This window comes from Lolium perenne, chromosome 2 (assembly GCF_019359855.2).
Source record: "Lolium perenne isolate Kyuss_39 chromosome 2, Kyuss_2.0, whole genome shotgun sequence".
NCBI classification, from domain to species: Eukaryota; Viridiplantae; Streptophyta; class Magnoliopsida; order Poales; family Poaceae; genus Lolium; species Lolium perenne.
Window position 1 is genome coordinate 263,654,531 of NC_067245.2, and position 72,089 is coordinate 263,726,619.

Consider the following 72,089-nt stretch of genomic DNA (forward strand, 5'->3'; position numbering starts at 1 on the left):
AACGGTGCTAGGCGAGGTGGTGAAGGGTGGGGAGTGAGGTGGTGTGCTCAGTTGCTTCCAGGGAACCTCCTATTTATAGGATTGAGCAAGGGGTGCGGGGCAGTGGCAAGGTCGACCATGGCGCGGCTTCTCCGGTGGCTGGTCGAGCTAGGCGTGGTCATGGCGATGCTCTACGGGTCCAGGCGATGCGTTTGGCGGCGACAGCGCGGTCGGGGGAGGCTTGGTTGGGTCGCATTGCTTCCACGACGGCCGCGGCGCGTACGGGAACAAGTCGTCGTCTCCGGCGCCGGCGGTCACGGGTCTGGGCTGGGCGCGTGTCTGGGGGCGTCGCGGTGTCACTGCGGTGCTCAACGTGTCGAGGGAGGGACCAGGGCGTGCTCGAGGTGGTGGCGCGGCGCGTGTCTAGGGCGCGTCCGTGGCGCGCCACGCGCGACATGAGCGGCATGCGGGCCGCCATGGGCGCGAGCTGGTCTGGCCAGTGTCGAGCTCCTCCTCGACCGTGGCTTGTGCTAGGTGATCCAGTAGGGTGAGGTGGAGAGCAATGGCATGGTGGCCAGGGTTGGGGAGCAAGGGTGAGAGGGGGAGAAGAACATGGCCGGCATGGGCCGGCATGGCCATGTCTTGCTTGTTCTCTCTCTCTCCCTAGGGTTTCTATGCTGGTGCTAGTGAGAGAGGGAACCAGGGGACCATTTAGAATAGGTTGGGGTAGGTTAGTTAGAGTAGAATCACTATTTCAAATAGTGTGTAATAGTGTTCAAATTTGGAAGTTGCAAAATTGTCCAAATTTGAATTAATTCAAAAGGTCAAAGTTTTTGAAATGTGAGTGTTGGTATTAGTTGTAAAAGACCAGAGGTGGTTTGAGGTGGTGGTGGAAAAGTTTGAATTCAAGAATTGCAAAAATTGACAAGTGTGAGATTGTTCCACTTGTTAAAATGTTGCAACTTTGGATGAGCATAGCTATTGATCAAAGATGAATTTGGCAGGGTGATCTTCATCAAAGTTGTTCACCTTGATGTTGACTTTGAAATGGTGCAAAGAGTTAGCAAGAATTGGTTTGGGAAAATTGAATTGCAGGGGCTCAAAGTGGTGATCAGACTAAATTTGGCAGATTTGGCCATTATCATATGTGAGTGGGAAAAGTGTTTGAAAAACATTTGAATTGTGCAACCTTGATTCCAAAAGTTGTAGTAAGTGTTTAGTAACATTATCCAACTAATGGTGAAGACCAAATAGGTCTAGGGTCAAGATTTATAAAAATGCCATAGAGCATATGTGAGGGTTTTTAGGGTTTTGCAAATTATGGATTTTCTTCCTTTTTGATTTATTTGGTTGGTGATCTTCATATGATCACACTAGGGTTTTAGAGCATATCAAATACAAGTAAAAGCAATCATCATGGCATATCACTCAAATGCACAAGTCCTATGCATGGTACTATATGCAAAAGAAAAGTTTTTGTTGGTTTGAAATTTTGCTTTCTGGAATTCTCTAACTTTCTTTTTATTGAAAATTGGGGTGTTACACAAAGATCATATGCTTTGGTTGTCGCCAGGAGGGGCACATGCTGAAGGACTGCCCCAAGAGAAACACCGGAGGAGGTCAGTCTGGAGGAGGTGGAAGCCAAGGAGGAAAAACCGGAGGAAACTGGAAGAATAAGAAGCCCTTCGGCAAGCTGAATTGCACTAGTCTGGAGGAGGTGGTCAACTCCGATCAGGCGGTGATAGGTACGCTCCAGATACTCACTCATCCTGGCAAAGTACTTTTTGATACTGGTGCAACTACATCATTCATTTCTCAGCAATTCATCATCAAACATGGGATTAGCTGCACTAAGTTAGATACACCCATAACTATACTTTCCGCGGGGAGAACGATAGTAGTAACCCACACCAAACAAAAACAAGTCATCATGATCAATAAGTGCGTGTTTGACGCGGACCTGTTCATTTTACCAATGAAGGACATTGATGTCATTCTTGGTATGAACTGGTTAGAAGCTAATGGAGCATTGATCGACTGTGTGAATAAGACGGTATCTTTGAAAAGTCCCGATGGAAGTAGAATGAGCTACCAAGGCGACAAACATACACAGATTGAAGTGGAGCTACAGTTGAACAGCATGAAGGAGGTGAAGTTAGAGGATATACCTGTAGTGAATGAATTCCAGGATGTGTTTCCTGCGGAATTACCAGGTATGCCACCTGATAGGGAGATAGAATTCACTATCGACCTAATTCCAGGAACAGCTCCGATTGCTAAAGCACCATATAAGATGGGGCCTAAGGAATTGAAAGAACTTAAGGAGCAACTGGATGACTTGGAACAGAAAGGATTTATTCAAGAGAGTGTTTCACCATGGGGATCACCTGTGATCTTCGTGGATAAAAGAGATGGAGGAAGGAGGATGTGCGAAGACTACAGAAATCTGAACAACGTCACAATCAAGAACAAGTATCCACTTCCAAGAATTCAAGATCTATTCGATCAAGTTAGAGGCGCAGGAGTCTTTTCCAAAATTGATCTAAGATCCGGTTATCACCAGATAAAGATCAAGAAGGAAGACGTTCCGAAAACTGCCTTTGTTTCAAGGTATGGACATTATGAATACCTTGTAGTACCTTTTGGATTAACCAATGCCCCAGCAATTTTCATGAATCTCATGAATAATATTTTCATGCCATATCTAGACAAGTTTGTCATCGTATTCATTGATGATATCTTGATCTATTCCAAAGACAAAGCCGAACATGATGAACATCTGAGGTTAGTGTTGCAGACACTAAGGGAACATCAACTTTATGCCAAGTTTAGCAAGTGTGAATTTTGGCTAGATCAAGTAGAATTTCTTGGTCATGTCATCAGCAAAGATGGAATCGCTGTTAACTCGAGCAAGGTAGCAGCAGTTCTAGAATGGGAAGCACCCAAGACTGTCAAGGAAATCCGAGGATTCCTAGGAATGGCAGGATATTATCGGAGATTCATTGAAGGATTCTCCAAGATAGCAGGACCCATGACGAAGCTGTTAAGAAAGAACACACCTTTCGTGTGGTCAGAGGAGTGTGAGAAGAGTTTTCAAACTCTGAAAGAGAAACTCACCACAGCACCGGTGTTAGCGGTTCCGGAAGTTGGCAAGGATTACACCGTGTACTGTGACGCATCCAAGCATGGATTGGGTTGCGTACTTATGCAAGATCGGAAGGTAATATCTTATGGATCGAGACAACTCAGACCTCATGAAGTAAACTATCCAACACATGACTTGGAATTAGCAGCAGTTGTGTTTGCACTCAAAACTTGGAGACATTTTCTCTATGGAGCCAAGTGTGAGCTCTATACCGATCATAAGAGTCTCAAATACTTCTTCACTCAGAAGGAACTCAACATGAGGCAGAAAAGATGGCTTGAACTAATCAAGGATTATGATTTGACCATCAATTATACTCCAGGAAAGGCCAATGTTGTTGCAGATGCCTTGAGTAGGAAGAGCACCGGAGGAGTGGAACAAGAAATACCACCGGAGTTGAGGAAGGAAATAAGTCAAGCCCAAATACAACTTTGGGAGAAGGAAGCTCATGAAGGATTATCGGCTTTGCAAGTAGCCGATGAGCTAAATGTTAACCTGAAGAATGAGATAATGATGGGTCAGCTGGACGATCCATTCATCGTGGAGGAGATGAGAAGAATAGATGAGGGAAGACCATCAGAATTTCACCGCGGAGAATCGGGATCATTATGGTTCCAGAAGAGAATTTGTATTCCGGATATTGCTGAAATCAAGGAAGTAATACTCCGGGAAGCCCATCAGACACCATACTCCATACATCCAGGTAGTACAAAGATGTACATGGACTTAAAGGAGCTATTCTGGTGGAATAACATGAAGAGAGAAATAGCACAATATGTGGCGGAATGCCATACCTGCCAAAGAGTGAAGGCTGAACATCAGAGTCCGGCAGGGAAGTTACAACCATTAACCATTCCAGAATGGAGATGGGAGGAAATAGGAATGGATTTCATCACCGGACTACCCATGACCAATAAAAAGAAGGACATGATATGGGTAATCGTGGACCGGTTGACGAAGAGTGCACACTTCTTAGCGTTAAATCAGCAGGATAAAGGAGAGAAACTCATCGATCTTTACATCAAAGAGATCATGAGTAAACATGGAGTGCCCAAGAAGATCGTGTCGGATCGAGGATCCGTGTTCACGTCAGCATTTTGGAAGCAACTACACGAGGCTTTAGGATCCAAGTTGGACTATAGCACCGCCTATCATCCCCAGACAGGGGGACAAACCGAGAGAACCAACCAAATCTTAGAGGATATGCTTAGGGCTTGTGCCCTAGACTTCGGAGGATCATGGGAGGAGCACTTACCACTAGCAGAGTTTTCATACAATAATAGCTATCAAAGCAGCATCAAGATGGCACCGTTTGAAGCTCTATATGGAAGAAAGTGTAGATCACCGATATGTTGGTATGAAGCCGGAGCAAGCAAAGAGTTCAACCCTGATTATGTCAAAGAAAAGCAACAAATCATCGACATTATCAGGGATAGGCTCAAGATAGCCCAGAGCCGACAGAAGAGTTATGCCGATCAAAAGAGGAGAACATGGGAGCCACGAGTTGGAGACATGGTATACCTTAAGGTGAGCCCGATGAAAGGACTTCAGAGGTTTGGAGTAAAAGGAAAGCTAAGCCCTAGGTACATCGGACCTTTCAAGATTCTGAGTCAAAACCGAGGGTTAGCCTTTGAATTGGAACTACCGGGAAGGTTATCTCAGGTTCACAACGTATTCCATGTGTCGCAACTCAGAAAGTGTTTAAAGACCCCAGATGAGCCAGTATCACATGAAGACCTTGAGTTACAACCAGATTTGACATACATCGAGAAGCCAGCGAAGATTCTCGAGGAAAACTGGAAACAACTCAGGAATCGAGCTATAAAGTATTGCAAGATACAATGGAAGCATCATCCCGAGAGGGAAGCCACCTGGGAAAAGGAGGAAGACCTGAGGAAAACATACCCCGAACTCTTCAGGTATTACAACCACAACTTCGGGACGAAGTTTTATTTAAGGGGAAAAGGCTGTAATGTCCCAGGTTTAGAGACAATCGAGGGGTAGATTTTAGAAAGGGATGTGCATTGCATTGTAAATTACGGGGAAATTTCGCGCTTTTAAAACAAAACTGCATCGAAGGGGGACAAGTTTCTCTCTCGACATCCTACAGGGTTAGGGTTTCGAGAGTGCGATGAACTTGTTCCTACTTGTCTAAATTAGGGTTTTGAGAAGAGAGAAGTGGAATTGCAATGAAATCATAAGTTGCATGATTGAATTACAAGTTAAGTTGTTTGAATGAATTCAAACCAAATTTGAATTTGAATTTCAAATTCAAACATCGAATGATCATCACACAATTCAAATTTGAGATAATTTAACAAACAATTATCATTAAGCAAGAATATAAGAAATACAACAATTACATTAAGCTCATTAAGGAAAACTTGAGCTTTATTGATAATCACACACATATTACATTGTCATTACAATATCCTGAATAGATAAAGGAATTTACAACACATTACAAGAATTGATGAAATAGTAATTGAATTGTGATCTTCATGAATTCCTTGATCAAAGATGATCTTGAGTTCATCTTGAGCATCTTCTTGATCCCTGCACACACACACACAAAGCCAAACAAGGAATTAAGCCAAGTGGCAAAGCCACTTGGCAGGTTAGAGGAAAACTGGAATAGAGAGGATATGATCAAGCTGCCGAGCTGATCTCTCCACAGCACAAGTCCCAAGCTGGACTTGCACACACACACAACCAGGCAGCACACAAGGCAGTGTGCATGTGTAACAACACACACACCAGAGTGAGTCACCACAAGCTGCAGGTAGTGCTGTCGACCAACAGAGCAAAGCTTGGAGCATATAAAACTTGCCACAGTAAACCCTAGATCATTCCATCGACAGAACTGCACTGGTAAGCCACCAAGAACACCAAGAACAGCTTGAACAGGAAGAACAGCTTTACTGTTCAACCTGCTCCATCACACCACTGAATTAAATCAAGCTTCACAAGCTCACCAGGAGGAGCAGGGCAAGCAAATCAACCATAAGATCAACACAGAAGCAAACCCTCTACATCAACATCAAATTCTAGGAGCTGGAGTGAGGTATACCAAGCATCATGAACAAACCAGATGGTTTTGTTCATATATAAGCATATGCACCAATCACACACAAGCAAAAGGGTGTGATACCCAAGTTGTGTCATCATCTGGCTACTAAGCCATATGGTGCAAGCTAGAGCAGTAAGGCCACTGGTAAATCATCTAAAGGGAACAACAGCTATGACAATCAATGCATAACTGAAGAAATCCAGCAAGAGATGAGAGCACAAGCTAGCCTAGCTACACACTTAGCACCTACAGCTATTCAGGCCATCAGACATAGACAAATCCTTGTCTATTTGATTTCAACATCAAAGGCTACCGGCAATCCAATAAATGGATTACCCGAGAAAGCATTTGGTGAGCCACGACAAGCCAACAAGAGGAGCTACCCTAGGGCAGCATATGATTACTGCCAGGGTCACCTCAACCCCTAAAACAGCCAAACCACCAAGCCAAGCACAAATATCATCACCCAGATTGGGTTCAAAGTGGAGCTAGGGTTCCCAACCACTGTTGGCATCCCTCTAGCCCAAGCCAATCAATTGATATGATCATCACTGTATCACAGTTCACATCACTTATCCATCAAACAAAGCAAGGTAATACAGATAAATGAATTATACAAGTAACCAAGTCACCAGAACCATGCACATGATCCAGAGGATCACTGCAAGCATCAGCTGATGCTTGAGCAAGCACCAGCACTGATTTGTACCACACACATACACAGAGATAAGTAACAGCAAGGCACAGGCAACAGGTAAGCAATCCAATGACCAGCTGTTGATGATCACATGATCATCAAAGCTTGCTATAGCATGCCAGTGCATGCTAAAGCATCACTGAGCAGCAGAGCATGTACCAGATAATTAAATAGCCACACTTAATCAACCATTGCTTCCCAGATAAACAATTGGATGAACTGTAATTGTATCCGTAAAAAGATATACATGATGTACCACTGGATCAAGCTAGATATGGATAGCACACACATATAATTAAACCATCACCACAACCAGAGCCACTAAGCAATCAAATTGATTTAATTATAGCATGATAGTAGCCATTAAGCAGTCCCTGAGCATTACAAGATGCTCATGAGCAAGCCTATAGGAACACATATGAGCATCTGGCGAGCTTAGTAACAAGAACAGAGCCACAGAAGGGAAATTAAGCAAGAAATTGACAGCATAGCAGGACAGTACACAACAGGAACCCAAGCTCTGGCATGGCCATGGCGACCATGGTCAAGGCCAGTGGGGCAGAGCCGCATGAACAAAGACAAGAAAGCATAAGCATCGAGAGCAGCAGAGCAAAGATACGCACACACGGCGAGCTAGGCGCAGCGAGCAAGAAGAATAAAGACGCGGCAGGCCCTCCACGAGGAGGGAAGCCATGGCCAGAGCTCGTAGAAGAGGAGGAAGAACAAGCACAGGGGGTAAGAGAGAGGTGGCGCGTGTACCTGGAGCAAGCAGACGACTGGCGCAACCATGGCGGCCACGGCGGCGCGCGCCGAAAGCACGGCGGCACCTGGCCAGGCCAGGCCAGGCTCCGTCTAGCGCCACAGCACCCCGCACCACGGCGGCGAAGACCACGGCGGCGCCATCACACCAGAGGCGCCGATGAGCACCGCACCATCGAGCGGACGAAAACGATGGAGATCGGCGAAGGGGGCGGCAAGAACCAGATCGACGCCGATGATCTGGTGCGCCGTCACGAGGCGGTGCAGATGCGCCCCATCTCACCACCGGAGGTGGCCGAAGATGGCCGGAACAAAGCGGCGACGGCGCAGGCGACCACCGCGTCGCGGGAGAGGTTAGGGTTTCGCGAGAGAGGAGAGGAGGAGCACGTCTGAGTCCGACCGAGCTGGTTGGGGCGGCTCGGGTGTGACTCAACCCGTTGGGCCACCTGACAGGTGGGGCCCAAGGGTATTTTTGGCATTTCACAATTCATAAAAATGCAGAAACTTTGAAATTAAATAAGAAATGCTTAAAAGCTCTAAAAAAATAATTAAAAATATGAAAATGGATCAGCATAAAATTCTCTATTTAAATAAAATACCAAACAGAATTTTTGAAGACAATTAAGAGTAAGTCTTATTTTGATGATTTAAATAATAATTTAAATCACTCATATAATTTTCAATAATGAAAATAAGTCCATTAATGCAATTGGACTTTAAAAACACCTTGACAATATTTCAAGGTTGTATTTACCCTAAATCAAGTATCTCCAGGTTGTTCTTAGTATTAACCTCTTACATAAAATAACAACGACATCGGAAGGGGGGGAACAAACCCTAAAACTGGAATCATGCATAATTGCTTCTTTAACCATTGCCCTTATCGGACAATGATGCTATTTTTCAGAGGCAGAGGACAAGGGTCAGTCCACACCTTCCAACTGCAAAACTTTGCAGTGTTCAGGCAAGTTCATCACTTGCTCATGTCATTTGAGTATTTCTATCAAATTACTTGCAAAGTACTATGGTTATCACTATTGCATCAAAACCAAAACCACTACTTTCATAACTATGAATATGACTATGTGGTGGGCAATGGAAACATGGATTGTGTTGATATGGTGGAGGTTCCATTGCAAGGGTTTATATCCATCTAGGATTAAACAACAAATGTCGCCAGTGATTCTTGTGCCGTAATACCCGTGTTAACCATAAGACCTGGAATGGGACGGACTAGTCAATCGTATTTCCACCTCTTGTACATCAACGGATGCGCTTACCGTAGCAGTTGTATCTGGCGGAACAACCGGAGGGTGGGGATCCCACTCTAATTCCCCACGGTAAAGCATTGCTTGCCGTAGCAGTTGTGTCTTGCGGAACAACCGGAGGGTGGGGATCCCACTCTAATTCCCCACGGTAATGCGGTCTATGATGGGTTGTAGCTACCGGCGTAGGAGTGTATGGTAGAGCCCAGCACTGTCGTCGTGGTCGGGGTCCACCCTGAAATCTACGGGAATAATGGGACCGGCGTGGACCCAGGGTCGGGGCATGCAACAAACGGTGGGTGTGCGAGGTAGCGGAGGAATATGATTGACTATGACCTTATACCGGGCCTCACACCAAAGGAAGTGTGGACGGGAAAGCTGCCCGGTTGGCACCAAGGTTAAGATCTCTTATGGGTAAAGCAACACACCTCTGCAGAGTGTAAAGAACTGTGACCTGTCACTCCCTGTTCCGGGATAAGGAACTGCGAACGCGGCCGGAAAGGAGCTCCATGAAGTTTTAGTAAACCGGTGAAGGCTGACGGACATAGCTCTTTGGAATAAAAACAACCTCTTGAAGAAATGTTTATCAAAACTTGCATTGGTATTAGACTTTCTGGTCTAATATCGTAGCTAGTACATTAAACACCTCTTATCTATAATGAACTTGTTGAGTACGCTCGTACTCATCCCAATCTTAAATCCCTTGCTTAGATTGTCTGAATCGTCTGGAGGAGGACTACGACAACAATGAAGGAGCCGAGATCATCGGCTATGAAGAACCAGACCTCTCTGGAGGTATCGAAGGCGTAGACTACCTCATCGTCTACGGAACCGGGAGGCTTCCGGAGGAGATTAAGCCTAGAAACATCCAGTAGTAGTAGTAGCCGAGCAGCCCAAACTATTAGTATTTAGCTGCTCGAGAAGATAAATGTATAACTTAATGAGACATCTATATTGTAAGCTAAGTTGGGTTCGCCTCGAACCCAGGAGTATTCCTCTTAGGACCCAAGAGGAGCTCCAAGACGATATGTGTATGATATTTGTAATAATAAATGAATGAGTTATGGACCTGCTATGTTCTGTTGTACTACTCTGAGGGATGTAATATTTGCGGAATGGTACTTCGTGAATATTATATCAACGACTGGCATACTACAACATTCAGTGGTATGCAGGGTCACCACACCCGAGCTCCCTGTGAGCCATGGCGCCGCTGACGTCAGCATACGTCAGCGTGACGTCAATATTTGTTTTTCCTTTTTTTCAGTTTTATTTTCAGTAATTAATATATAATTCATATTAATTCTTTAAATACAAAAAATTATGACATGTGGGTCCAACATTTATTATTTTTGTATAATTTTCAGAAATTGATTTAAAATGAATTAAAATTCTGGAAATTCATATGTAATTCATTTTAAATCAGAAAAATACAAAATTATATACCAAAATGATCAGAAAAGAATTTCCTAGCTATTTATCCATGTTTCATACATGTTTGACCCAATTAAATATGAGCCCTAGTAGAAACCCTAAATCGACCCCTCTCATATGTCGGGATCGATGCCGAACCCCCTTTAAATTCCGTCGATGCACCTAGGGTTTAACCCAACCCCTTTAATATGACATGTCATCATATTGTATGTGCATTGCATTGTACCTTGTCTTGATCATGCTATTCCTTTCCGGTGTTTGGTTCTTCACGTTAGGGACCGAACGCGAGCCTGAGATCAACGCCACCGAAGAGCAGCACCAGAACAACGAGGGACAAGGCAAGCCCTAACCTGGTTCATATATGGTTTCGAAATGCTTTACTTCTGGTTCTTACATATTGCATCCGCTTCAAATATGTTTTATCGGCAGTTGTAGATATCCCATGTGTGCATAATTCCATCCTTGTAGCCCAGAGTTACTGATCCACCGCTCCCAGCAAAACTTGGTCTGAGCTTGTTCGCATCGCTAGAGCCGTATATATATTATGCTTAGCCATGCTTAGCTGTTGAAGTCTGGTCCATCCGGTTGATGAATCAGAGCTACGAATGAACCTAGTTTGATAGGGTGACGTGGTAAGATCAGTGATGATGTTAACAAACATGCTAAAGGCTTGGATGGGCCGCCACATGGGGATGTGGTGATTTGACTCGTTCTCGCCGATACTAGGTCCTGAGTTCTTGCCTCTGGAACCAAGACTGAGCGTACAACCACACGGGGCCCATGGGAACCCCTTGGCCCGAACTTACCTAGCTTACCCATGAGTCAATTAGTTTGCGAGTTCCATTTGCCATACGCATGGGGGAAGATGGAAAAGGTTTTCAAAGTGCATCATACAGGGCATGGCCGGGGTGAAGGATGCTGGAGGCATTGAACTTGATCCCCTGCGCACAATGACCGGGACCGCCTCGGAGAATGGCTACCTACGATGACGGAGCTCCCTAGTTAGTTTGACTCATGGAATAGGCGAAGTAAGGGAAAGGTTTTGGTCGACCACCCTCTGCCGGCACACCAAGGAAGTGTGCTAATGTTCTGGCATTAAGAGTCGGTCGGCGCGTGTGGGTAAAGTTGTACACCCCTGCAGGGTAAATATTTTCGAAAAGCCGTGTCCACGGTTAAGGACGACTTGGGAAAGGACGTGATGATCATAGACAACTTGAACCTAATCGTAAAACTTGCTGACAATGTGTGATAAGGATCCCTTCTCAGGGTGTCGAGGGGGTGATCCTAGGTAACAGGTTCAGGTGATGATGAAGATTCGGTGGATTCAACATGATGATCTTAGAGCTAGAGCTGATATCGCTCTCTTACCCTTTTTGAAAATGGTCTGAATAGACGAGCTTCTCCTCCCTCCCGTTTACAAAGGAAAACTAGCTTTCCGCAAAATAAGCTCCACATAAAGCCTCGCATACCCGCTTTGCTAACAGGTTGTACTAAGTCTTGCTGAGTCCCTGTACTCAGCCTTGCATGCTTTGTTTCAGAGGAAGTCCTTCCAACTGATGGCGGCTTCTACCTTGACGTCGATGAGTAGTTCGGAGTTCCTCAGGCGGCAGCCTGAGACTTATGGGCTGGGACGTCGCCTTATGTTATGGCCTCTTAGGCCCTTTGCAGTCTTGTTATATAGATAACATAATTTGCTTTCCGTTGTTTGTTGGATTGTGGTCAGTGACCTCTGCGTGTAATAAATTTGGATCTTGACTCTGCTAAGAGTTGTAATATATTTGCTTTGAGTCGTAGAGTCACTGTTGTGTTACCGATTCTCACCCTGTATGCCCTAGAGATCTAGGTTAGGCTTATGCCAGATGTGATATCTGGGTTTGTCTAGCCCTGACCTCCGGGGTCGCGACAGGTTTTGGTATCAGAGCAGGACTGCCTATAGGAAACCCTTTCGACTGGTCGATGTTGAGTCTAGTAGTTGTGAAAACTATTTGAAACCTAAAAGTATTCGCAAAAATATCTGAATAGGATTCTTTTTACTCCTTATCTGGTGTCACTCTAATGCTGAGTCATCTTACCTTGCTTTGATTGAAAAAGGTTTACCTCTACCCTATTATTTCCAAACTTATAGGATCTACGGGTTTGGGTTGTTTTCTCTAAAAGTACTCCGTACTTGGTTGCTTAGCTCAGTGTTCCTAAAGTTACCTCAGTTAATATGAATCTTGTTCCTTCCATTCAGTGAATGTTATCATTCCGTTGAATCCTTTCCAAGGAATCTACTTCTCATGGTCTTTGTCTTTCTCTTCAGGATGGCTCGTCGTGGACGTGGTCGTAACCGACGTGGACAAAACAATGCTGAACCGGAACTACTGCCACCTCCCACAATGGCGCAGGTTCTTAACAACATTGAGACCAACCTCCTGAGGAATGAACAACTCCTGGAGCGTGTAGCTCAAAACACAGAACGTCGTCCCGACAACTGTGTCACACTTGGGGACTTCATCCGTGCACTACCTCCTATCTTCACCCACCCCAAGGAGCCTCTTGATGCTGATGATTGGCTTCGCACCATCGAGCGCAAGTTCAACGCTCTTCATGTTCCACCAGGTGAACGCGTGAACTTCGCCACCTACCAGTTAGAAGGTGCCGCTGGTTCTTGGTGGGAAGGTTTTCTGGCTCTTCAAGCGCCAGGACATGATGTTACCTGGGAGGAGTTCGTCACAGCTTTCCGTGCAGCCTATATCCCAAAGACTGTCATGGACATCAAAAGGAGGGAATTCCTGGACTTTTCTCAGGGGAAGCTGGATGTGGAGACATATGGACGTGAGTTCACTCAGCTGTCTCGCTATGCACCCCGTGATGTGGTTGATGATGCTGATAAGCAAGATCTGTTCCGCAAGGGACTTAACCCCGAGCTTCGCTATGAGATGCTGCCTTTCACCTTCCAGTCATTCCAAAACCTGCATAACCGTGCTCTTCTGATGGAGAATGGAAGGAAGGACATGGAAAAATCCAAGAAGCGTGAAGAAGGTGATTCTCGTGCGTCTTCCTCTCACAACAAGAAGCGTCGAGTCTGGATCCCTTACAGTGTTGTACCTCGTGCTCCCTATGCGCCAAGGTCTTCTGGCAGTAACTCTAAGCCACCCTCTGGTGGTTCAAGCTATCGTCCTGCCATGGGTACTATGCCTAGTGGTGCTTGCTACTCTTGTGGTCAGCCTGGCCACTACTCAAAGGAGTGCCCCCAGAAGTCTGCTGGTCGTGGATATTCTCAGCCCAAGAAGGATGACAAATATCCCTCTAGCCGTGCCCGTCTGACCCATGTCTCTGCTGATGAGGCTGAAGAGGATCCAAGCGTCCTAATGGGTACGGTCTATATAAACTCAATCCTAGCTACAGTTCTGTTTGATTCTGGAGCATCGCATACATTCATATCTCAAGAGTTTGCACGAAAGCATGATATACCCTTTGAGACAATGCCCTCCCCTCTGGAGATCACAACTCCCGGGTCTCGTTGGCAAACCATTTGGATTACCCGTGAGGTCATAATCAGTATAGGGCCAGTGTGGTTCCCCACCTCTCCCATTGCCCTCAAGTCAACTGACCTTGATGTCATCTTGGGCATGGATTGGCTAGTAAAGCATAAGGCTATCATTGATTGCGCAGCTAGGTCTGTTGTATTGACCAATCTTTCTGGCAAAAGTGTTCTGTACTGGGCTCCATCCGCAATACCTCCATCGGCAAGGTTTACCCCTAAAGCCGAGTTGTATGCCATTGAAGCCCTGATACGTCTCCGACGTATCGATAATTTCTTGTGTTCCATGCCACATTATTGATGTTATCTACATGTTTTATGCACACTTTATGTCATATTCGTGCATTTTCTGGAACTAACCTATTAACAAGATGCCGAAGTGCCAGTTCCTGTTTTCTGCTGTTTTTGGTTTCAGAAATCCTAGTAACGAAATATTCTCGGAATCGGACGAAATCAACGCCCAGGTTCCTATTTTTCCCGGAACCATCCAGAACACCCGAGAGCTGCCAGAGGGAAGCCCTGGGGGCCCCACACCACACCCTGGCGCGGCCAGAGGGGGGGCCGCGCCGCCCTATGGTGTGGTGGCCCCAGGCCCCCTCCGAGGCTGCCCTTCTGCCTATTTAAAGCCTCCGTCGCGAAAACCCTATCACGATTGACGAAACCCACAGAAACCTTCCAGAGCCGCCGCCATCGCGAGGCCAAGATCTGGGGGACAGGAGTCGCTGTTCCGGCACGCCGCCGGAACGGGGAAGTGCCCCCGGAAGGCTTCTCCATCGACACCGCTGCCATCTGCACCGCCATCTTCATCACCGCTGCTGCTCCCATGAGGAGGGAGTAGTTCTCCATCAAGGCTCGGGGCTGTACCGGTAGCTATGTGGTTCATCTCTCTCCTATGTACTTCAATACAATAATCTCATGAGCTGCTTTACATGATTGAGATTCATATGATGATGCTTGTAATCTAGATGTCGTTATGCTAGTCAAGTGAATTTTACTTATGTGATCTCCGGAGACTCCTTGTCCCACGTGTGTAAAGGTGACAGTGTGTGCACCGTGTGGGTCTCTTAGGCTATATTTCACAGAATACTTATTCACTGTTATGAAGAGCATAGTGAAGTGCTTATTTATATCTCTTTATGATTGCAATGTATTTTGTATCACAATTTATCTATGTGCTACTCTAGCAATGTTATTAAAGTAGTTTTATTCCTCCTGCACGATGTAATGGTGACAGTGTGTGCATCCGTGTTAGTACTTGGTTTATGCTATGATCATGATCTCTTGTATATTGCGAAGTTAACTATTGCTATGATAGTATTGATGTGTACTATTCCTCCTACATAAGCATGAAGGTGACAGTGTGCATGCTATGTTAGTACTTGGTTTAGTCTGTTGATCTATCTTACACTCTAAGGTTACTTAAATATGAACATTGAATTGTGGAGCTTGTTAACTCCGGCATTGAGGGTTCGTGTAATCCTACGCAATGTGTTCATCATCCAACAAGAGTGTAGAGTATGCATTTATCTATTCTGTTATGTGATCAATGTTGAGAGTGTCCACTAGTGAAAGTGTAATCCCTAGGCCTTGTTCCTAAATATCGCTATACATTTGCTTGTTTATCGTTTCTTGTGTTACTATCGCTGCAATACTACCACCATCAACTACACGCCAGCAAGCTATTTTCTGGCACCGTTGCTACTGCTCATATATATTCATACCACCTGTATTTCACTATCTCTTCGCCGAACTAGTGCACCTATTAGGTGTGTTGGGGACACAAGAGACTTCTTGCTTTGTGGTTGCATGGTTGCATGAGAGGGATATCTTTGACCTCTTCCTCCCTGAGTTCGATAAACCTTGGGTGATCCACTTAAGGGAAAACTTGCTGCTGTTCTACAAACCTCTGCTCTTGGAGGCCCAACACTGTCTACAGGAAAAGGAGGGGGAAGTAGACATCAAGCTATTTTCTGGCGCCGTTGCCGGGGAGGAAAGGTAAAAGGTACTCACACTCCGGATCTCGGCTACTAAGCTATTTTCGCCGTCGTAAGTACTCGAAGCTATTTCCTTTAGATCCTGCAATTGCATCTTTTTGTTTCTTGTTTACACTAGTTTGGCATAATGGACAAGAATGAGCTTCTTATGCTATTTCCTGATTTAAAACATGGATTGTTTGATGCGAAAATTAAAAAACCTATGGAATCTTATTTGCATGCTGGTAGTAATATTAGTATGAACGCTTTGAACACCATTGTTGATAATGATATAGAAAGTTCTAAGCTTGGGGAAGCTGGTTTTCATGATCTTTTTAGTCCCCCAAGCATTGAGGAGAAAATTTTCTTTGATGATACTTCGCCTCCTATTTATGATGATTATAATGATAGTGGTCTTGTGCCACCTACTATGGAGAGTAAATTTTGTTGTGATTATACTATGCCTCCTACACTTGATGAGAATAATAATGATAGCTACTTTGTTGAATTTGCTCCCACTATTACTAATAAAATTGATTATGCTTATGTGGAGAGTAATAATTTTATGCATGAGACTCTTGATAAGAATGCTTTATGTGATAGTTATATTGTTGAGTTTGCTCATGTTGCTACTGAAAGTTATTATGAGAGAGGAAAATATGGTTGTAGAAATTTTCATGTTACCACACCTCTCTATGTGCTGAAATTTTTGAAGCTACACTTGTTTTATCTTTCTATGCTTGTTACTTTGCTCTTCATGAACTTGTTTATTTACAAGATTCCTTTGCATAGGAAGCATGTTAGACTTAAATGTGTTTTGAATTTGCCTCTTAATGCTCTCTTTTGCTTCAAATACTATTTCTTGCGAGTGCATCATCAAAACTGCTGAGCCCATCTTAATGGCTATAAAGAAAGAACTTCTTGGGAGATAACCCATATGTTATTTTGCTACAGTACTTTGTTTTTATTTTGTGTCTTGGAAGTTGTTTACTACTGTAGCAACCTCTCCTTATCTTAGTTTTGTGTTTTGTTGTGCCAAGTAAAGTCTTTGATAGTAAAGTTCATACTAGATTTGGATTACTGCACAGTTTCAGATTTCTTTGCTGTCACGAATTCCGACCTGCCTCTCTGTAGGTAGCTCAGAAAAATATGCCAATTTACGTGCGTGATCCTCAGATATGTACGCAACTTTCATTCAATTTGGGCATTTTCATCTGAGCAAGTCTGGTGCCATTTTAAAATTCGTCTTTACGGACTGTTCTGTTTTGACAGATTCTGCCTTTTATTTCGCATTGCCTCTTTTGCTATGTGGGATGGATTTCTTTGATCCATTAATGTCCAGTAGCTTTATGCAATGTCCAGAAGTGTTAAGAATGATTGTGTCACCTCTGAACATGTTAATTTTTATTGTGCACTAACCCTCTAATGAGTTTTCTTTGAGTTTGGTGTGGAGGAAGTTTTCAAGGGTCAAGAGAGGAGGATGATATACTATGATCAAGAAGAGTGAAGAGTCTAAGCTTGGGGATGCCCCGGTGGTTCACCCCTGCATATATCAAGAAGACTCAAGCGTCTAAGCTTGGGGATGCCCAAGGCATCCCCTTCTTCATCGACAAATTATCAGGTTCCTCCCCTGAAACTATATTTTTATTCCATCACATCTTATGTGCTTTGCTTGGAGCGTCGGTTTGTTTTTGTTTTTGTTTGTGTTTGAATAAATTGGATTACATCATGCTTGTGTGGGAGAGAGACACGCTCCGCTGTAGCATATGGACAAGTATGTCCTTAGCTTCTATTCATAGTATTCATGGCGAAGTTTCTTCTTCGTTAAATTGTTATATGGTTGGAATTGGAAAATGATACATATAGTAAATTGCTATAATTTCTTGGATAATGTAATACTTGGCAATTGTTGTGCTCATGTTTAAGCTCTTGCATCATATACTTTGCACCCATTAATGAAGAAATACATAGAGCTTGCTAAAATTTGGTTTGCATAATTGGTCTCTCTAAGGTCTAGATAATTTCTAGTATTGAGTTTGAACAACACGGAAGACGGTGTAGAGTCTTATAATGTTTACAATATGTCTTTTATGTAAGTTTTGCTGCACCGGTTCATCCTTGTGTTTGTTTCAAATAACCTTGCTAGCCTAAGCCTTGTATCGAGAGGGAATACTTCTCATGCATCCAAATACTTGAGCCAACCACTATGCCATTTGTGTCCACCATACCTACCTACTACATGGTATTTTTCCACCATTCCAAAGTAAATTGCTTGAGTGCTACCTGTAAACAATTCAAAATTTATCACCTCTGATTTGTGTCAATGTTTTATAGCTCATGAGGAAGTATGTGGTGTTTATCTTTCAATCTTGTTGGGCAACTTTCACCAATGGACTAGTGGCTTCATTCGCTTATCCAATAATTTTGCAAAAAGAGCTGGCAATGGGATTCCCAGTCCCAAATTAATTAACAAAAATAGACACTCCTCCATGGTATGTGATTGTTGGACGGCACCGGAAGGATTCGGTTAGCCATGGCTTGTGTAAGCAAAGGTTGGGAGGAGTGTCATCATAATAAAACTAAAATAAAAAGGTACTCCTTCATGGTATGAGATTGTTGGCAGGCACCCGAGGATTCGGTTAGCCATGGTTTGTGAAAGAAAGGTTGGAAAGAGTGCCACCCAAAAATAAAATAAAATGGGAGCCGCTCTTTGAAGGTTTGTCTGGCAAGGGGGTTAGAGTACCCGCTACCATTCGTTGACAACAACATACACCTCTCAAAACTTTATTTTTATACTCTCTTTATGTTTTCAAAATCAAAGCTCTAGCACAAATATAGCAATCGATGCTTTCCTCTTTGAAGGACCATTCTTTTACTTTTATTGTTGAGTCAGTTCACCTATTTCTCTCCATCTCAAGAAGCAAACACTTGTGTGAACTGTGCATTGATTCCTACATACTTGCATATTGCACTTGTTATATTACTCTATGTTGACAATATCCATGAGATATACATGTTACAAGTTGAAAGCAACCGCTGAAACTTAATCTTCCTTTGTGTTGCTTCAATGCTTTTACTATGAATTATTGCTTTATGAGTTAACTCTTATGCAAGACTTATTGATGCTTGTCTTGAAGTACTATTCATGAAAAGTCTTTGCTATATGATTCACTTGTTTACTCATGTCATATACATTGTTTTGATCGCTGCATTCACTACATATGCTTTACAAATAGTATGATCAAGGTTATGATGGCATGTCACTCCAGAAATTATCTGTGTTATCGTTTTACCGCTCGGGACGAGCAGAACTAAGCTTGGGGATGCTGATACGTCTCCGACGTATCGATAATTTCTTGTGTTCCATGCCACATTATTGATGTTATCTACATGTTTTATGCACACTTTATGTCATATTCGTGCATTTTCTGGAACTAACCTATTAACAAGATGCCGAAGTGCCAGTTCCTGTTTTCTGCTGTTTTTGGTTTCAGAAATCCTAGTAACGAAATATTCTCGGAATCGGACGAAATCAACGCCCAGGTTCCTATTTTTCCCGGAACCATCCAGAACACCCGAGAGCCGCCAGAGGGAAGCCCTGGGGGCCCCACACCACACCCTGGCGCGGCCAGAGGGGGGTCGCGCCGCCCTATGGTGTGGTGGCCCCAGGCCCCCTCCGAGGCTGCCCTTCCGCCTATTTAAAGCCTCCGTCGCGAAAACCCTATCACGATTGACGAAACCCACAGAAACCTTCCAGAGCCACCGCCATCGCGAGGCCAAGATCTGGGGGACAGGAGTCTCTGTTCCGGCACGCCGCCGGAACGGGGAAGTGCCCCCGGAAGGCTTCTCCATCGACACCGCTTCTTCCTGGGGTTGCCCTGCCCTCTTTGTCAAGAAGAGAGATACCAACATTCCGCGGCTGGTTGTTGATTACCGTCCGCTCAACGCAGTGACAATCAAGAACAAATACCCTCTTCCTATAATCAATGATCTTTTTGATCAGTTGTCCGGTGCCACAGTCTTCTCAAAGATGGATTTGAGATCAGGGTACCATCAAATCAAAATCCGAAAGGAGGACATTCCAAAGACAGCGTTTACAACTCGTTATGGTCTTTACGAGTACACTGTCATGTCCTTTGGCCTCACCAATGCTCCTGCCACTTTTATGCGGCTCATGAACTCTGTTTTCATGGAGTATCTTGACAAGTTCGTCGTGGTCAACATCGACGATATTCTGATCTACTCCAAAACTGAAGATGAACATGAGGAACATCTCCGTCTGGTGCTAACTAAACTTCGTGAGCACCGTCTCTACGCCAAGTTTTCCAAATGTGAGTTCTGGTTAAAAGAGCTCATTTTCCTTGGTCATGTTATCTCTAAAAAAGGTGTTGCAGTCATTCCAGATAAAGTTCAAGCCGTTCTTGACTGGAAGACACCTAAGTCAGCTAAGGAGATTCGAAGTTTTCTCGGTCTGGCGGGTTATTACCGCCGATTCATTGAAAATTTCTCCAAGATTGCCAAGCCAATGACCGATCTTCTCAAGAAAGACAAGAAGTTCGAATGGTCAGAAAAGGCTGAAGAAAGTTTCCAGGTTTTGAAAACCAAGCTGACTACTGCTCCTGTGCTAGTCCTTCCGGACACAAGCAAAGACTTCGTTGTCTATTGTGATGCCTCTCTCCAAGGGCTCGGATGTGTGTTGATGCAAGATGGCCATGTGGTGGCCTATGCCTCTCGACAGTTGAAACCACATGAGCTCAATTATCCTACTCATGACCTCGAGCTTGCAGCTGTGATCCATGCTCTTAAGCAATGGCGACCTTATCTTTATGGTAATCGTTGCGAGTTGTACTCGGATCATCAAAGTCTGAAGTATCTTTTCACCCAGCCGGATCTGAATATCAGACAGAGAAGATGGCTGGAAGTCATCAAAGATTATGACTTGGGTCTCAACTATAAACCCGGCAAAGCCAATGTCGTTGCTGATGCGCTAAGTCGGAAGTCCTATTGCAACAATCTGATGGTTAAGCAAGCGCAACCTTCTCTCTATGAGGAACTTGCAAAACTCAACCTTGAGATTGTTCCTAGTGGATTCCTTGCTAATCTAGAAGTGAAGCCCTCTCTTGAAGACCAGATCAATAAGACTCAGAAGCAAGATTCTGGCATTACCGAGATCAAGAAGAACATTGCTAGCGGAGTTGCTAAATGTTTCTCCATTGATGATCAAGGTACCGTTTATTTCGGTAAGCTTCTAGTTGTGCCGGATAAATTGGATCTCAAAGAGCTAATCCTTAAAGAAGCTCATGAATCACCACTCTCCATCCATCCTGGTAGTACCAAGATGTATCGGGATCTTCGCCAAAGATTCTGGTGGTCCGGGATGAAGCAAGAGATCGCTAAGTTTGTTGCTGAATGCGACCGTTTGTCATCGTGTAAAAGCTGAACATCAAAGACCTGCTGGCACTCTGCAACCTCTATCAATTCCAGAGTGGAAATGGGATGAAATTGGCATGGATTTCATTACCGGTCTCCCCAAGACCAAAAATGGAAAAGATGCTATATGGGTAGTGGTTGACCGTCTATCCAAGGTTGCTCATTTCCTTCCTATTCTGGAAGATATTCGTGCTAATCAACTGGCCGATCTATACACGTCCCGGATAGTCACTCTTCATGGTGTTCCCAAGAAGATCATCTCTGATCGTGGAAGCTTGTTTACTTCCAAATTTTGGGAAAGTTTTCAGAAAGCTATGGGAACTCGTCTTTCCTTCAAAGATCGCCTATCATCCTCAAACCGGTGGTCAAACTGAAAGAGTGAATCAAATTCTTGAAGACATGCTCAGGGCCTGTGTTATATCCTTTGGTAAAGATTGGGAAAAGTGCCTTCCATTTGCCGAGTTCACCTATAACAACAGCTTCCAATCTAGCATGGGCATGGCACCTTTTGAAGCTTTGCATGGCAGAAGGTGTAGAACTCCTTTGAACTGGTCCGAAACTGGAGAAAGAAAGTTCTTTGGACCAGATATAATCAATGAAGTAGAAGATCAAGTTCGCATCATTCGCGAGCGTCTGAAAACTGCTTAGTCACGTCAAAAGAGCTACTATGATCGCCATCATCAAGAAGTGAAGTATGAAATTGGTGATCAAGCTTATCATCGAGTTACTCCTCTCAAGGGTGTTCGTCGTTTCGGTATCAAAGGAAAACTAGCTCCTCGCTATGTTGGCCCTTTCCGCGTCCTTGCCAAGCGTGGTAATGTTTCCTACAAGTTGGAGTTACCTTCCAATTTTCCTGAAGTTCATGATGTCTTCCATGTGTCCCAACTCAAGCGTTGCTTCAAAGATCCTATCCGTGGTGTTGATCACGAGACTCTTGACCTTCAAGAGGATCTAACTTATCGAGAACATCCTGTTCGTATCCTTGATGAAGCCGAGTGTAAAACTCGACGTCAGAGCATCAAGTTCCTGAAAGTTCAGTGGTCTAATCATTCTGAGCAAGAAGCAACCTGGGAACGAGAAGATCGTTTACGATCTGAGTACCCTTCCTTCTTTTCTAAAATCTAGGAATCTCGAGGACGAGATTCTTGTAAGGGGGTAGAGTTGTAACATCCCAACCTTGTTTATCTAAATAAATGAGTGATCATGTGCATCTCATGCATGTAGTTTGCATTTGAGCAAAATTTGCATCTCCATTTTCCAATTAAGCAATCAATTTCTACTTCTTCCTACATTCAAATCTTGCAAGTTTTCAAAATATACAACATGGTTTTGTTGTCATTTAACAAATCCATGTGTGCTATTTACTTCTCTGGCAAAATTGAGTTTCAAACAAAATTCAAACAGATTTGAAAATAGAAATTTGAAAAGAGAAATAAAAATCAGAAAAAAGAGAAAGAGAGAGAACCCTCTCTTCCCTCTCCCTGGGCTCAGCCCACCTCTCTTTCTCTCCTTCCCTCTCTCTGGCCGTAGCCCAAAATGGCCCAAAGTGGCCCAGCCAAACCCACCACCAGCCCAACATTTCCCCCAGGGGGTTTTTTGCAAAACCACCATCGTCACCCCCGCCGACCAAAGCAGGAGCTGGCAGCAGCGCGGCCACCCGATGGTTGCCGGCGCGCCAAGATCCCCGCCGCCACCCCCGGTGGCCTATAAAGCTCGCCGCCGCCGCCCCTATGAACCCTAGCCCCTTTATTCCCCTTGCCGCGCTCTCCCGCGCCTCCCCAAAAACCTAACCCTAACTCGCAGGGACGGCCGGCCGCCGTTCGATTCGCCGCCGGCGAGCCCTCTCCGGCGTCTCCGACCACTCCATTGCGCTCAGGGTGAGCTGCTGGTCCTCCCCGTGCCCTCTCCTCGCCCCCTCTCGCCCTCTAGCCTCACCGGCGTCGTGCACCTGCCCCGGCCGCCGCCGCACCTCGTCGGAGGCGGTGCTCCGGCGACCAATCGAGGGTGGCACCACCACCAGATGGTTCCCCGTGGCGTCCCGCGTCATTTGCCCCTACTGGCGCGCTCGATTTCGGCCCGAATCGGCCAATTGCAACCTCACCCGAGCTCCCTGTGAGCCATGGCGCCGCTGACGTCAGCATGGCGTCAGCGTGACGTCAATATTTGTTTTTCCTTTTTTCAGTTTTATTTTTAGTAATTAATAGATAATTCATATTAATTCTTTAAATACAAAAAATTATGACATGTGGGTCCAACTTTTATTATTTTTGTATAATTTTCAGAAATTGATTTAAAATGAATTAAAATTCTAGAAATTCATAAGTAATTCATTTTAAATCAGAAAAATACAAAATTATATACCAAAATGATCAGCAAAACATTTCCTAGCTATTTATCCATGTTTCATACATGTTTGACCCAATTAAATATGATCCATAGTAGAAACCCTAAATTGACCCCTCTAATATGTCGGGATCGATGCCGAACCCCCTTTAAATTCCGTCGATGCACCTAGGGTTTAACCCAACCCCTTTAATATGACATGTCATCATATTGTATGTGCATTGCATTGTACCTTGTCTTGATCGTGCTATTCCTTTCCGGTGTTTGGTTCTTCACGTTAGGGACCGAACGCGAGCCTGAGATCAACGCCACCGAAGAGCAGCACCAGAACAACGAGGGACAAGGCAAGCCCTAACCTGGTTCATATATGGTTTCGAAATGCTTTACTTCTGGTTCTTACATATTGCATCCGCTTCAAATATGTTTTATCGGCAGTTGTAGATATCCTATGTGTGCATAATTCCATCCTTGTAGCCCAGAGTTACTGATCCACCGCTCCCAGCAAAACTAGGTCTGAGCTTGTTCGCATCGCTAGAGCCGTATATATATTATGCTTAGCCATGCTTAGCTGTTGAAGTCTGGTCCATCCGGTTGATGAATCAGAGCTATGAATGAACCTAGTTTGACAGGATGACGTGGTAAGATTAGTGATGATGTTAACAAACATGCTAAAGGCTTGGATGGGCCGCCACATGGGGATGTGGTGATTTGACTCGTTCTCGCCGATACTAGGTCCTGAGTTCTTGCCTCTGGAACCAAGACTGAGCGTACAACCACACGGGGCCCATGGGAACCCCTTGGCCCGAACTTACCTAGCTTACCCATGAGTCAATTAGTTTGCGAGCTCCATTTGCCATACGCATGGGGGGAAGATGGAAAAGGTTTTCAAAGTGCATCATACAGGGCGTGGCCGGGGTGAAGGATGCTGGAGGCATTGAACTGGATCCCCTGCGCACAATGACCGGGACCACCTCGGAGAATGGCTACCTACGATGACGGAGCTCCCCAGTTAGTTTGACTCATGGAATAGGCGAAGTAAGGGAAAGGTTTTGGTCGACCACCCTCTGCCGGCACACCAAGGAAGTGTGCTAATGTTCTGGCATTAAGAGTCGGTCGGCGCGTGTGGGTAAAGTTGTACACCCCTGCAGGGTAAATCTTTTCGAAAAGCCGTGTCCACAGTTAAGGACGACTTGGGAAAGGACGTGATGATCATAGACAACTTGAACCTAATCGTAAAACTTGCTGACAATGTGTGATAAGGATCCCTTCTCAGGGTGTCAAGGGGGTGATCCTAGGTAACAGGTTCAGGTGATGATGAAGATTCGGTGGATTCAACATGATGATCTTAGAGCTAGAGCTGATATCGCTCTCTTACCCTTTTTGAAAATGGTCTAAATAGACGAGCTTCTGCTCCCTCCCGTTTACAAAGGAAAACTGGCTTTCCGCAAAATAAGCTCCACATAAAGCCTCGCATACCCGCTTTGCTAACAGGTTGTACTAAGTCTTGCTGAGTCCCTGTACTCAGCCTTGCATGCTTTGTTTCAGAGGAAGTCCTTCCAACAGATGGCGGCTTCTACCTTGACGTCGACGAGTAGTTCGGAGTTCCTCAGGCGGCAGCCTGAGACTTATGGGCTGGGACGTCGCCTTATGTTATGGCCTCTTAGGCCCTTTGCAGTCTTGTTATATAGATAACATAATTTGCTTTCCGTTGTTTGTTGGATTGTGGTCAGTGACCTCTGCGTGTAATAAATTTGGATCTTAGCTCTGCTAAGAGTTGTAATATATTTGCTTTGAGTCGTAGAGTCACTGTTGTGTTACCGATTCTCACCCCGTATGCCCTAGAGATCTAGGTTAGGCTTATGCCAGATGTGATATCTGGGTTTGTCTAGCCCTGACCTCCGGGGTCGCGACAAGAGAGCTCACCGACGATAGGGGTGGAGGAGGAGGTTGACGACAACGACAGGGGTGGAGGACACGGTGGCTCCTCCTCCTTGACGCGGCGCCGACCCCTCCTCCTTGATGCGGCGGCCCCTCCTTCTCCACGCCGTAGCGGCTTGTGCTGCTGGTGGCGGGGATGAGTGGAGCGTGGCGGCATGCGGCCCTCGTGGAGGAAGGCGGCTGCGACGGCAACGATGATGGCGACGACAGTGCTCACCATGGAAGGCGGCGGCGTGCGGCTGTAGGGAGAGGAAGAGAGGGGTACGGGCGAGGGAGGGGGTACAGCAGATATATAAACACACAATTTCTGTGGCGCACCAGCACCAGTGCGCCACAGAATCACATATTTCTGTGGCGCACCAGAAGTAGTGCGCCACAGAATCACTTATTACTGTGGCGCACTGCTAGTCCTTGCGCCATAGAAATAACGACACCAATTATTGGTGGTGGCAGGATGTGGGACCCACCTTATTTCTATGGCGCATGGACTAGCAGTGCTCCATAAAACTAAGCTATTTTTGTGGCGCACTGCGACTCGTGCGCCACAGATATTGTTTCTATGGAGCATAAGAAGTTGGTGCGCCACAGAAATAAGATCTCATCTATAAGGCTTTTCCTACTAGTGTAATCATGTTGGGAAACTCATATGGCACTAAGCACTATTAAGAACATGAGAGAAATAGATCAAGCTACTACCACAAACCCGTAGTCCAGAGGTGGACTACACCCCCTTGATCATACTGATGATGATGAAGACGTTGGAGAAGGTGGAGATCCCTCCGACGGTGGCTTCGACGGAGTTTTCCACTTCAATCTTCTCTATTGTAACCTCCGTTTTCATGTTTCTGTGTTTCTATGGCGCTCTCCTCCAGAGAACCCTCGTGGGTCATATATAGTGGTTTTAGATCAAAATACGTCGGTTCGCAAAAGAATCAAGCAAATAGGATGATCTACGGCAGAAAGAGAGTGAGTGGCGCGCCTAGGGTGGGTGCACCACCACTCCTCTTTTGGGCCACATGCCTCTCAAGGTCTGGTCCAGAATCCCATCTTGCTTCTTCTGGCAGGTATAAACCAACTAGATCAGGCAGTATCTGTTCTTATATTTGCATAACCATATGGGGTGAAATAAAGGGAACAATATAAATTCATTAGTTCCAGCTACCCTGCAACTAGATCTTATCTAGGAGGATTTGGAGGAACTATTTCTCTCATATGGAATAGAAGTGATATGCTAAGTGATACGTCCCCGACGTATCCATAATTTCTGTCGTTCCATGCTTGTTTTATGACAATACTTACATGTTTTGCTTGCACTTTATAATGTTTTTATGCATTTTCCGGAACTAACCTATTAACAAGATGCCACAGTGCCAGTTCCTGTTTTCTGCTGTTTTTGGTTCCAGAAAGGCTGTTCGGGCAATATTCTCGGAATTGGACGAAATCAACGCCAAACCTCCTATTTTTCCCGGAAGCATCCAGAACACCGAAGAAGAGTCGGAGAGGGGCCAGGGGGCCACCACACCACAAGGCGGCGCGGGCCAGACCCTGGCCGCGCCGGCCTAGGGTGAGGCGCCCCTAGGTGCCCCCCTGCGCCGCCTCTTCGCCTATAAAATCCCTTTCGACCTAAAAACACCGTACCAATTGACGAAACTCCAGAAAGACTCCAGGGGCGCCGCCGCCATCGCGAAACTCCAATTCGGGGGACAGAACTCTGTTCCGACACCCTGTCGGAACGGGGAAGTGCCCCCGGAAGCCATCTCCATCAACGCCACTGCCTCCATCATGCTTCGTGAGTAGTTCCCCCATGGACTACGGGTTCTAGCAGTAGCTATGTCGGTATACTCTCCCCCATGTACTTCAATACAATGGTCTCATGAGCTGCCTTACATGATTGAGATTCATCTGATGTAATTGGTGTTGTGTTTGTTGGGATCCGATGGATGATACATTATGATTAGTCTATCTATAAAGTTTGTGAAGTTATTATTGCTGCAATCTTGTTATGCTTAATGCTTGTCACTAGGGCCCGAGTGGCATGATCTTAGATTTGAGCTCTATACTTGTTGCTTAGATTGTATCTACAAGTTGTATGCACATGTCACTGTCCGGAACCAAAGGCCCCAAAGTGACAGAAATCGGGACAACCGGAGGGGATGGTAGTGATGTGAGGATCACATGTTTTCACGGTGTGTTAATGCTTTGCTCCGGTACTCTATTAAAAGGAGTACCTTAATATCCAGTAGTTTCCCTTGAGGCCCGGCTGCCACCGGCTGGTAGGACAAAAGATGTTGTGCAAGTTTCTCATTGCGAGCACGTACGACTATAATCGGAAAACATGCCTACATAATTAATAATCTGGATGTTCTTTCTTAATGCTTTGATTCCTATCAATTTCCCAACTGTAATTTATTCACCCAACACTTGTTACCTGTTATTGGAGAGTTACCACTAGTGTAGATCGCTGGGAACCCCGGTCCATCTCTCATCATAATATACTTGTTCTCTATGTCATTGGAAGTAGTATCAACTATTTTCCGGTGCCATTGCTCCCATATTGCTATTACTGCTGCTGTGTTACTGTTACTACTGCTCTCATATTACTGCTACTTTCACATCACCCCTGTTGCTAGTGCTTTTCCAGGTGCAGCTGAATTGACAACTCAGTTGTTAAGACTTATAAGTATTCTTTACCTCCCCTTGTGTCGAATCAATAAATTTGGGTTTTACTTCCCTCAAAGACTATCGCGATCCCCTATACTTGTGGGTCATCAAGACTGTTTTCTGGCGCCGTTGCCGGGGAGGCATAGCTCTACTCATAAGTTCACCTGGGGAGTACACTCTACCTCTCTCTCTGTTTTTATTTTGTTTTATTTTGTTTTGCTTAGTTTACTTTTATCTAGTTTATTTGTGCTTAGTTTATTTCTGTCTAGTTTTATTTTTCCTAGTTTACTTTTGCTTAGTTAGTTTTTATTTTGTTTTATTTTCCTCATATATCCAAAAATCCATAAAAATTTGAAAAATCAAAAAAATTAAAAACTGCTGTTATGGGAGAACCTACAACCTACTTGGAGCTTATAGAATGTTATAATAATTATAGAGAATCAAGAACTGGTAAAATAATGAGTGCTATGATAGAGAAATTAAATACAATTGCTAGAATCTTGCTTAGACGCCATGATATAAACTGTTGCTCTCAACAGGATACTAAACATCTTAAATTTCAATGTGGCTTTAGTGAGGAATTTTTTATTAAGAACTATAACCGGAATTGCTATATTCATTATGGGTTCGAAGAGGTAGAACAATTTGTCTTATTTATGGGAGCCTCCGAGATAGAATCCTTCATGGTTGAGAATTATGAAACTTGTGCTATTTGTAAGGACCTTAAAGATTATGTCTCTACTATCCTTAGTTCTTGCATAGAATGCTACAGTAGGAATCCTTATATCCTTGATTATAAAGAGAGACACATTAATGCACAAGAATGCACTCACAATTTGCAGGAACCGGTGGAAGAAGAAACTGATGAACCTGAAAGCTCATTGGATGAAAAAGAGGAGGAAATTGATGAACCTGAAAGCTCATTGGATGAAAAAGAAGAGGAGAGTGATGAACAAAAGGAGGAAGAATGGATTAGCTACCCATGCCAACCTTCTAATGAGAGTAACTCTTTATCTCTTACACTATTTGATTGTCCTCCATGCTTACCGAAAGAGGTTGAATGTTATGTTCCTGTGGATTCTCTTGAAATATTTCCTATGAGTAAAACTTGTGAAAATAATTATGCTACTATTATCTATGATAATCCATGCTACTTTGATAAATCTTATGATAATGCTTTGTTTGTGCCTGATGTCGAAATGCATGGTACTAAAGAATTTTGCTTGGCAAATGTTTATGATAAAGCTCTAGATGATGGTCCTATGTTACTTGATAATATTAATTGTACTACTAATGAAAATGGGATTGGAGAGTTATTGACTTTATCTATGTGTCCCATATCTCTTGAGATTGATCAACTACCTTGTTATATTATTAATAAAAGTAAGTTTGAAAGTTTTTATTCCACTATTCTTGAACTTGATAAAAATTATGTGTTTGGAAATCATGAGAAGCATGCTGCATGTGATAGTTATATTGTTGAGTTTGTTCATGAAGCTACTGAAAATTATTATGAGAGAAGAAAATATGGGTGTAGAAATTTGCATGGTACTAATACACCTCTCTATATGCTTAAAATTTTGAAGTTACATTTGTTCTATCTTCCTATGCTTGTTACTTTGCTTTTCATGAACTTGTTTATTTACAAGATTCCTTTGCATAGGAAGCATGTTAGGCTTAAATGTGTTTTGAGTTTGCCTTTTGATGCTCTCTTTTGCTTCAAATACTATTTCTTGCGAGTGCATCATTAAAACTGCTGAGCCCATCTTAATGGCTATAAAGAAAGCAACTTCTTGGGAGATAACCCATGTGTTATTTTGCTACAGTACTTTGTTTTATATTTGTGTCTTGGAAGTTGTTTACTACTGTAGCAACCTCTCCTTATCTTAGTTTTGTGTTTTGTTGTGCCAAGTGAAGCCTCTAATCGAAGGTTGATACTAGATTTGGATTTCTGCGCAGAAACAGATTTCTATCTGTCACGAATCTGGGCTGTTTTCTCTGTAGGAAAATCAGAAAAATATGCCAATTTACATGCGTGTTCCTCAGATGTGTACGCAACTTTCATTAGTTTTGAGTTTTCTGATTTGAGCAACGGAAGTATTTTATTAAAATTCGTCTTTACTGGCTGTTCTGTTTTGGCAGATTCTGTCTCTGTTTTTTGCATTGTCTCTTGTGGACTTTAAGCGAGCTTTTCTAGACATAGAGAGCTGTAGCTAATGTTTTATTGAGTTCTTGCAATGTTCCACTACAGGACCAAGGTGGATTCAAATTTTTTGAGTACTAACCCCTCTAATGAAGTTTATGAGAAGTTTGGTGTGAAGGAAGTTTTCAAGGGTCAAGAGAGGAGGATGATATATGATCAAGAAGAGTGAAAAGTCTAAGCTTGGGGATGCCCCCGTGGTTCATCCCTGCATATTTCAAGAAGACTCAAGCATCTAAGCTTGGGGATGCCCAAGGCATCCCCTTCTTCATCAACTTATCAGGTTCCTCCCCTGAAACTATATTTTTATTCGGTCACATCATATGTGCTTTACTTGGAGCGTCTGTGTGCTTTTATTTTTGTTTGTGTTTGAATAAATTCGGATCCTATCAATCCTTGTTTGGGAGAGAGACACGCTCCGCTTTTTCATATGAACACTTGTTTTTCGTTTTACTTTTAATGTTCAATGATAAAAGTTGGAAGCTACAATACTTATCTTTATTTGGTTGGAAGCAGAAAATGCTTCATATGTCTTGGATAATTTGATACTTGGCAATTGTTTTGAGCTCTCAAGTAGATCATAAGTTTTTGCATGTAGTTTAAACCTATTAGTGGAGAACTACCGTAAAGCTTGTTAAAATTGGTTTGCATAATTGATCTCTCTTAAGGTCTAGATATTTTCTGGTAAAAGTGTTTGAGCAACAAGGAAGACAGTGTAGAGTATTATAATGCTTGCAATATGTTCTTATGTAAGTTTTGCTGTACCGGTTCATACTTGTGTTTGCTTCAAACAACCTTGCTAGCCAAGCCCTGTACTGAGAGGGAATACTTCTCGTGCATCCAAAAACCTTGAGCCAAAACCTATGCCATTTGTGTCCACCATACCTACCTACTATGTGGTATTTCCTGCCATTCCAAAGTAAATTGCTTGAGTGCTACCTTTAAACAATTCAAAATTTATCAGCTCTGATTTGTGTCAATGTTTTATAGCTCATGAGGAAGTATGTGGTGTTTAGCTTTCAACCTTGTCATTTACTTTTGACGGACTCTCATATGGACTAGTGGCACATCCGCTTATCCAATAATTTTGCAAAAAGAGCTGGCAATGGGATTCCCAGTCCCGAATTAATTAACTTAAATAGACACTCCTCCATGGTATGTGATTGTTGGAAGGCACCCGAAGATTCGGTTAGCCATGGCTTGTGTAAGCAAAGGTTGGGAGGAGTGTCATCATAACAAAACTAAAATAAAAAGGCACTCCTTCATGGTATGAGATTATTGGCAGGCACCCGAGGATTCGGTTAGCCATGGTTTGTGAAAGAAAGGTTGGAAGGAGTGCCGCATAAACATAAAAATAATTCATGGGAGCCGCTCTTGGAAGTCCGGTTGGCGAGGTAGTTGGTGTGCCCACTACCATTCGTTGACAACAACAAACACCTCTCAAAACTTTACTTTTATGCTCTCTTTATGTTTTCAAAACCAAAGCTCTAGCACAAATATAGCAATCAATGCTTCCCTCTGCGAAGGGCCATTCTTTTACTTTATGTTGAGTCAGTTTACCTACTTCCTTCCACCTTAGAAGCAAACACTTGTGTTAACTGTGCATTGATTCTTACATACTTGCTTATTTGCATTCATCATATTACTTTATGTTGACAATTATCCATGAGATATGCATGTTGAAAGTTGAAAGCAACTGCTGAAACTTATATCTTCCTTTGTGTTGCTTCAATGCCTTTACTTTGAATTTATTGCTTTATGAGTTAACTCTTGTGCAAGACTTTTGATGCTTGTCTTGAAAGTACTATTCATGAAAAGTTTTGCTATATGTTATCTACTTGTTAGCAACTATAGATCATTGCCTTGAGTCACTTCATTCATTTCATATGCTTTGTAATAGTATGATCAAGGTTATGTAAGTAGCATGTCACTACAGAAATTATTCTCTTTATCGTTTACCTGCTCGGGACGAGCAGGAACTAAGCTTGGGGATGCTGATACGTCCCCGACGTATCCATAATTTCTGTCGTTCCATGCTTGTTTTATGACAATACTTACATGTTTTGCTTGCACTTTATAATGTTTTTATGCGTTTTCCGGAACTAACCTATTAACAAGATGCCACAGTGCCGGTTCTGTTTCTCTTTGTTTTTGGTTCCAGAAAGGCTGTTCGGGCAATATTCTCGGAATTGGACGAAATCAACGCCAAACCTCCTATTTTTCCCAGAAGCATCCAGAACACCGAAGAAGAGTCGGAGAGGGGCCAGGGGGCCACCACACCACAAGGCGGTGCGGGCCAGACCCTGGCCGCGCCGGCCTAGGGTGAGGCGCCCCAGGTGCCCCCTGCGCCGCCTCTTCGCCTATAAAATCCCTTTCGACCTAAAAACGCAGTACCAATTGACGAAACTCCAGAAAGACTCCAGGGGCGCCGCCGCCATCGCGAAACTCCAATTCGGGGGACAACTCTGTTCCGGCACCTGCCGAACGGGGAAGTGCCCCGGAAGCCATCTCCATCAACGCCACCGCCTCCATCATGCTCGTGAGTAGTTCCCCCATGGACTACGGGTTCTAGCAAGATAGCTATGTCGGTATACTCTCCCCCATGTACTTCAATACAATGGTCTCATGAGCTGCCTTACATGATTGAGATTCATCTGATGTAATCGGTGTTGTGTTTGTTGGGATCCGATGGATGATACATTATGATTAGTCTATCTATAAAGTTTGTGAAGTTATTGTTGCTGCAATCTTGTTATGCTTAATGCTTGTCACTAGGGCCCGAGTGGCATGATCTTAGATTTGAGCTCTATACTTGTTGCTTAGATTGTATCTACAAGTTGTATGCACATGTCACTGTCCGGAACCAAAGGCCCCGAAGTGACAGAAATCGGGACAACTGGAGGGGATGGTAGTGATGTGAGGATCACATGTTTTCACGGTGTGTTAATGCTTTGCTCCGGTACTCTATTAAAAGGAGTACCTTAATATCCAGTTGTTTCCCTTGAGGCCCGGCTGCCACCGGCTGGTAGGACAAAAGATGTTGTGCAAGTTTCTCATTGCGAGCACGTACGACTATAATCGGAAAACATGCCTACATAATTAATAATCTGGATGTTCTTTCTTAATGCTTTGATTCCTATCAATTGCCCAACTGTAATTTGTTCACCCAACACTTGTTACCTGTTATTGGAGAGTTACCACTAGTGTAGATCGCTGGGAACCCCGGTCCATCTCTCATCCTAATATACTTGTTCTCTATGTCATTGGAAGTAGTATCAACTATTTTCCGGTGCCATTGCTCCCATATTGCTATTACTGCTGCTGTGTTACTGTTACTACTGCTCTCATATTACTGCTACTTTCACATCACCCCTGTTGCTAGTGCTTTTCCAGGTGCAGCTGAATTGACAACTCAGTTGTTAAGACTTATAAGTATTCTTTACCTCCCCTTGTGTCGAATCAATAAATTTGGGTTTTACTTCCCTCGAAGACTATCGCGGTCCCCTATACTTGTGGGTCATCACTAAGTCATCACATAGATTCAAAAAAAACCAAGATATAGTATCTAATGAGCAAAAGCATTTGTTCTTGCTAAAGCAATAGTTCCAGCAAGAACAACATGCATAACACCCACATCAGCTCACAGAAACTATCCATATGCATCGCACTGAGTCAAGGAGGAGGGGCCGCCGCGCGAGCATTTCGTCGAGCACTTTGTGCTCGCGCGGGAGAAGAAGAGGGAGGGGAGGGGAGAGAGCTCACCGACGATAGGGGTGGAGGAGGAGGTTGACGACAACGGCAGGGGTGGAGGACACGGTGGCTCCTCCTCCTTGATGCGGCACCGACCCCTCCTCCTTGATGCGGCGGCCCCTCCTCCTCCACGCCGTAGAGGCTTGTGCTGCTGGTGGTGGGGATGGGTGGAGCGTGGCGGCATGCGGCCCTCGTGGAGGAAGGCGGCTGCGACGGCAACGGCGATGGCGACGGCAGTGCTCACCATGGAAGGCGGCGGCGCGCGGCGGTAGGGAGAGGAAGAGAGGGGTACGGGCGAGGGAGGGGGTACGGCAGATATATAAACACACAATTTCTGTGGCGCACCAGCACCAGTGCGCCACAGAATCACATATTTCTGTGGCGCATCAGAATTAGTGCGCCACAGAATCACTTATTACTGTGGTGCACTGTTAGTCCTTGCGCCACAGAAATAACGACACCAATTATTAGTGGTGGCAGGATGTGGGACCCACCTTATTTCTATGGCTCATGGACTAGCAGTGCGCCATAAAACTAAGCTATTTTTGTGGCGCACCGCGACTCGTGCGCCACATATATTGTTTCTGTGGAGCATAAGAAGTTGGTGCGCCACAGAAATAAGATCTCATCTATAAGGCTTTTCCTATAGTGTAATCATGTTGGGAAACTCATATGACACTAAGAACTATTAAGAACATGAGAGAAATAGATCAAGGTACTGCCACAAACCCGTAGTCCAGAGGTGGACTACACCCCCTTGATCATACTGATGATGATGAAGACGTTGGAGAAGGTGGAGATCCCTCCGACGGTGGCTCCGACGGAGTTCCCCCTTTCAATCTGCTCTATTGTAGCCTCCGTTTTCGTGTTTCTGTGTTTCTACGGCGCTCTCCTCCAGAGAACCCTCGTGGGTCATATATAGTGGTTTTAGATCAAAATACGTCGGTTCGCGAAAGAATCAAGCAAATAGGATGATCTATGGCTGAAAGAGAGTGAGTGGCGCGCCTAGGGTGGGTGCACCACCACACCTCTTTTGGCCCACAGGCCTCTCAAGGTCTGGTCCAGAATCCCATCTTGCTTCTTCTGGCGTCCCCAAAATCCTAGCTCAATTTGACTCCGTATAGGTCTCTGAAAGTGAAAAATACACAAAACAGGGTTTTCCTGTTCTCCACAGTTATAAACCAAATAAAGGGGATCATTGGTAAAAGCGCAGCCCGGTGCATGAAGCTCCCGCTTTGCGCGGGTTCCGGGGAGGGGTCGGACCACATTGGGTCATGGTACGCAGCCTCTCATTGCAATTTTTGCAAGAGGCTGTTTCCACGACTTGAACCCGTGACCTCCTGGTCACAAGGCATCAACTCTTACGACTGTGCCAAGGCTCCAAAGGGGATCATTGGTAAATCCCCATAAATCAATGTAAAACATGGTATCATCATATATGTTGCAAATATGTGGGAATTCATGTTAATAAAGTACAAATTTCATGTATGCATTTGACATGAATCAATGCGGAATTGCGAATGCAAAGAAACCAAGGTCTCACTCTATGGACAAACATATTCCCCGGTGTTATCATGTGATATGTCAGTATGTTCATCATGATGAAGTATAGATTTTCAAGCTACATACAGATCTCAATGTTGCGGATCCACTAACGAAACCTCTTCCACAACCAAAGCATGATCATCACCAAGAGGCTATGCGTGCTAGTTTTTTGCCGGATGTAATTAGTTTATTTGTATTCTAGTGCAAGTGGGAGATTGTTGGATATGTGCCCTAAAGGCAAATAATAAAGATGTTCTATTCTCATATCTGTAATAATGGTCATAATAAGTTTTATGCCATGCTATAATTATATTAAACGGAAACATTAATACATGTGTGGTATGTAAACAAAACCATATCCTATGTAAACTAGTCCATTGATTAATACATGATCAAGGTTTCCTGAACATGGACATTTATGCCAATTGATAATGGAGTCATTTCATTGGATGAATGATGTGATGGACACACACCCAACATAGGTTTTGTAGTGTGATCCAGTCACAAAGTTCAACATTGCAATAACTAGGAAACGTTGTAACCTACTCCTTAGACCGTGGGATCATATCTAATCGGTACCACCGGAGGCTGCCTTGATTGCATCAACCGTCACACCATAACAGAGTGATCATAAAGGTTTCTATTTGGTATTCCGAAAGGATGCGCTAGGCTTATGCATCAAGATCGGGATTTTTCCATCTGCATGATGGATAGGTACTCCGGGTCTGCTCGGTGATATTAAATCTATGAAGCTTGCAAGCTTGTAAGCTTGTGACTAGGTCAAGGGCATGTGATATCACATGAACAAGTAAATTTGTTTGTCGGTAACAATATCAAACTAGGAATCAAAATACCGAAGATCAAACCTCGGACAAACAAGGTACTGTGAGACAAAGGGAATTGGACTAGACGTTAAGGTTCAAACAACAAGGTTAATTCGTGGAAAGCGATAGGGCCATCATGGGATTCAAGATCCCGTTGTTAGTAATTGATCAGAGAGGTTTCTCGATCATGTATGCGCATTCCTGAACCGTAGGGTGGCATGCTTAAGGGTATACGATGCTTAGGGTTTGATTCGAGATCATCAAAATAATAAGAGAGAACTCCGGAGTTGTTTCAGAGAGGTATCAGAAGAAGTTCTAGAGTCGATGAATTGTTTAGAGACTTAATTAATAGTTTTAGTATTTAATTAATTGAATTAAATAGTAAAAGTGGATTATATATAGGTCAACCCCCTACTGGGCCAACATGTGGCAGTCCAATAGGGACGGGCACCACAAACTCCAAAGGGGAAGGTGGTCTGCGGCCCATGGTGGGCCGCCCCTCCAAACCCTACAAGGGGGCAGAGGCCAAGGGGGAGGCGCATGTGGTGGAGGCTCCACCACCCCTCCCCTATATAAAGAGGGGAGACCCCCTCTCCTCATTCATCCCCTTGGCTCATTGCCTCTCTCTCCCTCATGTGTGGTTCCCGAGTTTTGGAGCCAGCACACAGGGTTGGAGATCTCCACCGTACGCACGCAGTCTTTCTATTGGATTGTCAGCCCGGATCATCTTCTTCCGCTGCTTCGCTCGACCGGAGCCTGGTGGACGTCATCTACACCATACACATGGAGAACTATGGAGGTGCTCCCAGTTGTAGCACTTCACCTCTAACGCTTTCGGTTGAAACTTAACATTTTCTACCTTCTTCAACAATGTTTCGTTCGGAACGTAATCCGTCAAGGTTATGAACACCAAAACTCCTTCGTCACCTTACATCTATATATAATAGATCTTGGCTACTCGTTCTTGTTGGTAGGATTTTTTATTTTTTGCTACGGAACCCTAAAGGCCTTGCTCTTGATGACTTGAGTGTGAGCGAAGCAGAGACCGAACTCGGATAATTCCATGGCCCACTCCACCACAGGCCTGGTGGTTTATTGGTTGTGCACCATGCGCTATAGGGAGTGCTTAGTTAACACCATGAAAGGGTGAGGCTCGAAATAATTGGCTAGCTATATGGATATAAAGAAAGCGTTTTATGGGAGGCAACCGAGATGTTTTCATTTTTGGTTTTTATTTTGCATTTTTGCTGTTGCAAGAAGGTTTCTTTTTTGTTTACTCTCGGTTTTAAATAAAGTACCAAGTACTTAACCTTTTGGATGTTTTAAAGTTGTTAAACAAATTGGAGTTGCTGATTTTTGTGCTGCACTTTTTAGTGCACAAATATTCTTATTTTTTGGTAACTCCTAAAATATTATTAAATTCACAGTAGCTGCAATTTTTTTTGCTATATATGCAAAACAATTGGCTAAAATACTTGACATGTCTAAGTGGTCGAATTTTTTTTGCTGCTAATTGTTTTTGATAGATTTTGCCTCGTAATGTTGGACCATTCTTTAGGGTTTCAAAATTATTTTTTTGTATCTTTTAATTTGATGGGAATGTGTAGGAAATTATTTTCTGCCTGTTTCATAAAGGAATAATTTTATCTTTGAATAATATGGCAGCAAGAATATTATTCTTGTACTACTAATGTCACCCATAGAAAAGAAACGGAAAAAAGATTTATGTTGAAGTTTTTTCATAGGGAATAGAGGAACACCACACTAAGAGCTATCTAAGAATGGTGAATACCATAAGATTGGGGATGCCAAGGCACCCTAGTGGAATCATCTTGAAAATCTCGGTTTGCACACCCCTAAACTCTATTTTTAGCAACATAGAGTTATCGTAAAAACTTGGAGCGCCTTTTATTTTATTTGTATCTAGTTTTGCTTTTAGATAAATAATACCATCATGATAAGCTACTTACATGCATATAAAAGAGCTAGTGAACTAAACTCTCCTATTCATCTAAAATAAGTTGCATGTTATGAAAAGAAAAGGAGGATTGCCAACAAAAAGCTGAAATCTTAGTTATGCATGGTATTACTAGTTTCAAATGATTTACTGAATGATGATTTGCTGAGTGCCCTATTTAGTGCTACTTCTTACTAGTATACATAGATGGTTAACATTAAGTATCATTGTTTAATGATAAATGAATTTCACTATGAACACTATTGCATGCTTTTAGACCTCTTGCTAGCCAAAAATAAAAAAATCCTCACACAAGCTTATAGACTTGTATCAAAATCAGCTCAAACCAAACACCCACCATACCTACATGTATATCACTTGCTATTCCAAGTATAATATGTGTGTTATGCCTTCAATTCCTTCAAAATATCCTTTTTGTGTAATTTCAAGCTCATACAAAAGCAAGGTATGGAAGGAAAAACACCAATATGGAAGTTGTGGATTTGACAGATTATAAGTAATGAGCTAGGTAGGAACCATGCTATCATGGAAAACACCTTTCGACATTGCACTTATCTTTGAGTTGATTATCATGTTTTTTTTTGTTTACTTGATAGTCATCTCGGACAAAATAAAGGGCGTTATCACAAAGCACTAGAGTATACATATGTTAGAGAAGAGCATTTGGATGCCAACCAAATTCATGCCTAATCATGGAAGTTTTAAGCATAGGAATCCTCAATAGCATTTATAAAAAAGGAAAAGAAAAGAAAAATAAAGAAACAAGTTTTTAGTAGGAGTAGGAGTAGGAGTAGGAGTAGGAGTAGGAGAAAAGAAAAGAAAAAGAAAAAGTTTTTAGGGAGGATGCCCATATGTATTTTTTCCTACCTTCCAGGTATATATGGCCTATAAGGGAGGTTAAAAAATCTCCTTAGGTTCTTTGTACAAGGGGCACGGAGGTACCCCTTTGCATTACTCGATTAAAACAATATGCTGAAAGGTATGTGATAATATGAAGTTGAGTAGCACGAGTTGTGGCTGGATAATGGCTAAAGGGCATGTGGCACTTACTTATAAGAGGTCAGACACATGAACCATGTGTATCTCTAAAACAAAGTAACAAAGAGATACGTGGAGCCCCATCTTTATGATTACTGTTGACATGAATTACATAGTTCAAAACCTTACTTTATGTTCTGTTTTATCTTTTTATTTTTGTTGGAGGACTAGCACATGTATTTCCTACTTACTTTCTGTTATTCAAGAGTCAAAAGAGTCAAAATAATCAAAAGGAGAAGAAAAAGATTGTTCCAAATAATTTCTACAGGATCATCCAAACATGATTTATCTTCTATAACAATACAAAAAGACCTAGAGTCTGGTGATCCAATAGATCTTGATCGCTAATACTACATCCAACGGTATACATAGCACCCATGATTCACGGTAAAAAAAATTCAGCCCAATCATCTTTTAATTCAGTGCCACTAATCTAGTTCCCGTATTTTTATTTCCCTTCAATTAGCATTCAAGATCGCTTCAGTTAGGTAGGTAATTTTCGTGTAGGCACTAATTACTCGGGACATGCAAACGGAAAGGTAGCCAGATCATGCACACCTCCACCTTCTTGCATTAATCACATAATTAGAAGAGTAGGAAGTTATTTTTAGAGAGTTTACACGGAGGAAATAGTGCAATTGTTGACTACAATTTGGGATCATAAATTTTTCCTCTCCTGGAGATTTAGTTTTCCAAATATTTTTATCAATGTAGGAAAAGTTTACACCTTTATCAAAAAAGAAAAGGTTTAAATTTTACTTTCACATCGCCTCCGAAAAAATAATGTAATACTTTATGATATTTGTTTTCAAAGATTACACGTGCACTGACCACATCCTTCCAATGGCGAGATCGATCAATGAGCTCCTTGGGTGTTTCCTGATGGCCCCCTTGAATAAATCGCATCCCGATGCGGTGTCATCACCGCCGCGAGCCTCGTCGGTTCATGCAAGTTTTATCGTGATTCAGCAACACAAAGTTTAGCTCTGCCCGCATCTCAGCCGTTTGGCATGCCATGTGTTCTTCATACTCACCAAACTGAGGTACCGCCTGCGCATAATCCCTTCTCCCGCGTCAAGTTCAAGCAGCAGGGTGCGCAGAAGTGCAAGCAACAGGATGCCAAAGAGCGCAAGGGTATCTTGTGCCAACCGACGCCACTGGACAGGCTCTCTTCCGATGTCGTGATTCCAGATGGTGGTACGGGCATGTGGGCAGTCGCAAATGGAGATTAGATCGTCCTTCTTGGCTTCCCCTGGAATTGGGAGCTTGTCAATGTGTACGCTGGTCGCCGGATTCCTCTACCACCAATACATGATTTTGAATGCACCCCGGATAAATTTGTGTTTGAGTCTAATAATCAACATCTTCAACTGCTGAAGATAGCTATTTGCCGAGTTCCAATAGCTACTTCAAATTATACAAGTTTCTCTGTTCTTGCCATCTTCGACGCGAAAATTGCCGTCCTTCACTTTGCTTCTAGCAGATGGACAGTTCTTGATAACCAGTTCATAACGTTCGGCTACTTCGATGCTCCACAAGGGTATTGTACTTGTTGTAACTCGGTCAGGCAAAGTTTATGCATGGAATCATCTTTCTTGGGGCAATTTTCTCATCTCGTATGATGTCTTTTCGCTATTATCTGCTAGTTTCAAATTTAGCTTTAGCCTTTTCCTTTTTGTTGTGCAGTTTTCGTTTCATGCATGTACCTTTTCCCCTCTATATTCAATCAAAATCAGCAGCAATATGCCTTTGAATCAAAATAAAGTACTCCTTCGATCCAAATCAAATTGAATCAACTTTGTCTAGCGAGTGCATCTAGCTAGACAAAGTTGAGTCAATTAATTTGTGCATATCTAGCTAGACACATCCAATTGAGTCAATTAATTTGGATCAAATGGGTATTTTAGCTAGTATCATTATTCATGTATGTAATCATGCAGGCCCGTATGGGACACATGTGCAAAATGTGCAACCGTATAGGGCCTCCAATTTTCCAAAAATTACTGCTAGTGGTACTACTAATGACCGTGATTAGTGAGTAGCTGTGTAAGGCTTGCTCGTTTTCTCAGCTTTATATTCCCCGTCTGTCGCACATGCACATTTACTCTCTCACTCTTCCAACTAAACTTTTAGTCTGCCTTGGTTAAGTGGAGGAGACTAGGCGCGCCACCCATGATCTTCTGGGCCTCAAGCCCTCCCTCGTGAGTTCCAGGTGCTCCAAATGCCTATTGTGGTGAAATATTGACATCCCTGAAATCCTAGCTTAAATTGACTCCGAAAATACACAAAATAGGGGTTTCATGTTCTACAGAGTTATAACTCAAATAAAGGGGATCATTGGTAAATCCCCATAAATGAATATAAAACATGGATATAACATAATATATGTTAAAAATATGTGTTAATAAAGTACAAAGTTCATGTATGTATTTTACATGCATCAACATCCCCAAGCTTAACACATGCTCGTCCTCAAGCATAAAGGTGATAAAACTAACATGAAATTTTGAGTTTATTTCATTGCTTCTATGTTATCATGCAAAGTTTCACAATGTTCATTAATTAAAAAATAACAATAAGCAAATAAATTGTAAAGTGATATCTTTCAGATTCGACAAAGCATGCATAATAATAAGGCACTGTGATAAAATAAACGAGAAGTATTATGAACCACTAGTAATGGAGGGCACGCCACCATGTCTCTTTTCGCCATCGATCGTCTGGTTCGCCAGATTCTTTCACCCACTTACTCAGTTTGACCTAAAAACCCTATATATGACCCCCAGGGTTTCCTCGAGGAGGGCACCACAGAAACACCAAAACAGAGGCTACAACAACAAAGATTGGAGGAGGAAACTCCGCCGGAGCCAACACCGAAGGGATCTCCACCTTCTCCAACGTCTTCCACATCAACACCGTGATAAAGGGGGTGTAGTTCACCTCTGTACTTTGGGTTTTGGCAGTAGCTTGATCTATTTCTCTCTTGTTATTCATAGATCTTAGTACCATATGAGCTGCCAACATGATTATGGTCATATATGTAATTCCTATATAGTGGATCTTTATTCTATGATATTGTGATATGAGATTTGAATCTATTATGTGTAAGATGTATTGCTAGATGCATATTATGTACCCCATACTGACGTGCTTGTTCTGATCCAACTTGTATGCAAGAACATGTGTGGGGAGATGTGTGTATTTGATGGAGTAGCATGGTTTTAGTAATTGAATAGAAAAAATCATGATCTATTAAGGTTTTACCTTTTCTGTTGCTGCCTCACTAAGGATAAAGTGAATACATGTGATATGTTTATCATGTCAAAAAAGTGACAATCTTGTTTGCTCAAGGTAACATATTTGATATTCAAACATCATGTCAAAGTACTTAACACGATGCTCTGTTAATTCTTAATACAAGACTACTTGGAGTTTTCCCTTTATTGTGGAGTATAAGAGAGATGTGTTGCATCATCTCTATGTTAGGACGTGATTCCCATATGAATGCTTATCAAACACATATTGAAGTTCCACCTATATTATCTCATTGCTGAATTGTTATTATCCACTACAGCTTAAAAACAGAGTAGACAAGTGAACCCATGAGCCCCGATGATAGTTCGAAATTTAGCAATATGTTACTGAGGTCTTTAAGTATACTATTACTCATATTGTAACTCATTTCATGCTCCAGCTAGATACACCTATGCTTATTTTTCATACTTACGAGTTATTGTTCACTTTCATATGAGCATCACATATTTAATTGTTTTAGTAGGATTTTATTATGTTTTACTTGTGTTTTACATAATTTTAGGTGTTATGGACAACTATGGATAAATCAAGGAAAAAGGATCAAGAGAGGGAAATATTGAAGAGCCGTGGGCACCAGACTTAGTCATTTGAGGAGTGGAAAAAGCGACATTTTTTCCATCATCTCAAAATAAAGATCTAAGACCATGGTGTTGTAGCCCTCGTCCATACGAGTTCAACGAGCCCAAGAACACTCAAATCGGAGTTGGAATAAGGAAATGTCGGACAAAATACGAAAGCAACCAGTAACTTTAGCGACCATCGGTACGGGCAGGTACAACGGGCCTGGATGCGCGGAAATGGCCTTTCTGGACGTGTTTCTTCATAGAGTCCATCCCCTTTTGTTTCTAGACCTTCCTTAGGTCATAGGCAGCGTGGGAGGGGATATTGGAGACCCCATACGCCTATATAAAGAGGGGGAGCCAAGGGAGAGACCCCCCATCACCACATACCTCCACAGCGGAGCCCTTACACCTTGGAGGACTCCATAGCCGCCACCTCCACAATATCTCATCCATCACCACCACTTAAGAGGAGAAGGGACTTGGATCTTGAAGGCTTCAACACCGATCTACATCATCATCAACACCGTCTCTAACACCGACCCCCTTTTGTTTACTTGGTTGTAATCCAATCCCTAGTGTGAATCTCATCTTGTATTCAATTGCACTGCCATATTCCATTCATATGTTTAAGATCATGTTGATTGCCTTCATGTGTGAGTAGTTCCTTTGTTCTTGGGGAGAGATGGAGAAACCCTAGCTATATTATGATATGAATAAAGATGATTTATGGCTTTGTACTATGATTGTGTGTTAGTTTTGTCTTGTTATATTACATGATGTCGACCATATAATATTTTCCTTTGGTCATGAGAGGAAACTACCTTCGGAAGTATGGTAGTGCATACTGCGGGAAGTGATATACCGTGTGCGGTGCATTATTGTATGGAAGAAGGGGGTAAGAAGGGACTCGCCATGCTACACAAATAACCACGGGGTAATCCCTTAATTGTGATGGATCAATAGGTGTCTTGATGAAGGTCATCGCGGTGGTTATTCAGGGATATGTTATGAGATACATATTCCAATATCGAGCCTTTCCCACACACAACGAAAACAAAGATATAGATTATCTAATTTGTGTTCTTAGTTAATGCTAGTGGTGGAACCAACAATCCCCGAGAACACCTTAGCCATATTGTCATTCCCACAACCATACTCACTGCTCTCAGTTACATTAGTTTATTTCTTTGTTTTTGTTTACTTTTGCTATCAACATAAAACAACCTTTATATACTTTATCTTGGAATTAGAATAACTTGCAAGTACTCTCTAGATAATAGTAGCGAGGGGCATTAAGACCTCTACCAACAACTCTCAGTGGTTTGATACTCTTACTTCAAAACTATTTACAATTGGTCTATGCTCTTGCAGCCATCACCCGGTCCAATTTTAATGACAAGAAACACATTTCCATTGCATTTAGCTTACTTTCTACTTGTAGCACTATTTTAATCCGAAAATACAAAAATATTTTGTTTACTTAATCACACACAAAACCGAAAAAAACAACTATCTCTTTATTGCTTTTACTTAGTTTACATTGTTTATTTACTTTACTTTACTTTACTTTTACTACTTCATTTATCTACAATTACTAATACGAAACCTTGTGCTTGAAAACTACACGGTGGAGTTGTGGACACAAGGCAATAGTTTACTTTGCATGATTGCTAGAAGAAGAGGAAAAGAGACACCTCTGAGTCAATTCCCCGAGTGTTCGATATAAACCCTTGAGTCACCCTTGTGGGAAAAAAGCCTCACTTACTATGACACTCTGCTCTTGGAGTCCCAACATCATCACCGGGATACCTCCAGACTTCTACGAACAGCCTTCGGATACCCCCCCCCCCCCGAAACTCTTTTCTAGATTTCTCTCTTAGTTCTGATGATTCCAAAACTATCTTTAGTTTTTTGAACCCTGAAGTGTGTTACCCTACCACTAGTAACAATTCGCTAGTCCATAACGCTTTTAGTTCGTCAGCGAATGGCCAAAATCCGTCATGGAGACTTCATCCTCATGGTTTGCAGGACCATGGCGGACCTCGCGTCACAAATGACCAGACTGACAGTTAGATCGTCCCGTCATGGATCCAAGACGGCCTAGCCCACACCCAAAGCCCAACCTGCCCGGTACGTCGTGACGGGCATAACTGTCATGCGGCTGCCTCCCCGATCGAGACCATCGTGTCAGACCAATCATTGAGCTATCGGTCCAATGATTGATCTAGCAGGACAATGATTGAGCTATGAGTCTAGTCGGGTGACATCAAGATCCACGTGGATTGCTCGAGGCCCATTCCGGTGCTGACACCTGGCACCCATTGATCAAAATATTTATCCGTAAATCGCGGACACTTGGTCCAATCATACAAGGACGTGTGTTGGCACATAAAGTGTCAGACAAGGACACGTGTCGGCTTTGCGAGCACGCCGCGTGGACCAATAGAAGTTGGACACACCGTCTATTCATTTCCTACACTGTGGCGAATAAAGGCTGGACACGTTGAAAAATAAAAGCTGGCCGCATGGATGAATAGACGTCTGCCACGTGGTTTAGGGTTAGGGTTAGGATTTAGCGTTAGGGTTAGGGTTAGGATTTAGTGTTAGGTTGTTACCAAAGGTGACACGTGGGCTCACATAATTGGGCCCTGCATGCAAATTGGGCTAGACAACCCGATTTTCCGTCGACAGAGCGCTAGTACGATCAACGGCCCAATAAAAGCCCTTTTATATTTTGGCCCAACACAAATGATATGGCCCATGAGAGCTATGAAACAATTGAAAGAGATATAAAATTAATTACATGCATACTTACTGGATTACAAGCATCGTTACTGGGTTACATGCATACTTAATGGATTGCATGCAACGAAACTGGGTTACAGACATACAATAACGTAAGATCTGATTCAGCGTGCACAGAAGCACTAACATAACAGTTCAAAGTCGTCACATTACTCCCCCATGGACAAACGTAACATTAAAATAACAGTTCAAGCGTCGAACATCCCACCTCTTCACGATGTAATCAAGATTACGAAGTCGTAGACAACTTGCTCGATTTTTTCAAAGGATGTGAGCAACTTCCCAAGCTTTGCAAACACCCAACTCTGTATCTCTTCATTTTCTTTTGCCTTGCTGGCCATCTGATCAATTTTAAAGTTCTGGATCTGAATAGTATCACACAGCTCTATAATTCTACTCTTCTCTCTCCAGTTCTGCAGCAAGCTTGCTCTTTCTGACTCGACAAGGCTGAGAGGGCTGATGCACAGCCCCCACGTTTTGAAGAAAAGTAGGTTGGGAGATTTTCTTTGACAGGACATCGTGTACAACCTCAGTCTTGCGTCCTCCATCAGCTGTTGGTACAGATAGCTCATGTTCCATCTCAGCCTTGTTTTACAAAGAAACATGGTTATGAGATGCAACATAATATAACCTTCACATTAGTGATGACTCTTTGAAAGCTGCCTTACAATTGCATTCTTAGTCGGGGTGGAGAAGCCCGTATGTCAGCTCAAGTGGCACTCCTTGAACATATCCAAAGGACCGAGTTCTTTGTCGTTGTACTTCTCGCCCTTGAAAATGGCAAATATTAAGATACCTTCTTAAAGGTTCTATTAGGATCTGGTAATAAAAGAGTTTGCATCCACACATAAACTAAAGTTTGTGCTAGCAACAATGTTCATAGCTGTGTGGCCCAGTAGTGTGATGGTAAAGAACCTTAGCACGATTTTCTCTGTTTTGATTACTGATTTCCTGAAATGGAAGGTATAGTTAGTAACATTACTCATTATTAAGCTTAATGCACTAGCCAGTGGAAACCAAAAAGTCCAAACTGATGAAAAGTTTTAGGCAATTCACTTATCCACTTCAACACCCATAAGCATGTACAATGCAACATCTTCAATTTTGTAAGGAACTGACCTTAATCTTGGGATCCATCCAGTGCTGCACAAGCTCATTCCACTCAACGTCATTCATCAAACTGACAGGGCTTTCTTTCGACACATCACAGAGAGGAAGGCAATCAAAGTACTTTCTTTTAAGGACATGTCATTGATGCTTAACACCTATCTGATGATACCTCCTACATGTTGCTTTTACCGGTGAAGCATTTATATCCATATCAAACTTTACCTAGAGAGTAATGACATTAAAGAACAGGCATAAGAATGGAAATCTCTTAAATCAGCTGTATATAAACATTACAGTCGGGCAAAGGGCCTACAATATATACTTACCCCAACTCTGTGGTAATAGTCAGAGAGGAGCCTAGTGTCCCCCTGTACTTCCTCCAGTGCGAACACACATGCACATGGTTCTTGATAGTCTTGTAACATTCAGTTGCAAACTTTGCAGCGATTATAGCTAACACTGGCCTTATCCTCCCTTTTGGAATGACCACTGGCAGTTTGCCTGCCGGTGATCGGTACAATATGCTTAGTACTTCTCCCACGTTTTTTCTCCTTCCCACTACACATATAGACAACTTGTGAGGTAATAATGATGATACTACAGATAAAATATGGAATACATAGGCAAAATACATCAAACATGCCTTTAACCCCATTACTAGGTAGGGTAGCCTCATCATGTTGAGCAAGGTGAGGAGTTCCATGGCCTTCAACATTCATGAGATTGGTGGCATCGATCCGGTCAGTGACTATGTCCACAAGGATATGCCCCGTAGCATCATTTTCTGTGTCCATGGGAGGCAAACCTGAGTGTGGTCATCGTGCATCCAAGGAAAACATAAATGCACCGTCGGGGTGGGAGATCTGGTCGAGCGGCCGAACAACGTATAAACTAGTTAGCCGGCGCCAGGAGGATTGCACCGTTGGGGTGGGAGGTCTGGCTGAGCGGCATCCTCGCCAGCTTCGCGTAGCTAGAATCTCTGGTCGAGCGTCGTCCTCTTAGGATAGCTTCACGTAGGAGCTCTAGCCGAGCGGCGTCGTCCATGCCATCGTCGGGTAGGAGCTCTGGCCGAGCGGCGTCCTCGCCCACTGATACGTCCAATTTGCATCACTATTTTATATCATAATTTGCTGTTATTCACTGATATATTTCATATTTGGAGATGATACTTATGTTATTTCATCTATTTTGCATGTTTCATGATTATTGGAGGATCGCGCACCGGAGTCAGGATTCTGCTGGAAAAAGCGCCGTCAGAATGCAATATTTCGGAAGATCAACAATTGACGAAAGTTATATGAAAAATCCTATTTTTCCAGAAGATGACGAGAGCCAGAAGGAGGAGCCGAGGAGGGCCACCATGGGCCCCCCTCACAGGCCGGCGCGGGCCCTGCCCTGGCCGCACCGCCTTGTGGGGAGGGGGCCCACAGCCTCCTCTGGCCTCCTCTCCTTCGCGTATTTCTTCGTCCCGAAAACCTAAGCTCCAGGGAGTAAGTCGCGAAGAGTCACAGCCGCCTCTGCGGGGCGGAGAACACCAGAGAGAAAAGAGCTCTCCGGCAGGCTGAGATCCGCCGGGGAAATTCCCTCCCGGAGGGGGAAATCGACGCCATCATCACCGCCATCGAGCTGGACATCATCTCCACCACCATCATCATCATCATCTCCATCATCATCACCGCCGTCTCCACCGCTGCACATCGTCACCGCTGTAACAATTTGGGTTTGATCTTGATTGTTTGATAGGGGGAACTCTCCCGGTGTTGATTTCTTCTTGTTATTGATGCTATTGAGTGAAACCGTTGAACGAAGGTTTATGTTCAGATTGTTATTCATCATCACATCATGATACGTCTCCGACGTATCGATAATTTCTTATGTTCCATGCCACTTTATTGATGATACCTACATGTTTTATGCATACTTTATGTCATATTTATGCGTTTTCCGGAACTAACCTATTGACGAGATGCCGAAGGGCCAGTTGCTGTTTTCTGCTGTTTTTGGTTTCAGAAATCCTAGTAAGGAAATATTTTCGGAATCGGACGAAATCAACACCGAAGATCTTAAAATTCCCGGAAGCTTCCAGAGCACCGAAGAAGGGCCAGAGGGGAGCCAGGGGGGCCCCACCCCACAGGGCGGCGCGGCCAAGGGGGGGGGGGCCTAGTGTGTGGGCCCCCTGTGGCCCCTCCGACTCCGTCTCTTCGCCTATTTAGTCGTCCCTGACCTAAAACCTCAACCCAGTTTGACGAAACCAGAGAAAACCATCCAGAGCCGCCGCCATCGCGAAACTCCAATTCGGGGGACAGAAGTCTCTATTCCGGCACGCCGCCGGGACGGGGAATTGCCCCCGGAGCCATCTCCACCGCCGTCTCCACCGCCATCTTCACCGCCATCGCTGTCTCCATGATGAGGGCGGAGTAATTCACCCCCGGGGCTGAGGGCTCCGCTGTAGCTATGTGGTTCATCTCTCTCTCTTTGTGATCAAGTTGAATATCATCTATGTGCTACTCTAGTGATGTTATTAAAGTAGTCTATTCCTCCTCCATGATGTAATGTTGACAGTGTGTGCATCATGAAGTACTTGGTATATGCTATGATTGTGATCTCTTGTGGATTATGAAGTTAACTATTACTATGATGGTATTGATGTGATCTATTCCTCCTTTCATAGTGTGACGGTAACAGTGTGCATGCTATGTTAGTACTTGGTTTGGTTGTGTTGATCTATCTTGCACTCTAAGGTTATTTAAATATGAACATTGAATATTGTGGAGCTTGTTAACTCCGGCATTGAGGGTTCGTGTAATCCTACACAATTAGTGGTGTTCATCATCCAACAAGAGGGTGTAGAGTAGTCCTATTATGTGATCATTGTTGAGAGTGTCCACTAGTGAAAGCAGGATCCCTGGGCCTTGCTTCCAAGCATCGAATCTCCGTTTGTTTACTATTTTGTTGCATGTTTACTCGCTGCCATATTTTATTCAGATTGCTATTATCACTCATACTCATCCATATTACTTGCATCTCACTATCTCTTCGCCGAACTAGTGCACCTATACATCTGACAAGTGTATTAGGTGTGTTGGGGACACAAGAGACTTCTTGCATTGTGATTGCAGGGTTGCTTGAGAGGGATATCTTTGACCTCTTCCTCCCTGAGATCGATAAACCTTGGGTGATCCACTTAAAGGAAACTTGCTGCTGTTCTACAAACCTCTGCTCTTGGAGGCCCAACACTGTCTACAAGAATAGAAGCTCCCGTAGACATCAAGCACTTTTCTGGCGCCGTTGCCGGGGAGGAAAGATAAAAGGTACTCACACTCCGGATCTCGGCTACCAAGCTATTTTCTGCCGTAGTAAGTACTCGAAGCTATTTCCTTTAGATCCTGCAATTGCATCTTTTTGTTTCTTGTTTATACTAGTTTGGCATAATGGAATACAACTATGAGCTTTTTAATTTATTTCCTAAGTTAAGACATGAATTGTGTGATGCGAAAATTAAAGAACCTATGGAGCCTCAATTGCATGCTAGTAGCAATGTTATTAGTATGAACGCAATCACTGCTAATGCTATGGATAAGTCTAAGCTTGGGGAAGCTAGTTTTTGTGATCTTTTTAGTTTCCCATCTTTAGGGGAGAAAATTTGTTCTGATAATGCTTTATCTCCCATATGCGATAATTCTAATGATGCTTGTGATATTTTAAATCCACCTACTGCAAGTACTGCTTTCAAGATACCCATGAAAATTATTGGACGTGTTATTGATAACCGCTATGAAGGGGATGGAACTATCCATCCTGGAGATCATTTACTGTTTTTGCACGAATTATGCGGGTTATTCAAGTGTGCAGGTATCTCTATGGATGAAGTGAGGAAGAAGCTATTCTCTGTTTCGCTGTCTAGTAAAGCGGCACATTGGTATAAATTGTTGAAGAATAGTCATTCTCTTGGTTGGGAGGAAATTGTATCTCTCTTTTATTCTAAATTTTATCCTCCTCATGAAGTGCATATTGATAGGAATTATATTTATAACTTTTATCCTCGTGATGGAGAGAGTATTTCTCAAGCGTGGGGGAGATTGAAGTCACTAATGCTCAAATGTCCCATTCATGAGCTCCCCCGTAATGTTATTGTTAACAATTTTTATGCGAGGCTTTCAGGACAACACAAGGACTGTCTGGATGCCTGTTCGGAGGGATCTTTCACAAGCAAGGAGGTTGAAGCTAGGTGGGATCTTCTTGATCGGATTGAGGAGAACGCTGAAGGATGGGAGAACAACAAAGGTGAAGAGTCAGGTATAAATTATGATTATGAATGCATTGAAGCTTTTATGGATACCGACAAATTTCGAAATATGAGTGCTACTTATGGTCTTGACTCTCAAGTTGCTGCAAATCTTTATAAAGCCTTTGCTTCTCATTTTGAATTGCCTAAGAAGAATTTTGATAAGTATCATGAACCTTTTAAAGAGGCTTGCATGAAGAATGAAATTGTTGTTAATTATTGCAATAAGCATGCTCAAACTCCTAAGAATGCTATCTCCTATAAGCATGTTAATTTTTGTGGAATGCATAGACCTTGTGGAATTAATCAAATTGAAGATGAATATTGTATCCATCATATTAATGAAAAAACTAGAAAGTGGGCTAGGACTCTAGATGATCTTGGTAAAAAAGTTTGTGCCCTCTATCCTTTTATTTGTGAAGTTTGCCATGAAGTGGGTCATTTTAATTTTCAATGCTCCTCCAATGATAATTTGAACCCAATGAGTGCTGCAAATTTGTATTGTGATGATGAAATTACTCCTAATCAGCATGATGAACTCACTTTATTTTTGTGGTGTGAAGAGTTATCAAGGAAAATTTCTTTGTTAGATATTAATGATCTTGATATTGATGATGTCCTGCATGGGTGTTTTTCTTATTGCATTGATAATAGCCATACAAATACTTACATACAAAATATTTTAGAAGATGACACCTTGTCCAAATATGATAGGACCGCTGTGTGTTTTGAACTAATTAATGAAAAGGAGGAACCCTCCCAAGTTTCTTCTATTGTTTCTGAAAGTAAATCAGGTTATGCGGACAAGCCACCCTTCAAGCCTCTTCCTCCTAAAGAAGGGAACGAGGAGAAGGAAGAGAAGAAGAAGAAGAAGGGAACGAAGAAGAAGAAGAAGAAGAAGGAGAAGGAGAATAAAAAAGAAAGAGGTAACGGCATATCCCCGCGTGAATGAGATAACGCTAGGTAACCGTAAGTATGTTGCTCCTAATGATTATTATGATAATGAATCTGAATACAATGATCTTCCTATGCCCTTTACATACATTAGTGATCATGATTTGAATGAGCACACTGCTTTTGATATTGCAAATCTCTGGGAAACTAATTCTGAAAATGATGATGATAATAATTGCCATAGTATCAGTGCTATCCATGCTTCCTCCCATAATGATATAGAAAGCTCTAAGCTTGGGGAAGAGGTGTTTGAAAATCCTTTTGCTACTGATCATTATGTGTTTGATACATCTCCTTCTAATAACAACGATGTTATGGTCACGGATAAGCCGACTGTGAAAGATAACTATTATATTTCTTACGATGACACTGTGCCTCCGACCTTTGATGATTATTATAAAGAATGCTATGATATAGGTTATAACTATCCTTATGAAACTTGTCATAGTCATGATTGGATTACCAAAAACAATTCCCTTAATATGCAACTTGTTTACCATGTTCAAATTCTTCATAATAATCTTGCTCCAATTACTGTTAATGAGAAGAACTCTTCTTATGCCAAAATTAATGATACTTCTATGCATATGAACCATGATAAGAATGTTTTAAGTGATGGGTATATTGTGGATTTCATCAATGATGCTACTGAAAGTTATTATGAGAAAGGGAAACATGGTTATATGCATCTTAATAATATTAAGTTTCCCCTCTTTATGTTGAGAATCTTGAAGTTACTCGTGTTTTATCCTCTTATGCTTGTCACTTTGTTCTTCATGAATTCATTTGTGTACAAGATTCCTTTTCATAAGAAGCATGTTAGACTTAAATGTGTTTTGAATTTGCCTCTTTATGCTCTCTTTTTGCTTCAAATACTATTTCTTGCGAGTGCATCATTAAAACTGCTGAGCCCATCTTAATGGCTATAAAGAAAGAACTTCTTGGGAGATAACCCATGTGTTTATTTTGCTACAGTAATTTTCTTTTATATTTGTGTCTTGGAAGTTGTTACTACTGTAGCAACCTCTCCTTATCTTATTTTATTGCATTGTTGTGCCAAGTAAAGTCTTTGATAGTAAGGTTCATACTAGATTTGGATTACTGCGCAGAAACAGATTTCTTGCTGTCACGAATCTGGGCCTAATTCTCTGTAGGTAACTCAGAAAATTATGCCAATTTACGTAAGTGATCCTCAGATATGTACGCAACTTTCATTCAATTTGAGAATTTTCATTTGAGCAAGTCTGGTGCCTCTTTAAAATTCGTCTTTACGGACTGTTCTGTTTTGACAGATTCTGCCTTTTATTTCGCATTGCCTCTTTTGCTATGTGGGATGGATTTCTTTGTTCCATTGACTTCCAGTAGCTTTGAGCAATGTCCAGAAGTGTTAAGAATGATTGTGTCCCTCTGAACATGTGAGTTTTTGATTATGCACTAACCCTCTAATGAGTTTGTTTCGAGTTTGGTGTGAAGGAAGTTTTCAAGGGTCAAGAGAGGAGGATGATATACTACGATCAAGAAGAGTGAAAAGTCTAAGCTTGGGGATGCCCCGGTGGTTCATCCCTGCATATTTCAAGAAGACTCAAGCATCTAAGCTTGGGGATGCCCAAGGTATCCCCTTCTTCATCGACAAATTATCAGGTTCCTTCTCTTGAAACTATATTTTTATTCGGTCACATTTTATGTACTTTACTTGGAGCATCTGTATGTTTCTTGTTTTTGTTTTTGTTTGAATAAATGATTGTGTGGGAGAGAGACACGCTCCGCTGGTTCATATGAACACATGTGTTCTTAGTTTTTAATTTTCATGGCGAAGGTTGAAACTGCTTCGTTAATTTGTTATATGGTTGGAATCGGGAAATGCTACATGTAGTAATTTGTAAAATGTCTTGGATAATGTGATACTTGGCAATTGTTGTGTTTATGATTAAGCTCTTGAATCATATACTTTGCACCTATTAATGAAGAAATACATAGAGCTTGCTAAAATTTGGTTTGCATAATTGGTCTCTCTAAGGTCTAGATAATTTCTAGTAAAGAGTTTGAACAACAGGGAAGACGGTGTACAGTCTTATAATGTTTACAATATGTCTTTTATGTGAGTTTTGCTGCACCGCTTCATACTTGTGTTTGTTTCAAATAGCCTTGCTAGCCTAAGCCTTGTATTGAGAGGGAATACTTCTCATGCATCCAAAATCCTTGAGCCAACCACTATGCCATTTGTGTCCACCATACCTACCTACTACATGGTATTTCTCTGCCATTCCAAAGTAAAATTGCTTGAGTGCTACCTTTAAATTTCTATCCTTTACCTTTGCAATATATAGCTCATGGGACAAATAGCCTAAAAACTATTGTGGTATTGAATATGTACTTATGCACTTTATCTCTTATTAAGTTGCTTGTTGTGCGATAACCATGTTCCTGGGGACGCCATCAACTACTCTTTGTTGAATATCATGTGAGTTGCTATGCATGTCCGTCTTGTCTGAAGTAAGGGAGATTTACCGCTAGAATGGTTAGAGCATGCATAATGTTAGAGAAGAACATTGGGCCGCTAACTAAAGCCATGATCCATGGTGGAAGTTTCAGTTTTGGACAAATATCCTCAATCTCATATGAGAAAATTAATTGTTGTTGAATGCTTATGCATAAAAGAGGAGTCCATTATCTGTTGTCTATGTTGTCCCGGTATGGATGTCTAAGTTGAGAATAATCAATAGCGAGAAATCCGATGCGAGCTTTCTCCTTAGACCTTTGTACAAAGTGGCATAGAGGTACCCCTTTGTGACACTTGGTTAAAACATATGTATTGCGATGATAATCCAGGTAATCCGAGCTAATTAGGACAAGGTGCGGGCACTATTAGTATACTATGCATGAGGCTTGCAACTTGTAGGATATAATTTACATGATGCATATTCTTTATTACTACTGTTGACAAAATTGTTTCTTGTTTTCAAAATCAAAGCTCTAGCACAAATATAGCAATCAATGCTTCCCTCTGTGAAGGGCCTTTCTTTTACTTTTATGTTGAGTCAGTTCACCTATTTCTCTCCACCTCAAGAAGCAAACACTTGTGTGAACTGTGCATTGATTCCTACATACTTGCATATTGCACTTGTTATATTACTTTGCATTGACAACTATCCATGAGATATACATGTTACAAGTTGAAAGCAACCGCTGAAACTTAATCTTCCATTGTGTTGCTTCAATGCCTTTACTATGAATTTATTGCTTTATGAGTTAACTCTTATGCAAGACTTATTGATGCTTGTCTTGAAAGTACTATTCATGAAAAGTCTTTGCTATATGATTCATTTGTTTACTCATGTCATTTACCATTGCTTTGATTGCTGCATTCATTACATGGGCTTACAATAGTATGATCAAGGTTATGATGGCATGTCACTCCAGAAAATATCTTTGTTATCGTTTACCTACTCGGGACGAGCAGGAGCTAAGCTTGGGGATGCTGATATGTCTCCGACGTATCGATAATTTCTTATGTTCCATGCCACTTTATTGATGATACCTACATGTTTTATGCATACTTTATGTCATATTTATGCGTTTTCCGGAACTAACCTATTGACGAGATGCCGAAGGGCCAGTTGCTGTTTTCTGCTGTTTTTGGTTTCAGAAATCCTAGTAAGGAAATATTTTCGGAATCGGACGAAATCAACACCGAAGATCTTAAAATTTCCGGAAGCTTCCAGAGCACCGAAGAAGGGCCAGAGGGGAGCCAGGGGGCCCCACCCCACAGGGCGGCGCGGCCAAGGGGGGGCGCGCCCCCCTAGTGTGTGGGCCCCCTGTGGCCCCTCCGACTCCGTCTCTTCGCCTATTTAGTCATCCCTGACCTAAAACCTCGACCCAGTTCGACGAAACCAGAGAAAACCATCCAGAGCCGCCGCCATCGCGAAACTCCAATTCGGGGGACAGAAGTCTCTGTTCCGGCACGCCGCCGGGACGGGGAATTGCCCCCGGAGCCATCTCCACCGCCGTCTCCACCGCCATCTTCACCGCCATCGCTGTCTCCATGATGAGGACGGAGTAATTCACCCCCGGGGCTGAGGGCTCCGCTGTAGCTATGTGGTTCATCTCTCTCTCTTTGTGATCAAGTTGAATATCATCTATGTGCTACTCTAGTGATGTTATTAAAGTAGTCTATTCCTCCTCCATGATGTAATGTTGACAGTGTGTGCATCATGAAGTACTTGGTATATGCTATGATTGTGATCTCTTGTGGATTATGAAGTTAACTATTACTATGATGGTATTGATGTGATCTATTCCTCCTTTCATAGTGTGACGGTAACAGTGTGCATGCTATGTTAGTACTTGGTTTGGTTGTGTTGATCTATCTTGCACTCTAAGGTTATTTAAATATGAACATTGAATATTGTGGAGCTTGTTAACTCCGGCATTGAGGGTTCGTGTAATCCTACACAATTAGTGGTGTTCATCATCCAACAAGAGGGTGTAGAGTAGTCCTATTATGTGATCATTGTTGAGAGTGTCCACTAGTGAAAGCAGGATCCCTGGGCCTTGCTTCCAAGCATCGAATCTCCGTTTGTTTACTGTTTTGTTGCATGTTTACTCGCTGCCATATTTTATTCAGATTGCTATTATCACTCATACTCATCCATATTACTTGCATCTCACTATCTCTTCGCCGAACTAGTGCACCTATACATCTGACAAGTGTATTAGGTGTGTTGGGGACACAAGAGACTTCTTGCATTGTGATCGCAGGGTTGCTTGAGAGGGATATCTTTGACCTCTTCCTCCCTGAGATCGATAAACCTTGGGTGATCCACTTAAGGGAAACTTGTTGTTGTTCTACAAACCTCTGCTCTTGGAGGCCCAACACTGTCTACAAGAATAGAAGCTCCCGTAGACATCACATCACCTCTGATCATGTTCCATATGATGTCTCGTGAGTAGTTCGTTTAGTTCTTGAGGACATGGGTGAAGTCTAAATGTTAGTAGTGAAGTATGGTTGAGTAATATTCAATGTTATGATATTTAAGTTGTGGTGTTATTCTTCTAGTGGTGTCGTGTGAACATCGACTACACGACACTTCACCTTTATGGGCCTAGGGGAATGCATCTTGTACTCGTTTGCCAATTGCGGGGTTGCCGGGGTGACAGAAACCTGAACCCCCGTTGGTATATCGATGCAGGAGGGATAGCAGGATCTCAGAGTTTAAGGCTGTGGTTAGATTTATCTTAATTACTTTCTTGTAGTTGCGGATGCTTGCAAGGGGTATAATCACAAGTATGTATTAGTCCTAGGAAGGGCGGTACATTAGCATAGGTTCACCCACACAACACTTATCAAAACAATGAAGATTAATTAGCCGTATGTAGCGAAAGCACTAGACTAAAATCCCTTGTGTCCTCGAGAATGTTTGGTCATTATAAGTAAACAAACCGGCTTGTCCTTTGTGCTAAAAAGGATTGGGCCACTCGCTACAATTATTACTCTCGCACTTTACTTACTCGTACTTTATTCATCTGTTACATCAAAACCCCCTGAATACTTGTCTGTGAGCATTTACAGTGAATCCTTCATCGAAACTGCTTGCCAACACCTTCTGCTCCTCGTTGGGATCGACATTCTTACTTATCGAAGATACTACGATAAACCCCATATACTTGTGGGTCATCAATACTATTTTCTGGCGCCGTTGCCGGGGAGTGAAGCGCTATTGGTAAGTGGAATTGGTAAGGGAAACTTCTACTGTTTGTGCTGATTTTATTTCTGCCTGTTCCTATAATTCATTATGGAGAGATCTTCTCTTGAGTTTTTATTTGTAAAATCTACTACTACTGCAAAGGTAGTGGATGAGGCGCCAGGTGAGGAAGAAATACCATACAAAATACCTATGAAAATTATTGAACGTGTAGTGGATAACCATTATACAGGGGATGGAACTGTCCACCCTGGAGATCATTTACTGTTCTTACATGAATTATGCGGTTTATTCAAGTGTGCAGGTATTGCTATGGATGAAGTGAGGAAGAAACTATTCTCTATATCGCTGTCTGGTAAAGCGGCGCATTGGTATAAATTACTGGATAATGGGGATTCTCTTGAATGGAATGATATTGTGCCCCGGTTTTATTCTAAGTTCTATCCTCCAAGTGAAATCCACAAAGATCGGAACCGCGTATATAATTTTTGGCCTCATGATGGAGAGAGTATTGCCCAAGCGTGGGGGAGATTGAAGTCTTTAATGCTCAAATGCCCCATTCATGAGCTTCCTGGTAATGTTATTATTGATAATTTCTATGCAAGACTTTCTTTTCAAGACAAGACCTTGCTGGATACTTCTTGTTCTGGATCATTCACATGCAACAAGGAAGAGTTTAAAAGGGACCTTCTTAATCGGATCCAGGAAAATACTGAAGGATGGGAGAACGACAAGGATAGAGAATCAGGTATAAATTATGATTACAAATGCATTGAAGCTTTTATGGATACTGATAAATTTCGTAATATGAGTGCTACTTATGGTCTTGATTCTCAAGTTGCTGCAAATCTTTATAAAGCTTTTGCCTCTCATTATGAATTGCCTAAGAAGAATTTTGATAAGTATCATGAACCATATAAAGATAAAATTGATTCATCTATAAATAAATGTGTTGTAGTTGAAACTGTTGATCATGTTATTCCTGAAGCTTATATTGAAAAAGCTCCTTTCCCTGCTAAAATGAAGGAGTACTCTGTTATAAATAGTGTGGTTCATAAAAGTGAAAAGAAACCTATAGAACCTGAAGAACAAATAAAAGTTGAACCTGTTGTTGCAATTGTTAAAGATCTTGTGACTGAAAATGTGGAGGATGTTCATATTATTTTCTGTGAAGATGCCTCTAATATTGTTTCACATCCTAATAAGTCCAAGAAAGCTAGTGTTCCTATGCTATCTGTTAGAATTGGAGATCATTGTTATTATGGTTTATGTGATATTGGTGCAAGTATTAGTGCTATTCCTTATGAGCTTTACATGGAGATTATGCACGAAATTGGTTCTTGTGAACTTGAAGATATTGATGTGGTTATTCGGCTGGCTAATAGAGAAACTATCTCTCCAATTGGTATTGTTCGAGATGTGGAAGTTCTATGCAGTAAGATTAAATATCCTGCTGACTTTTTGGTACTTGGTTCTGCTGCTAGTAAATATTGTCCTATCATTTTTGGTAGACCTTTTCTAAATACTTGTGGAGCTGTTATAGATTGCAAGAAAGAGAAAATTTTGACTAAATTTGCTGGTGAATCTTATGAGTTTAACTTCTAAATTTGCCAAAACTCCTTATAAAGCTGATTCGCCTAATAATGATTTTAGAGTTGAACTGTGTGCATCTATTGCTCTTGCTCCTAATAATCCTTTGCAGCAACATTTGGAGAATAGTGAGAGTGAAGTTTTTAGGGAAGAAAGAGATGAGCTTGATGAAATTTTCCTTCGTCAACCTATTCTTAAGCATGATTTACCGGTGGAAGATCTGGGTACAACACCACCACCAAAGGAAGATCCTGTCTTTGATTTAAAACCATTGCCTGATAATCTTAAATATGCTCATATTGATGATAAGAAAATATATCCTGTTATTATTAGTTCTAAGCTTTCAGAGTTTGAAGAAGAAAGGTTATTGGAAATACTGAAGAAGCACCGAGGAGCTATTGGCTACACTCTTGATGACTTGAAGGGGATTTCTCCCTCTATTTGCCAACACGCCATTAATATGGAAGATGATGTGAAGCCTGTTGTTGAACCTCAGCGTCGTCTAATTCCTAAGATGAAGGATGTGGTAAGAAATGAGGTATTAAGACTTCTTGAAGCTGGTATTATATATCCTATTGCTGATAGTAGATGGGTTAGTCCTGTGCATTGTGTTCCTAAAAAGAAGGAATGACTGTTGTGCCTAATGATAATGATGAGCTCATACCTCAAAGAGTAGTTGTAGGGTATAGAATGTGCATTGATTATCGAAAAGTTAATAAAGTTACTAAGAAAGATCATTACCCTTTACCTTTTATTGATCAAATGTTAGAAAGGTTGTCTAAGAATACTCACTTTTGCTTTCTTGATGGTTATTCTGGGTTTTCACAAACTGCTGTTAAAACTAAGGATCAAGAGAAAACCACTTTCACTTGTCCCTATGGAACTTATGCTTATAGACGTATGCCTTTTGGTTTATGTAATGCCCCTTCTACTTTTCAAAGATGCATGTCTGCTATTTTTCATGGCTTTTGCTTGAGTATTGTAGAGGTATTCATGGATGATTTTTCCGTCTATGGGAATTCTTTTGATAATTGCTTGCGGAACCTTGATAAAGTTTTGCAGAGATGTGAAGAAACTAACCTTGTTCTTAATTGGGAGAAATGCCACTTTATGGTTAATGAAGGAATTGTATTGGGACATAAAATTTCCGAGAGAGGTATTGAAGTTGATAGAGCTAAAGTTGAAGCAATTGAGAAGATGCCCTATCCTAGGGATGTTAAAGGTATTCGTAGTGTTCTTGGTCATGCTGGGTTTTATAGGAGGTTTATTAAAGACTTCTCCATGATTTCAAAGCCTCTTACTAATCTTCTTCAAAAAGATGTACCTTTTGTTTTTGATGATGATTGTAAGGAAGCTTTTGAAACTCTAAAGAAAGCCTTAACAACTGCTCCTATAGTTGAACCTCCTGATTGGAACTTACCATTTGAAATTATGTGTGATGCTAGTGATTGTGCTGTAGGCGCTGTTCTTGGACAGCGAGTAGATAAAAAATTGAATGTTATTCACTATGCTAGTAAAACCCTTGATGCTGCTCAAAGAAATTATGCTACTACTGAAAAAGAATTGTTAGCTGTAGTCTTTGCTTGTGATAAGTTTAGATCTTATATTGTTGATTCAAAAGTTACTATTCATACTGATCATGCTGCAATCAGATACCTTATGCAAAAGAAAGATGCTAAGCCAAGGCTTATTAGATGGGTACTTCTGTTGCAAGAATTTGATTTACATATTGTAGATAGGAAAGGTGCTGATAATCCTGTTGCTGATAATTTGTCTAGATTGGAAAATATTGCTTATGATCCTGTTCCTGTTAATGATAGTTTTCCAAATGAACAATTGGCTGTAATAAAGGTGAGCTCGCGAGACAGCCCTTGGTATGCTGATTATGCTAACTTTATTGTTTCCAAGTACTTGCCTCCAACCTTTTCAGCTCAGCAAAGGAGGAAATTCTTTTATGACTTGAGGCATTATTTTTGGGATGACCCACACCTATATAAAGAAGGAGTGGATGGTATTCTGCGAAGATGCGTTCCCGAATATGAACAACAAGAGATATTGAGTAAATGTCATGGTAGTGCTTATGGAGGACATCACGCCGGAGAAAGAACTTCGCAAAAGGTTCTACAATCAGGTTTTTATTGGCCGACTCTCTTCAAAGATGCAAGGACGTTTATCTTATCTTGTGATGAATGCCAAAGGGTTGGTAATATCTCTAGACGCAATGAAATGCCTATGAATTATACTCTTGTTATTGAACCGTTTGATTGTTGGGGATTTGACTTCATGGGACCTTTTCCCTCTTCAGAAGGTAACTGATACGCGTACAGCACGCGTCCGTTGGGAACCCCAAGAGGAAGGTGTGATGCGTACAGCGGCAAGTTTTCCCTCAGTATGAAACCAAGGTTTATCGAACCAGTAGGAGCCAAGAAGCACGTTGAAGGTTGATGGCGGCGGGATGTAGTGCGGCGCAACACCAGAGATTCCGGCGCCAACGTGGAACCTGCACAACACAACCAAAGTACTTTGCCCCAACGAAACAGCGAGGTTGTCAATCTCACCGGCTTGCTGTAACAAAGGATTAGATGTATAGTGTGGATGATGATTGTTTGCAGAAAAACAGTAGAACAGTATTGCAGTAGATTGTATTTCAGTATAGAGAATTGGACCGGGGTCCACAGTTCACTAGAGGTGTCTCTCCCATAAGATAAACAGCATGTTGGGTGAACAAATTACAGTTGGGCAATTGACAAATAAAGAGGACATGACCATGCACATACATATTATGATGAGTATTGTGAGATTTAATTGGGCATTACGACAAAGTACATAGACCGCTATCCAAACATGCATCTATGCCTAAAAAGTCCACCTTCAAAGTTATCATCCGAACCCCCTCCGGTATTAAGTTGCTAACAACGAGACAATTGCATTAAGTATTGCGCGTAATGTAATCGGTAACTACGTCCTCGAACATAGCACCAATGTTTTATCCCTAGTGGCAACGACACATCCATAATCTTAGAGATTTGTCACTTCCCAGTTCACTGAGACATGAACCCACTATCGAGCATAAATACTCCCTCTTGGAGTTACAAGCATCTACTTGGCCAGAGCATCTACTAGTAACGGAGAGCATGCAAGATCATAAACAACACATAGACATAACTTTGATAATCAACATAACAAGTATTCTCTATTCATCGGATCCCAACAAACGCAACATATAGAATTACAGATAGATGATCTTGATCATGTTAGGCAGCTCACAAGATCCGACAATTAAGCACAATGGGGAGAAGACAACCATCTAGCTACTACTATGGACCCATAGTCCAGGGGTAGACTACTCACACATCACTCTGGAGGCGACCATGGCGGCGTAGAGTCCTCCGGGAGATGAATCCCCTCTCCGGCAGGGTGCCGGAGGCGATCTCCTGAATCCCCCGAGATGGGATTGGCGGCGGCGGCATCTCAGTAAGGTTTTCCGTATCGTGGCTCTCGGTACTGGGGGTTTCGCGACAGAGGCTTTAAGTAGGCGGAAGGGCAGGTCAAGAGGCGGCACGAGGGGCCCACACCCTAGGTCGGCGCGGCCAGGGCTTGGGCCGCGCCGCCCTATGGTGTCACCACCTCGTGGCCCCACTTCGTCTCCTCTTCGGTCTTCTGGAAGCTTCGTGGCAAAATAGGACCCTGGGCGTTGATTTCGTCCAATTCCGAGAATATTTCGTTACTAGGATTTCTGAAACCAAAAACAGCAGAAACAAAGAATCGGCACTTCGGCATCTTGTTAATAGGTTAGTTCCAGAAAATGCACGAATATGACATAAAGTGTGCATAAAATATGTAGATATCATCAATAATGTGGCATGGAACACAAGAAATTATCGATACGTCGGAGACGTATCAGCATCCCCAAGCTTAGTTCTGCTCGTCCCGAGCAGGTAAAACGATAACAAAGATAATTTCTGCAGTGACATGCCATCATAACCTTGATCATACTATTTGTAAAGCATATGTAGTGAATGCAGCGATCAAAACAATGTATATGACATGAGTAAACAAGTGAATGATATAGCAAAGACTTTTCATGAATAGTACTTCAAGCATCAATAAGTCTTGCATAAGAGTTAACTCATAAAGCAATAAATCAAAGTAAAGGTATTGAAGCAACACAAAGGAAGATTAAGTTTCAGCGGTTGCTTTCAACTTGTAACATGTATATCTCATGGATAATTGTCAACATAGAGTAATATAATAAGTGCAATATGCAAGTATGTAGGAATCAGTGCACAGTTCACACAAGTGTTTGCTTCTTGAGGTGGAGAGAAATAGGTGAACTGACTCAACAATAAAAGTAAAAGAATGGTCCTCCATAGAGGAAAAGCATCGATTGCTATATTTGTGCTAGAGCTTTGATTTTGAAAACATGAAACAATTTTGTCAACGGTAGTAATAAAGCATATGTATCATGTAAATTATATCTTACAAGTTGCAAGCCTCATGCATAGTATACTAATAGTGCCCGCACCTTGTCCTAATTAGCTTGGACTACCGGATCATCGCAATGCACATGTTTTGACCAAGTGTCACAAAGGGGTACCTCTATGCCGCCTGTACAAAGGTCTAAGGAGAAAGCTCGCATTGGATTTCTCGCTATTGATTATTCTCAACTTAGACATCCATACCGGGACAACATAGACAACAGATAATGGACTCCTCTTTTATGCATAAGCATGTGGCAACAATTAATTTTCTCATATGAGATTGAGGATATATGTCCAAAACTGAAACTTCCACCATGGATCATGGCTTTAGTTAGCGGCCCAATGTTCTTCTCTAACAATATGCATGCTTAACCATAAGGTGGTAGATCTCTCTTACTTCAGACAAGATGAACATGAATAGCAACTCACATGAAATTCAACAAAGAGTAGTTGATGGCGTCCCCAGTGAACATGGTTATCGCACAACAAGCAACTTAATAAGAGATAAAGTGCATAAGTACATATTCAATACCACAATAGTTTTTAAGCTATTTGTCCCATGAGCTATATATTGCAAAGGTGAATGATGGAATTTTAAAGGTAGCACTCAAGCAATTTACTTTGGAATGGCGGAGAAATACCATGTAGTAGGTAGGTATGGTGGACACAAATGGCATAGTGGTTGGCTCAAGGATTTTGGATGCATGAGAAGTATTCCCTCTCGATACAAGGTTTAGGCTAGCAAGGTTATTTGAAACAAACACAAGGATGAACCGGTGCAGCAAAACTCACATAAAAGACATATTGTAAACATTATAAGATTCTACACCGTCTTCCTTGTTGTTCAAACTCAATACTAGAATTATCTAGACCTTAGAGAGACCAAATATGCAAACCAAATTTTAGCATGCTCTATATATTTCTTCATTAATGGGTGCAAAGCATATGATGCAAGAGCTTAAACATGAGCACAACAATTGCCAAGTATCACATTATCCAAGACATTATAGCAATTTACTACATGTATCATTTTCCAATTCCAACCATATAACAATTTAACGAAGAAGAAACTTCACCATGAATACTATGAGTAGAAACTAAGGACATACTTGTCCATATGCTACAGCGGAGCGTGTCTCTCTCCCATACAATGAATGCTAGGATCCATTTTATTCAAACAAAATAAAAACAAAAACAAACCGACGCTCCAAGAAAAGCACATAAAATGTGATGGAATAAAAATATAGTTTCAGGGGAGGAACCTGATAATGTTGTCGATGAAGAAGGGGATGCCTTGGGCATCCCCAAGCTTAGACGCTTGAGTCTTCTTAGAATATGCAGGGGTGAACCACCGGGGCATCCCCAAGCTTAGAGCTTTCACTCTCCTTGATCATATTGCATCATCTCCCTCTCTTGATCCTTGAAAACTTCCTCCACACCAAACTTAGAACAACTCATTAGAGGATTAGTGGACAATAAAAATTAACATGTTCAGAGGTGACACAATCATTCTTAACACTTCTGGACATTGCATAAAGCTACTGGATATTCATGGATCAAAGAAATTCATCCAACATAGCAAAAGAGGCAATGCGAAATAAAAGGCAGAATCTATCAAAACAGAACAGTTCGTATTGACGAATTTTATCGAGGCACCAGACTTGCTCAAATTGAATGAAAGTTGCATACATATCTGAGGATCACTCACGTAAATTGGCATAATTTTCTGAGTTACCTACAGAGAAAACAGCCCAGATTCGTGACAGCAAAGAAATCTGTTTCTGCGCAGTAATCCAAATCTAGTATGAACTTTACTATCAACGACTTTACTTGGCACAACAAAACCCTAAACTAAGATAAGGAGAGGTTGCTACAGTAGTAAACAACTTCCAAGACACAAAATAAAAACAAAGTACTGTAGTAAAAACCATGGGTTGTCTCCCATAAGCGCTTTTCTTTAACGCCTTTCAGCTAGGCGCAGAAAGTGTGTATCAAGTATTATCAAGAGACGAAGTGTCAACATCATAATTTGTTATAATAATAGAATCAAAAGGTAACTTCATTCTCTTTCTAGGGAAGTGTTCCATGCCTTTCTTGAGAGGAAATTGATATTTTATATTACCTTCCTTCATATCAATGATAGCACCAATAGTTCGAAGAAAAGGTCTTCCCAATATAATGGGACAAGATGCATTGCATTCAATATCCAAGACAACAAAATCAACGGGGACAAGGTTATTGTTAACGGTAATGCGAACATTATCAACTTTTCCAAAAGGTTTCTTTGTAGAATGATCAGCAAGATTAACATCCAAATAACAATTTTTCAGCGGTGGCAAGTCAAGCATATTATAAATTTTCTTAGGCATAACAGAAATACTTGCACCAAGATCACATAAAGCATTACAATCAAAATCTTTAACCTTCATCTTAATGATGGGCTCCCAACCATCCTCTAGCTTTCTAGGAATAGAGGCTTCGCGCTCTAGTTTCTCTTCTCTAGCTTTTATGAGAGCATTTGTAATATGTTGCGTGAAAGCCAAATTTATAGCACTAGCATTAGGACTTTTAGCAAGTTTTTGCAAGAACTTTATAACTTCAGAGATGTGGCAATCATCAAAATTCAAACCATTATAATCTAAAGCAATGGGATCATCATCCCCAATGTTGGAAAAAATTTCAGTTTTATCACAGCGATTTAATGATTTTAGCGATTTCAGCGGTTTCTCGCGCTTTGCATTAGAAGTGGAAACATTGCTAACACCAATTCTTTTATTATTAATAGTAGGAGGTGCAGCAACATGTGTAGCATTAGCATTACTAGTCGTGGTAATAGTCCAAACTTTAGCTACATTCTTCTCTTTAGCTAGTTTTTCATTTTCTTCTCTATCCCACCTAGCACGCAGTTCAGCCATTAATCTTATATTCTCATTAATTCTAACTTGGATGGAATTTGCTGTAGTAACAATTTTATTTTCAATATCCCTACTAGGCATAACTTTCGATTTCAAAAGATCTATATCAGCAGCAAGACTATCGACTTTAGAAGCAAGTATATCAATTTTCCCAAGCTTTTCTTCAACAGATTTGTTAAAAGCAGTTTGTGTACTAATAAATTCTTTAAGCATGGCTTCAAGTCCAGGGGGTGTGTTCCTATTATTGTTGTAAGAATTCCCATAAGAATTACCATAGCCGTTGCCATTATTATAAGGATATGGCCTATAGTTGTTACTAGAATTGTTCCGGTAAGCATTGTTGTTGAAATTATTATTTTTAATGAAGTTTACATCAACATGTTCTTCTTGGGCAACCAATGAAGCTAACGGAACATTATTAGGATCAACATTAGTCCTATCATTCACAAGCATAGACATAATAGCATCAATCTTATCACTCAAGGAAGAGGTTTCTTCGACAGAATTTACCTTCTTACCTTATGGAGCTCTTTCCGTGTGCCATTCAGAGTAATTGATCATCATATTATCAAGAAGCTTTGTTGCTTCACCAAGAGTGATGGACATAAAGGTACCTCCAGCAGCTGAATCCAATAAATTCCGCGAAGAAAAATTTAGTCCTGCATAGAAGGTTTGGATGATCATCCAAGTAGTCAGTCCATGGGTTGGGCAATTTTTAACCAGAGATTTCATTCTTTCCCATGCTTGTGCAACATGTTCAGTATATAATTGTTTAAAATTCATTATGCTACTCCTCAAAGATATAATTTTAGCAGGGGGATAATATCTACCAATAAAAGCATCCTTGCATTTAGTCCATGAATCAATACTATTCTTAGGCAGAGATAGCAACCAATCTTTAGCTCTTCCTCTTAATGAGAAAGGGAACAATTTTAATTTTATAATGTCACCATCTACATCCTTATACTTTTGCATTTCACATAGTTCAACAAAATTATTAAGATGGGCAGCGACATCATCGAGAACTAACACCGGAAAAAATTGCTCTCGCATAACAAGATTCAGTAAAGCAGGTTTAATTTCAAAGAATTCTGCTGTAGTAGCAGGTGGAGCAATAGGTGTGCATAAGAAATCATTATTATTTGTGGTTGTGAAGTCACACAACTTAGTATTTTCAGGGGTAGCCATTTTAGCAGTAGTAAATAAAGCAAACTAGATAAAGTAAATGCAAGTAACTAATTTTTTTTGTGTTTTTGATATAGCAAACAAGATAGCAAATAAAGTAAAACTAGCAACTAATTTTTTTGTGTTTTGATTTAGTGCAGCAAACAAAGTAGTAAATAAAACTAAGCAAGACAAAAATAAAGTAAAGAGATTGGGAAGTGGAGACTCCCCTTGCAGCGTGTCTTGATCTCCCCGGCAACGGCGCCAGAAAAAGAGCTTGATACGCATACAGCACGCGTCCGTTGGGAACCCCAAGAGGAAGGTGTGATGCGTACAGCGGCAAGTTTTCCCTCAGTATGAAACCAAGGTTTATCGAACCAGTAGGAGCCAAGAAGCACGTTGAAGGTTGATGGCGGCGGGATGTAGTGCGGCGCAACACCAGAGATTCCGGCGCCAACGTGGAACCTGCACAACACAACCAAAGTACTTTGCCCCAACGAAACAGCGAGGTTGTCAATCTCACCGGCTTGCTGTAACAAAGGATTAGATGTATAGTATGGATGATGATTGTTTGCGAGAAAACAAGAGAACAAGATTGCAGTAGATTGTATTTCAGTATAGAGAATTGGACCGGGGTCCACAGTTCACTAGAGGTGTCTCTCCCATAAGATAAACAGCATGTTGGGTGAACAAATTACAGTTGGGCAATTGACAAATAAAGAGGACATGACCATGCACATACATATTATGATGAGTATTGTGAGATTTAATTGGGCATTACGACAAAGTACATAGACCGCTATCCAGCATGCATCTATGCCTAAAAAGTCCACCTTCAGGTTATCATCCGAACCCCCTCCAGTATTAAGTTGCTAACAACAGACAATTGCATTAAGTATTGCGCGTAATGTAATCAGTAACTACGTCCTCGAACATAGCACCAATGTTTTATCCCTAGTGGCAACAGCACATCCATAATCTTAGAGATTTCTGTCACTTCCCCAGATTCACGGAGACATGAACCCACTATCGAGCATAAATACTCCCTCTTGGAGTTACAAGCATCTACTTGGCCAGAGCATCTACTAGTAACGGAGAGCATGCAAGATCATAAACAACACATAGACATAACTTTGATAATCAACATAACAAGTATTCTCTATTCATCGGATCCCAACAAACGCAACATATAGAATTACAGATAGATGATCTTGATCATGTTAGGCAGCTCACAAGATCCGACAATTAAGCACATTGGGGAGAAGACAACCATCTAGCTACTGCTATGGACCCATAGTCCAGGGGTAGACTACTCACACATCACTCTGGAGGCGACCATGGCGGCGTAGAGTCCTCCGGGAGATGAATCCCCCCTCCGGCAGGGTGCCGGAGGCGATCTCCTGAATCCCCCGAGATGGGATTGGCGGCGGCGGCATCTCAGTAAGGTTTTCCGTATCGTGGCTCTCGATGCGGGGTTTCGCGATGGAGGCTTTAAGTAGGCGGAAGGGCAGGTCAAGAGGCGGCACGAGGGGCCCACACCCTAGGTCGGCGCGGCCAGGGCTTGGGCCGCGCCGCCCTATGGTGTCGCCACCTCGTGGCCCCACTTCGTCTCCTCTTCGGTCTTCTGGAAGCTTCGTGGCAAAATAGGACCCTGGGCGTTGATTTCGTCCAATTCCGAGAATATTTCGTTACTAGGATTTCTGAAACCAAAAATAGCAGAAAACAGCAACTGGCACTTCGGCATCTTGTTAATAGGTTAGTTCCAGAAAATGCACGAATATGACATAAAGTGTGCATAAAACATGTAGATATCATCAATAATGTGGCATGGAACACAAGAAATTATCGATACGTCAGAGACGTATCAGTAACACTCATATACTTGTTGCTGTTGATTATGTTACTAAATGGGTGGAAGCCATACCTACAAAAAGTGCTGATGGTGAGACTTCTTTAAGAATGCTTTTAGACATTATTTGGAGTTCCTAGATATATTATGACTGATGGAGGTTCTCATATTATTCATGGTGGTTTTAGAAAAACTCTTGCTAAATATGGTATTAATCATAGAATTGCTTCCGCTTATCATCCTCAAACTAGTGGGCAAGTAGAACTATCAAATAGAGAAATTAAATCTATCTTGCAAAAGACTGTTAATAAAACTAGAAAGAATTGGGCTAGTAAATTGAAGGAAGCACTATGGGCTTATAGAACTGCTTATAAAAATCCCATGGGAATGTCACCTTATAAAATGGTTTATGGAAAAGCTTGTCATTTACCTTTAGAACTAGAGCACAAAGCTTATTGGGCTGTAAGAGAACTAAATAAAGATCCTAAACTAGCCGGTAAGAAGAGGTTGCTACAATTGAGTTCTCTAGATGAATGGAGAAGTGAAGCTTATGAAAATGCTAAACTCTTTAAAGAGAAAGTTAAAAAATGGCATGATAGAAGAATTATCAAAAGAGAATTTAATATTGGGGATAAAGTCCTATTGTATCGGTCTCGTCTTAGATTCTTTGCAGGGAAATTACTCTCGAAATGGGAAGGACCATATGTTGTTGAGGAGGTGTATCGTTCAGGAGCAATAAAAATTAGCTCTCTCCAAGGCAATGCCACACAAGTAGTGAATGGACAAAGACTCAAGCATTATATCTCAGGTGATTCTTATAATGTAGATGTTGATGTTATTCGAGTGGAAACACCGGAGGCTTTCATCAAAGGTCAAATTGACAGTCTGCCAGAACTCGACTTTGAATAGGTAACAGTACTGGTAATGAAAAGTTCGCGATTTACTTTCCGAACAATGTTTTTGCTGTTTTTGGAAAATATGAAAAAATACGAGATCGAAACGGAGTGGAGGAGACGCACGAGGGCGTGCCCTCATAGGCCGGCGCGGGCCCCAGCCTGGCCGCGCCGCCCTATGAGCTGGCCGCCTCGTCGACCCTCTCCGACTCTAGTTCGACCTGGTACTTTCCTTTTGTCGTGAAAATTCCTGCTATATAATCCCCCGGACCCCTGGAGGTCCGTATATCGTTTTCTCGACGTGTTTTGTTTCGAGCTGTTTCTGCCAGGATCTATTTTCAATCTAGGAGCACCATGGCCTCCAACAACAAGGGCAAGGGGCTTTCGGAGGAAGAAGTGAAAAGGCTGTCGTCAAAACAAGAGCAACAAGCCGTTGGGAGTAAGCAAATCTTGGTGGGATCTGTTGACACTCGACGTTCTTTTTCTCATAACTTGTAGGGACCCTTACCACCTGCTCTTAGCCTCGACTCTTTCCCTGTGTTGGAAGAAGCTCTACGGGCTACCGATGAGTTTTGTGATCAATACCGGGCTCTAAGAAGAGAAGTGGAAATACTTCAGGAGGAGAATTACCGACTCCGTAGAATACTGGAATATTACTCGATTCCCATCACAAGGTTGCCACCACCAACTTCAGATAACAATGAATCTCTTCGAGTCTTAGTGCAGAATTGCCAAACTGAGAAACTAAAGCTGAAGGAGATCTGTAAGAAGCGCGGGAGGAATTCATCACCACCATCACCGAAGGAGTAATTCATCATCGGTATTGGCATCCCCTTGGTTTGTTCCAAGCTTGGGGGAGTGCCGCGGTATCACATCATCACTATCTTTTACTTTTTACTATCAAGTAG